Source organism: Chamaea fasciata, unplaced genomic scaffold (genome assembly GCF_029207755.1).
Source record: "Chamaea fasciata isolate MVZ Bird 193981 ecotype frontalis unplaced genomic scaffold, bChaFas1.0.hap1 SCAF_1, whole genome shotgun sequence".
Classification (NCBI taxonomy): domain Eukaryota; kingdom Metazoa; phylum Chordata; class Aves; order Passeriformes; family Sylviidae; genus Chamaea; species Chamaea fasciata.
This window is the reverse complement of record NW_027094086.1, coordinates 79,896,096-79,968,184: the sequence shown is the minus strand read 5'-3', so window position 1 is coordinate 79,968,184 and position 72,089 is coordinate 79,896,096. Positions and strand designations below refer to the sequence as shown.

At 35.3% G+C, this 72,089-nt stretch overlaps 1 long non-coding RNA gene across 1 annotated transcript; it reads right to left on the bottom strand.

Annotated features, from left to right (window-relative positions):
- Positions 1–45,824: 45,824 nt before the first annotated feature.
- Positions 45,825–68,835, bottom strand: LOC136302697 (uncharacterized). The gene is made up of 3 exons (XR_010724116.1): positions 68,748–68,835; positions 46,225–46,305; positions 45,825–45,925 (listed from the first exon to the last, which is right to left on the bottom strand). It is a non-coding gene; the product is annotated as an uncharacterized lncRNA (long non-coding RNA).
- Positions 68,836–72,089: the final 3,254 nt, after the last annotated feature.

Genomic DNA, 72,089 nt, shown 5'->3' with positions numbered 1-72,089 from the left:
AACAAGAAGAAAACTCATTTCCCAATATTTTACAGTTAATGGTCAATTATTGAGCCCCATCATTTGGTAGATTTGTTAAACATGAAGTGCTGCAAAAATAATAGAATATTTCCTTAAGGTACATCTTCTTTAAATAATGAAACAGGTATACTCTGACAAAGAAATATTGCTATGTCAGTTATACACATTTTGTTTGCTGCTTAAAACATTTTAATACTAAATATAAAACAAATATTTTGGAAACTAAGAAATGTATTCATGTGTATGAATGTTTATGCATATTCAGGATTTTAGTCACAGAACTACTTGCTCAGGTGAACCAGTGAATCGCAATAAATCAATGTATTGGCCTAATGAACTTGGAGCACCTACATTATTTTAATGACTAAATTTGTGACCCTTCACATGTAAAAGTCTTCTGGCAACAGAGTTAGACATAGGACAGGACTGGGGTGCAGAAGCACTCAGATGCTGCCCTCCTGAGCATGAGGAGCCTGTCTGGAGGCTGTGCCTGCACTGACAGTGCACTTCTGGAGAGCTGCTATTGCTGGAGAAAGAAGGCCATTAATGAGGTGAGTAGGTCTTTAACAAACAGTCCTTATGAAAAAAAGAACAGTATCAACAGGGCAGACCAGCCAGTAAAAAACACATTACCATGTGTTATCCCCTCTGTTTCTCAACTGTCATATTATGGAAACCTATACAGTAATTCTGTGCATAAATGAGCTATCAGATGTCAGGACATAGAGGATTTGTTCCAGCTGCCTTTCAAAATTGTGGGTCTGTGATCACTCTTCCAGGCTGAACAAACCCAGATCCCTCAGCCCCTCCTCACAGAAAGGCTCACATATCTCATCCAGCTTGAAAGCTTTCTGCTGGACATGGTCCAGCATTTGCTCATTATTTTGCCTGTAGTGCAGGAGCTTAAAATTTGGACAAAGAATCCAGATAGGATCTCATGAATGTTATGCTGAGGGGTACAATCTTTCCTCTCATTATCCTGGCTGTGTCCAGGTGGCTGCTGCCCAGGGTGCTTTTGGCCAACTCTGCAGTTGCATGCCCACTTTCCTGGGATTAACTTTGTTCCTCATTCTCTACCTCCTTTCCTGCCATGGTGTAGAGGCACAGGAATGGTGTTTGTGGTCAGTCATTTCATGTCGTCTCTGCCTCTCCTTCCTCATGAAGAGGAGTCCTTCCCCACTCTAATGTTGGGACCCTCCTACTAGAGACAGTCTTCCATGAAATTCAGCAATGTAAATGTGTTCTTCCCACCAGCTGTGGTGGTTCATGAGCTGCTCCAGTGTGCGTCTCCCATGGGATCACAAGTCCTGCCAGAAAACCTACTCTGGTGTGAACTCCTCTCTCCATGGTTTCACAGGTCCTGCTAGCAGCCTACTCCCGCATGGGCTACTCCTGGGTTCACAGTCTTCTTTAGGCATCCACTTGCTCTAGTGCAGGGCTCTTCATGGGCTGCAGGAGGACTTCACTGTGGACCTTCCTGGGCTGCAGGGGCACAGCCTTTCTCACCAGGGTCTTCATTCAAGCCGGAGAGAACTTTTGCTCTAGAACCTGGAGCATCTCATCCTCCTCCTTCTTCAATAACCTTGATGTCTGCAGAGTTGTTTCAAGTTTTCTGACTCTCGTCTCTGGTTTCAATTTGCTTGTGTACAATAACCCTGTTTTCCTTCTTAAATATGTTGTCACAGAGGTGTTACTACTGTCACTGATGGGCTTGGCCTTGGCAAGCAGCAGATCTGTCTTGGAGATGGCTGACATTGGCTCTGTCGGGCAAACAGGAAGCTTCTAGATTCTCCCTCATCATGATCTTTTCAAGTATAAATGATATATTTTTGTGTCCTGATACTATGTTTCTTTGAAATCTGTTCTGGCTTGTCTAATCCTGTTATCAAGATCACAGTTATTTATCATCTGCTGACTCTCTCTCTCCCTCTGTCTCATATATATTAGTAGAAAATATATGCAATTATGAATAGGTTCTTTATAGCAATGATTTTAAAACTGAAAAATCATTATTTTCAGTTCAATAGTACTCAATTTGGCCCTGCATTTGCAATGGTACAATTCAATCAAATTATGATCCACACTCCACAGGAATGTTTAAAGTTTCTCAAGTATAATTATCTGGTGCAAATACACTTCCTCGTATTTTTCAGGCACCTGAATTCCTTCCCATAATCACCTGGCTTATTTGTCTGTAGTATATTACCCAGCAATGGAAAACATTTCTAACTTTGACTAATATTACCATGCTTTCTGAAAAGAATTCTCCTTTTATTTAAAAAATGTTCTCTAAAAATTCTTTATCAGAGCAGTGAGTGCAGACATTTTTTTTCTGCTGATATTTCTTCGGTAATGTTCCATCATTCCTCACTGCTTCCACATTGCTTTAAATTTATTCTTAGAATAACATCTCTTCATCTACATTTTCAGTTGTATTTTCTCTAAATGCCTTGTGGATCCTAACACTGCAAGCTTGCAGTGTGACAAAGTTATACACTTGAGCCCCAGCTGATGAACTGATGGGCAGAGAAGAGATGATTCCTCTAACTTCTCTCACAATCTCTAGAGATACTCCCTCTCTGACTTCCTTCTGCTATTTCTTCTCTGAGGACGGAAGTGTCACTCAGATACACCACATACAATTGCTGTGAACCCACCAAGTTCTAAGTAGTCTGAGCTCAGAAGACAAAGACCGAATAGTAAGCAGACTGCTACCTAGAAGCCTGCATACAAGAATAGGTTCCCACACAGAGTGGAGAGGTTAGCTTAATTTAGACACAGATTACACATATGATCCAAGAGACTTGTTCTCAACAGAGATGTATTCCCCTGAGCAATCTTTATTTGAGATTATTTGGTCAACTATACATTAAAAACAGGGTACTGTTGAGTCGAGGCTAGGAATCTAGGCAGGTTTCCCCAGCACAAACTGAAATCTCTCTGTAGTTTGTGATACATGATTAGAACCAAGGAATTCTTAAAATCAGGGATTTTTACATATTTAAAGAAAAAGTAGACTACTGTCTTATGAGAAGTCACTCAGATGAGAAGTCACTCAGCAGAGAGTAAAGGTCATTTGAATGGAGTAGCTTTGAAGTAGGTGGCAAAAGCTCAACAAGTTCCTGTGGGGCACAAATAGTTTCACCAGAATACTGAAGAAAGTTTCTGTTGTTCCATATAAATTTGCTTCAGTGCTCCCTGTTCATGAATATATAATGTAGGTGGTGTAAAACAGAACAGTTGGTTTTTGTTCATTGGTTTCATAAAAAAACAAAACAAAACAAAAACAAAAGAAAAAACTCCACCTCCTCCCTACAACAGAAAAAACCCCAAAAACAAACACAGTGGAATCCGGAATGTTTGAAATCAGAAGAAATTTTAATCTCTTTTTTGAGAACATATCACTGAATATATGTATGGTAACCATGTGAATGTGAATAATATGCAAGTTTTGAAAACTTTTTCTTTTGTTCCAAATGTAACAGTTTTATTTTATCTCATGCATTGTTTGGAATGAAGTATTTAAGACAAAACTGTGCACAGAATTTTTTAAATAATTTTTTAGAGATAAAGTACCATTTGAAATGAATGCTAACTAGGAAACTTGAATGAAAAAAAAAACTTAAGAAATTATCTTGGATTCAGGAAGGATTTCTTAGCTATACATACATATTTCATCAGGAATAGTGTCGAGATATCTTTTTGTGTGTGTATTTTTGTTACCATAGTAACAATATTACTTTTGTTAACAAGAAAATGCTGAAAACTTCTGCATTGGCTTGAATGGCTAAACTCCTTAGAGACAATTTCTACCCTGAAATCCCCTCTCTGAAAAGTGTTTTGTGGTCCCTTTATTAAACATTTTCTTTAAATTTATTTTACAGACATTATTTTAGATGTACAGATTTTGTTCAATTATGTTTAAAGTACATGTTGCTAGAACACAAACTGTGTTGCATTGGATTAGACCATACTGTGCTTTGCCTAATAGAAAACCTGAAAATAAACAAAAGGAAAAAATTAAACCAACTATTGATATTTGTGTAATAGATCTCAAATTGGCTTCAATTTTGAGGCTTGCGCACCTATGTATTCTGGTCTGATAACTTTCTAAAAAGAAATATAATAAAAATCAAGACTCGTATTTTCTTATATAAAGAAAATGCAAAGTGGCTATGTTGGACAAGTTAAAAAAAAAAAAAAAAAAAGGACTTGTACAGAAGTCTCCCTGGCCTATTGTGTTTTTGCTGCTAAATCCATTCTACTGCCTTTAGCTTTTTAATTTAGCACAAAACATTAACAGTTCCCCCTATTTCCAAGGAATCTTGCATTTCAGTCAGGTGAGAGACATGTCACTGATCCTTGTTATTTTCAATAATCTCTCTTTTCTGCCCTACATCCTGCTTCTCTCCATGTTTCTTTTAGTGCTATCTTCTCTCTACTATATCCTGCAAGGTCTAGGAACATTTCTTCTCCTGCATTTGCTCAGTTGTTAGCAAGAAAAGTAAAAATATCTCCCTCTCCAGAGAATTCCCCCAGAGCTGCAATTGCATTGTAAGGAACAGCATGAAGCTGAAAACAGATCACCCTTACAGAATTTCACACTCCTATACATCTGACCAGAGGCATATGTTCCCTCAACCTGAACGTCACCATTTTACACAAGTTCATGTACAAGTCACGAACATAACTCTGCTCCAACAGGGACAAGAAAGAATTTTCCAGATCAGCCTGCTAAAACTTCACCCTCTCACTGTCTATACAATTTTCCTTACACCATCCCTCCTTGTATGTTATTCATGCTGTACCTGATTAATTTCTTCAGTTCCTGAACTGAACATATGGTTTATATGGTTTGCTCCTCAGCAAGCTGGTTGATGACACAAAGTTGAAAGACATGGCTGATACCCCTGAGGGTTGTGCAGCCCTTCAGAAGGACCTTGACAGGTTGGAGAGACGGACAGAGCTCAACCATCTGAACTTCAACAAAGACAGTTGGAGGGTTCTGAACCTAGGGTAGAATAATTCTGTACAACTAAACAGGCTAGGTAAAGGCATGTGCTCGAAAGCAGCTCTGCAGAGAAAGACCCGGGGTCCTGGTGGACAACAAGCTGTCCGTGAGCCAGCAGTGCCCTTGTGGCCAAGGAAGTCAATGGGGTCCTGGGGTGCATTAGGAAGAGCATTGCCAGCAGGTCAAGGGAAGTGATCTTGCCCCTGTGCTCAGCCCTGGTGAGGTCAAATCTGGAGTAGTCTGCCCAATTCTGGGCTCTGCAAGAGAGACATGGGGCTCCTGGGTTTGGTCCAGTAGAGGACTCTGAAGATGATTAAGGGACTGGAGCATCTGTGTTATGAGGAACTGCTGAGGGAACCGTGCCTGTTTAGCCTTTGACTGGGAAGGAATGTCATCAGTATAAGTATCTGAAGAAATGATGTCATGCCAGACTGAGGGAACTGGGTCTGTTTAGGCTAGAGAAGAGCAGACTGTGAGGAGACCTCATTAATGCATATAAATATCTCAAAGATGTCAAGAGAAGGTGCCAAACTCTTTTCAATGGTGCCCAGTGACAGGACAAGGAGCAAAGGCCATAAACTAAGACACAAGGAGTCCCACTCAAACATCAGAAAGAACTTCTTTACATTGAGGGTGGAAGAACAGTGGGACAGGCTTCCTAGGCAGGTTGTGGAATCTCCCTCTCAGGGGACATTCAAAACTCACTTGGACATGCTCCTATGTAATCTGCTTAAGCTGACCTGGCCTTGGCAGATGGGTTGGACTAGATGATCTCCAGAGGTCCCTTCCAACCCAAACTAATGTGTGATTCTGTGACTCTGTGAAGAGGATGGAGCCAGACTCTTTTTGCTGGTGCCAAGCAGTAGAACAAGAAACAACATACAGGCAGAAACTGATACACAGGAGTTCCACCTGAATATGAAAAAGAACTTTCCTGTGCATGTGACAGAGCACTGTAACAGATTGCACAGAGAGGTTGTGAACTCTCTGTCATAAATGGTCAGAATTGTACAATGTTGCTTTAATACAGTGAAGAATTGTTGAGGCAGGTTGAGAAAAACCTGATCTGAACCCGTTGCTGATTTTGTACCTGCTTGTGCAAGGGCTGACAAGTGTCTGGGGTGAAGCAGAGGCCTCATAACCCAATGTTGTTTCAATGACACACAGATGAGCACCCACATACCTGTACCAGCCATCAGACTCACTCCCCCCACTGTGCTAAAAAAGCCTTGCTAAAAATCTGGTTACTTAAGGAGGCAAGGAAGCATGACAAGACTCTCCAGTGTAGGACAGCCTTTACTGATGCTTCTGTGCATGAGGAAAGATCAAAGTATTTGTTGTATCTCTTGTCAACTATAAATTCTGACCAAAAGTAACTAAGATCCTCATATTAAGCCCCATTAACACATTAACTTATTCACTCCTCAGGATGCAAATGAAGGAAAATGTGGTACATGTAATTCATTTATGACCAAAATCACCAAACCTCATCTAATATGTTCAGTTGTTGCACCCCACTGGGATGGACCAAAATTAATACATAAAAATAGAGCTTTGGGGCAGAAGGGGCTGGAAGGGAAAAGCACTTCTGTCTGTTTGGAATCAGCTGATGGACTGTATCTCTTCTCCTCTCCCAACAACTTCTCCTGAAGCCTTTAGGGGACTCCATACCTCCAACTGTGTTGGAGAACACCTGGGAATACTTATTTACATATAAATGTAGATAATGTAAATGTAATGTTAATGTATATCTCACTGTTGTCTATGTCTTGTTATACTTTCTGTCAAAACATGTGCAACACTGTAGTTAGTGCAATTATCGTGGGCAATCCTGAACCTGCTTTCCCATTTTTTCAATAAACTGTATTAATCCTGAATCTGAACAGTTCAAGTCCTTATTGAATGTGATCAGATCTGATTGATAAATTGCATTATTCATGCATCTGTGCTCATGCAAGGTCCTTTGAACAAGACCAGACTTACAGTGGTGAATTGTGTATAAACAGGAATTAAACCAGTTTAATTCAGCCCCTCTGACCACTGAGGACTAGCTGGAATGGGGCTTTATTTTCCACTAAATTCCTATAAACTTAAAGCACCAGTCTCTCTTTGTGAAGATAGTCAAAAGCCATCTGGACACAGTCCTAAGTAACATGCTCTGGGGAATACTATTTGACCCGAGAGGCGGGGTTGGAAGACTTTCAGTGGTCGCTTCCAACCTTAATCATGATGGTATTCTGTGAACTACACTAAAAGGAAGAAACAAGATTAAAGTGAACAACAAATAAAGACCTCATACCAACCATTTAAAAAAACCCCCCTTAATTGCAATTGATAAATCATTACCACTATTGGTTATTAAGGAAAAAGAAAAAAAAAAAAAAAAAAAAACCACAAAAAAAACCAAACCAAAAAAACCTGTCTTACCAAATAGTCACAGTTAAAGAACAGTACTGCTGTGGAAACATAGTGGGAGAGTAAAGTCTGTTTATGACAGGATAAACAGGCATACTGTGAAGAACCCAGCTACAGCTGAATGTGGAGAGGTTTTAGTTCAGGTATCCCACAGGAGGCAATAATGTTTGCTCTGGGGGAAAAATGGTAGGACTGTGATAGAAAGAGAAACAGAGAGAAAGTGAACTTTTATTGCTGAAGCTATGACTTAAGTATGTTGTGGTCTTAAGGCTACAAGGCATGGCAAAGATGGTTTCCATATTGAGACGCCTTTTCTCTGCTGCCTATCAAAGTCCATATTTTCGCTCATGGTATGTGTGACATGAGTTATCACATTTTAAATGGGCAGAATTTGTGTGCTGTAAATCTATGCTTTTGGCCCATCTAATGATTATCTGAGAACCTTCAGGAGGAATAGAGCTGTGGTTGTGCATACTATAACAGGAACAATAGAAGGAAGCTCAGAAAAAAAAAATAGATCCAAAAACCTTTTATTGTGGTACAAAGATGCAGACCGATTACATCTCAGCTAATACAAATATTCTCCAGGAATATTTTATTTTTCTAAAATATAAACAGGCAGATTAAAATCAAATAAAAAAACCCACAAAATTATTTTCATTGTCTAAAACTGTCTCAGTTTAAAAAAAGGGTTATGCGGTCATGGTCACAGATCTAAATGGGCTACACAAAGTACATAAGCAAGTAATTTTTTTTTTTTTTATTAGACATTGGGGAAGAAAATATCAGATGAAAGTGAATCAGGCTGGAAGTGCTGCTATTAACCAATAAGAGCAAACATAAACACATGAAAAATATCACACAGCTACCCTGTGTAAACTCGCTGAATCACTGGTACATCACTGAAATAATGAAAACAATTGCTTGAGATATTACAACAGCATCTCTAGAGTATCTCAATGCCATTTCTCCATTACAGTCTAGGCACAAAACCCCATGACATCCTGAAACATGAATAATTTCCATTCTGGGTAGTTGAGTTCAGGTGAGTTACAGCAGTTCAGAAAGGCTGAACTAGTGAGAAAAGCAATTACACTTGAAGCCCAAAGTAGTCCATATGTGATGCAACGAACATTTTATAGCCCCGTATGTTGGTTTTTTGGTGTTTATAAAGAGTCCACACTGATTTCAAGCAATAACACTGTTTTTATGCCATGATTTTCTTTTAATACATTATTTTTAAAGCATTTTCTCTAAATTTAGTTTCTGTAATATGAATTTAAAGTCCTTTTAAGACTATCCCTATGAGAATGTTTTGGGTTTTTAAACCTACAAGAATAAGAAATCTAGTTGTTTACCTATAATTTTTTGCTTGTCATGTCATTTGCGAATCTTCCCTTTATTTTCTAAGATCTTCATAAAATAGCAATGACTAACTTTATCAGTATTTATTCATTCTATTTTCTGTCTAAATTGAAAGCTCTTTGTTGATATTAATCGCCATTTATAGGATGGGAGTTTTTTTCACTACTCTTACAAAGCAATAACTCACACTTAGAGATCAATGGGACTTCTTGTGTGAGCAATTGCATCCCAGTTGGGAGTAAAGCTGCACCATTTATTTCTTAAAGCATGATAGAAGTCATAAACAGTGTTTTTGCTCTCCACAAAATTTCTTTCATTGGAGAAGTCAAAAGCTACAGTGTAAACAGGACTTAGCCATTTCATTGCTCTTAAATCCAAACTATTCTCAGAACAGAGACAGGCTGTATAATGAATTATGAGAACATGCTTCCTTTTTGCACTCTGTCATCTTTAACTGGCAATCTCTAAAACAAAATTGGGGGTGCACTTTTTAGACTTGTACTGTTCCATTAAATTTAATGGAATGTTAAAATTTATTCCGTTCATCAGAAAGAGTAGAGAGCTTTCTTCCTGCATACCTTGTAAAATTTCACAAAGTGAATTTGATGAATAGCAGGCTAACATTAGTAACGCAATGAATGGAAAATTTACATGAAAAATTACAGAACTACAGACAGACGGAGTTAAAGGAATACTTTTCCTTAATTTTTCTGTAAGAATTATAATGTTACACAAGTCAACTGTCATTAAAAATGGAAGGTGCTTTCTGAGAGTGTAATAAAATAACCAGTTACAACTGCAGTAAGGACATATAAATGGTTTCTTGGGCAGTTTTATAATTTAATCACAAATGCATGATTAAAATGTTATTTGCAACTGTAGTTATTCAGGTTGAAGAGAAATAATTTCCAGTGGGAGGCACCTGTTTTGAAAGGCTAGTAGGATATTAAGAAGCAAAATGAGCCTAAATGATGGTGAGTGCATGTGTGTGATAAATCTTCAATCTTCATATCTATACTCTCTCAGATTGGGGGTTGAGAGAGGATAAAGTTATTTTTATAAGTACACAAAGGAATAACAATCAAGAGGTCAGAGGAAAAGAAGAATTTGAGTAAATTGTGCTGTGAGTTAAGGAGGAAATTGAATAATTTGCTTCTAGGAAAGTGGATATGCACTCTGAGAGAAAAACGGTACTTGGTGTCTGCATAGACATCCAGAACTTGGCGGGAAAATGCTGTATTGAGATCAGTACTGTAAGACATACAAAGCTGGAAATCCAAAGAGAAGTTTCAGAACAGCCACTCCCTAAGTGTAATAGGGTAATTGAATCTCACCAGTTTTAAGATAACATTCAGTGGAAAAGCATTATATGAGGGAGTTGTATTACACTCAAAAATCTCATTATGGTCTAAAGCAGATGCACAATGTATGCTAGACCAAAAACTTTGTGCAGATAAAGTCTTTCTAGATAAAATACAATAAAAAGTTTTTATTAGTCCAGCTACAATACCACTATCTGAGTCTAAAATAATGAGGAAAAATGTAATTAATAATAAAATTTAAATATTGGTGCACAAACCCCCTTTCTAGTTTCTGCCCATTTTCCTTGGAGGTATGCTCATTCTTTCAGGGAACTGTGTGCGTTGTTCAAGTCCTGAACTCTTCTAGAACAGCTTCTTGCTGGTGCTGGTGGTCCCTTCCTTCTTTATACCAGGGTCTGTTTCTGCTTTTATTTACACATTTTCTTAATACTTTCTTCTTCCCAGGTTGCTAGCTTACAGTTTGAAAGCAGGGCACTAACACTCCCAGACTCAGCATAAAAGGATAGTACTTGTTCTGCAATAACTACTGAGGTTTGTCAGACCTTTGAAATATACATGGTAGTCACAGAATTACATAAAAGCAAGGTAAGTGGTAACAAGTTGGTCATTAGGCAGTTGTTACCACAGCCAAAACGAGGGAAAACCTCTGTAGTCCAAGACAGGGCAAGACAGATCTGGAAGCACCATAGTATAGATTTAGTACAAACACTGTGGTCTAATGGCAAAGCCATTTTTCTTGCAGAAATAAGGGACTTAATTCCCTGCATGAAACAGATGGATCTAACTTTATGCATGGAGACACATCCAGTTTACCAACATAAATGAAATATTTGTATTTCATGAGATATAGACCATTGTATATGTGAAAAATAATGAGCAAAATTGCTTAGATTTTCTATGTTGAACATATATATTTATACACATGATAATTTTTAGCCGTGCTTCGTCCCATCACCATAACAACAAACAAAATTTAGTTTTCTGGTTATGGAAGGTATGATTGCCCACCATCATAAATAGAGAAAACAATGAAAAATACGCACATTAGGCAGACTAATACACAAGGTTTTAATCCCTTTGAAGGGAGGTGTATCTGCTTGTATCATAAGAATTTCTATACTTCTATCAAAAGTCCATCTAATGACATCCCCTCTTCAACAATAGGCAACACGCTCATGTTTTCAGTAAACACCACTCTGTTTCTTTGTCTGTGTAGATTCCGTCTTTGTTTTATAAATACCACAGCCTTTCCCAACAGAAGGATGCAGAGGAATATTCTGTGTATTATCTCTAACAAAAGAACTGAAGCATTAGGGGAAAAAAAAAAGTTTCATAGGCATTTGTTTTGATTCTGCCCCTAGCAAAAAGTGGTCATATGTGGTGTCTAAAAGCTAAAGAAATACAGAAATCTCATTGCATTCTGATCTGAGATAAAACCACATCTCAGAATAACGCATGGCACAGACAGCAACTGAGAAGCATTTCAAAGCAAGCTTCTAAACCTTATCACTCTAAAATAAAGATGGCCAGTTTTAGTTGATTCTGGGACGTTTGTAGCACTTTGAGTAAGAGCATTTTCTCTTTCATGTTTTGGAAAGGATTATAATAAATAGTATGAATTAAAACCAGAAATATTGAATGAACAAATGGTAATTTACAAATTGGGGCTTTTTGCCATTCTCTTATCCATTTCTAAGGCATTCCATGCCAATATAGAATAAAAAGGAAACAACATAGACTAAAAATGAAACAGTCTTTTAGATTCAGATAGTTCAAAATAATTACAGTAAGAATTAGTTAATAGTACAAATATTTTTGCTAATATGTGTAAGGGTTTTAGTATTGTTTATCTTTTTTTTTTTTTAATTTGAGAAGGTTATAATCAGCAAATGCAAATTTTTTCAAACTAAGGAATCATCCCCAGAATGAATTTTTCCAAGTGAGTCAGTCCCTGGAAACATATCATACTGTAGTGCTAGGTAAATTGTCACCAGAGAATGCCAGAGATTGAATCAATATGGCAAATACGTTTTTTTCAAATCCTGAAAAGTGCACTGATGAAGGGTAATAAAAACATTCTTATCTTCTGTGGGGAAAACATAGAAACCCTAGAAAGTTTTGTTCATCCTCTACAAAATATCAAAATACGATAAAGACTAATTGTGGTCTCTTGAAAGATTTAAACGAGAAAAACTGCCTGTCAATCTTATTTGAGAAAAATGGACTGGAAATGGGAGAATTTGAGGAATATTTATAATACAGGTTTTCCTAAAGTTTCTGTTTAAGAAGCTAGTGACTAAATTAAAAGAGATATCTAAAGATTTCAAGAGAGAAACTTCTGAAAAGATACATGAAAAATGTCAAACCTGAGGAAAAGAGATGGAAAAAGAGGGAAAAAAAGAATTTACTGGACATAAATTAGGGGTGCAATTTGAAGTAATATTCAAAAATTTTGAGGTTGTCTAATATATTTGGAAACTATTCATTTATTAAACATTTCATCTTCCTGTGTTTCTTTTTTCTCACATTTTTCTGCTCTGCAGAATTCCTTCACTATGACAAGAAGTCCGGTAGCACCAAGGTTTTTATTCTATTGTAAAGTAACATGGGCAGCACAAAGAAAGAGAACAATAAACCAGAATTAAGGATTGATTGCAAAATGCTTCTATAAGCATACCTCAAAGCAAAACATTTTGGTCCTTCTGCAGATCTGGTAAATGAAAAAAACATAATGGATGGCAACTCAGTGGGAGTATGGTAGACCATAAAGGTCAGCATGAATACAAGCACAGGAATGCCATGGTGATATCAGTGTCCATTGTTTGGTGTGATTTATGTCCCCACACGGCCATGGTATCACTGTGACACCCATCAGTAATGCTGGGACACTGAAAAGATCTCCCAAACTGAAGTGAGGAATTTGTTTCTTTTCTTGGAGCACATTCTCTGTGGGCAACCTTATTGTTACGATTTCATTTAGTTTCCTGAGATGTATGTTGACTATAAAATGAACAAAATGCCTTTAAGACTTCATACATCAGTGCCTGTTACGTACTTTATGAGCCTTTATAAAGTGATAGGTATTGCATATTTCAACCAGAGGAAAAAAATTAAAATAATCATTAGAAATTGAGACGCAAAGATGTAATATGTAAACAACTAATTAGCAATTATTTTTTCAATTTTTTTTAAAAGTGTTTGTTTTGTACAAAAGAAGTTACTTGCAGACATTAAAAGTCAAAGATAAAAATTTATTTTAAAAAGAAATGTATTTAGCTAAGGTTTCAACGTTATTAGCTGTTTAAATAAAATCTTATGTTACCATTGTATTAGACCCAAACTTTGTGTCTAGGTGAGTCAGCAGCTAGAAGTTTGCTTACTTACTGTGGACAACTACTAAGAAAAAGCTTTTACTTTCTTGCAAGATAGGATCGACCTAAGACTAGGAATGATAAAAATTAGTTCATAGAACTGGAAAGAGAAAATGCATTCATTTTGATAACTTAAAATCATTTTGAAAGTATAAAAAATTATTTAAAAACACAGTGCAAAATTCCAGTGAGGAGAATGGTTCAGATCTCTCTTTCTTGCTCCATTGTCTACAATTAGTTTGTAGCTCAAAACATGGCTCTGGTCAATGACATACATACTACTATTTCTGAGAGTCAGATAGACCTCCCTACATTTGCAGCATTCTTTACATACTTTTAATAGTATCACTTACTTTAAAATGTAGCCAGTGAAATATTTGGGTTTTTTTATAGAAGAAATGTGAGGATAGGGCTGGTAAAAGAGACAAAGGAGGCAGCTTGATGAGTCCTTGGGATGATCAAGCTCTGCAAGGCAAGGACAAAAATATGTAGATTGAAATACAAAAATCTGATGGTGAGATTTTTAAGTAACAGAGACACAAACTAGAAGGAGCAAAGGAACCACAGAGAAGTCCTGAAATCCCGTAAGGACATAGCCTATGTGTAATTTGCAGAGACAGGTCAGAGATTGAGAAACTGAAGAAACTTAATTTAAAGTTTCACACTTGCTGGCTGCCTTAAAAGCATAAAACTTAGTAGACAGCAGACTATGCTAATACTAAGGGTATTAAAATACATATATATGATTTCTTTGCTTCTAGTTTGTGTGTCTATTACCACATTATATAGATAAACACATATAATATAATTTGTTTAAGAAAGCTCCATGCATATAAAAATACATAAATTGATAAATAGTTTAAATATTTGTGTACTTTACTTCAATAACTTCTTTTGTGGTTTCTGTGTTAGCTTGAAAAAGACCACATATTGGCTCTTCTGCATGCTCATCCTGAATATAGATAATGTTGCAAAGGATTTTGTATTCTAATGCACTATATAAATAAGAACTTTTTCTAGGCTGGGATAGAAGAAGCAGGGCAACCTCTCTGGGGAAAAACTCTAAATATTTATTTGCTGGGTCAGGTGCTTTAAAACCTCTAGGAAACAAAACAAAACAAAACAAAACAAAAAAAAACAAACAAAACACCCTAACCAAACAACAACAACAACAAAACCCACTTTCTTACCAACTGCCATTCTCAAACTACTATTTTATAAACTAATGTGATTTTTGTTTTCCAAAATAAAAGTTACATATCTATTACTGGGGAAAAAAAAATAAGATCCATAGAGGCAAATTTAAATAGCTATGGCTAAATTAAAAGATTATAATAGCTTTCACTGTTCAAAAGCAAAAGGATATAAAAAAAGGAAATTTCAGGAAGAATGGGCCTGTAGGTGGAGTAGTGCTTCAAACATTCAGATGACAACACATTTTTAATTGGTTAAATTCTGCCTATTTAAGTATCAGTTTATGTATGCAAACTCAGTAGTATTTGCAATTGTTGCCAAATTAGCTGTGTGCTTAAAACACATGAAAATTCTGTGTTTGCAGGAGTCAGTATGCAATAGTTGTAAATCACAGTAAGTACCTAGAGCTAAATTTCATTCCCAGAGATGTAAATATAAGTTTAATAAATTGCTATTTGCAGCTAACAGCCACCCCGGTAGAAATCCTTCTGCTGATATCCACGAGACTTCAAACAGAACTCTCTCCATTAGAATTGCCATATTAAAACAAAATTTTGCTAGTCATACATGAGAGATTTCTAGGAAGACTATAAAGTCTTCTAGGGTTTGCTTTTAATTTTTAAGAGGAGAAAGTCAGGATACATTCCACAGATTTGCACATATGCAACAATTTAAATTTAAGATCACTAGTGTGTCATTGACACAATGTGGAAGCCGGAGTTAAGGACATCAGCACTGAGGAAGAACATTAACTTCTCACTGCTAAATGCTATTTATTTCTGATTTCTCATTCTTGCTTTACACATTTTGCCTTTTGTTTGAGATAGTGAACTTTACAGTCATGATGCATCTAATCACTGTCAGTACACATTAAGGACGGGCTGCTCCTAGAAGACATGGAGCCAGGAGTCCAGGGTGATCCGAGGAAATCCAGTAGGCACTGTCCCTCAGGTCCCACAGTGGATAGAGCTGTGGCTATAATGGGGACTTATCAACAGCCCCAGGCATGGGGAGTGACCTACCAAGGTCCATCAAGCAGCAGGAGGCCAGGACAGGGCTGGAGACTTCACTGCAGCCAGGGTCTGAGTCCTGTGCAAGGAAAGGGACATGGATGGCACCTGGGCACTCCTACTGCATCACTGAGGTGGGGGTACAGCTCAAGCTGAGCTGGGGCTCCTCATGGAGGGGTCTGAGGAGTTCTCAGAGGTTGCTGGACAGGGACAGTAAGGACTGGTATCTCTCCCAAAGCCCTGACAATACTCCTCAAAGTTATGGGCTCACCTCTTCTATTTAAAATGCAGTTTATGTGAGTTTCCATATAACCACTCCAAGGTGGAGGAAATTTGCCATTCTTATTCCAAAACTAGGCAGTGTTTGCTATGAACAGGTCATACAGATAGATCAGCTACTGACAGGGATGGTACAGAGAAATTGCAGTTACAGGCAGTTTTCTCTGCTCCTCCTGTCTTTATTTTCACCTGGACCTTTATTTTTACTCTGAATGGGGGAAGACCAGTTAGTTGTGAACAGAAGTTTATGATTTACAGTGCTTCATCGTAAGTGTACCATCACTAAAAATCAGAGCCTGTAGATTGTGACAGAAGTGTCTGTGAATATGTGACATAAATGGGGGTTGAACTGAGCATGAAGAGCAAAGGTATCACTGCAGGACTAGGAAGAACCTTGAATGCTAATTTTGCTCTTTGAATTTAAAACTTTTTGCCTACAGAGGTTCAGCTGCAAAAGAAAACATTGACATACGAGTATAATTTGAACTGCACATAATCCACTGTGGAAGCAGATTAAGCTAATTTGTAAATAAAGATACTTTTCCTTGAGAAAGTGTGTTCACACTGGGAACTGCACTGCAAAGCTAATAGAACTGATTGGATACAGTTGAAGACATTGTTCAGGCTACAGCTCAAGCAATTACTTTAGTGAATATCCTGATGTAGAAAAGCCCTTCATGATGCACTGTTTAGGAAATAAAATAAACAGGACAAAACCGAAATTAAAATAAAGTATGTCAGAAATAAACTTGCAGTGATATAGCATAATGGTTGCACAGAGATTTTCTATGTTCTGAGCTGCATTTTCTTTGCCAAGCAGATCAGACAGCTCAGCACAGCAGCTGGCAAAGTGCTGAGAAACTGGTATGTTAGCTCAGAGCAATATTGTGGTGAGACTTGGTCAGCTTGGATAGTGGGTAGAATGAAACATAAATTCATAAATATGTGCCCAAGGGGGCAATATTCTATTGCACAGGAACTGTTACTAGTAGCAGTGAACCAAAAACACAAAAAGGGGCAGAACTCCCTGCAAATATTTAGAGAAGCTTGCATAGAAATGTCTCCTGCTCTCCTATTCTGAAAGCAGAATTTTCTCCCTCATAACTATTCCAGCATACAAAAGACAGTGCAAGGGTGACATATCTGTAGTATACTTGCTGGAATATTACCTCTTTTTAGAAGTGTTTAACATCAGTGTGGGGATTATGTAATATTCAGCATTTACACTAAACGGACTAGGGCTGTGGTATGTAAGTTGAGGGTAGGAAGAATCCTTTCCTATTTTCTCCCCAACTTCAACATATAGACTTTGAATCCCATTGGATTAATTTTGTGGAATTCTCCACTGATGCTACACACGCTACTTGAAAATGAATATACTCTCATACCTTCAAAATGGGACCTAGGTTGCAGAAAGATGATTAAAATGGCTGAAATAATTGTCACTGGTTTTAAAGTTAAAATTGTGAGATAGTAAAACATCAGTGGATATCTATAAAATAAAAGGAAAACATGGGGGAGCATAAAAGGAGAGGAAGATTTCTGCTTCTTCACAGTATATTTTGTCACAAAAGACAAAACTCTTAGATGAACTTTCCAAGTCCATTACATAAAATTGCAGGTTCTGTGCTAGGAGTTAATTTTGACACGTGAATTTTTTGTGAGAGAAGAGACAAACGAGTAAGCACATATGAGACTATGTAGAGATTTATATTTTTTTAATTTGAGCTAAACTTTGGAGGACTTTGTAGGGTAATATGAGCGTAAATCACCAGTAATCGATGGAGTTACTTTGGCATTAAATTGCTGCAAAATCACAGTTGAACACAAGGTGTTTACAGACCATTAATTTATAAAAATACAACCCTCTCCTCTTTTAGGTGTGAAACATTTACCTGGAAGCTGTCTGAAATTTTGCCAACTATTTGATTAGTTAAACCTATTTAACATACTCTTTTAAAAAAATACACCTACAGGACTGAAGCAGCTCTGACATCTGCACAAGTGAGCTGTACTACTAGAGTGAGGGAGGCAGGCTGACATTGATATGGCTCAGAAAGGACTGATCCTTTCAAAAACATCAGTATTTCAAAGCCTCCACCTTATTCACCATGCACACATAAACCAGAAAACAGTATTTTCTCCTGTCTGTGCTATTTCCAGACTGTAAAAAAAAAGTATGCATTTACCAGAGTGACCTAGAGTAACACCCCAGATGGTTGGGGTCATTACATAAAGAGAAAAGCTGAGTGGGCTCTCTATGTGCATGAACTTAATGAAACTGAATGCTGCATTCACCTAAATTATTTTCACAACAGAAATAAATCAGGCTAAGTTTTGTGGAAAGAATTTTTAGGGCTGCCAATGTTCTACTGAAAGTTCTTTATGTCTCTAAGGAATCAAATTATACTTTTTGTTATTGAAGCAACAAGTGGAATTGTGTCAAATTGGTAGCTTTTCTAGGCTCATTCTTAATTTTTACTTTGAGATTGTTTTGTGTCACAAAACTTTTGTTCTCCTTTCTTAGGACCTTAAATTTATCTGTAAGAACATATTTTACAGGCACTCTGCAGAGTGGCTGGAGGGGACCCTCTTCCCGTTCACAGCCATCACAAGTGGGAGAGTAAAGAGACTGGACTTGAACCTATGACTTGGATGATAAAGTCTTATTTGCATGGTAAGTAGAAAAGTTTTAGAGAGACATAGAAGAAGGCTTTTGTAGGATCATCTGTGGACGGCAGGGAGAAGGAATTGTGCTGACCTGAGATATTCTAGAATACGTGGTTTTATTGCATGGGTTGTGGGTAAAAAGGGCGTTGCCTTCAGCCGCCAGCCTCGACTGAAGGGAAGACCCAGAGAGAGTGAGAGGAAGAGCAAGGGGGTATGAGTTAAGAGAGAAGGGAGCCTGGTGGCAGGGGTCAGAGAGCAGGGGGAAGAGGTAAGAGCAGAGCGAAGAGCAAGTAAGAAGTAAGAGAAGAAGAAGAAGTAAGAGAGGAAGAAGTAAAAGAAGAAGTAAGAGAGAAAGAAGTAAGAGAGCGAGGTCCTTGTAACAATGCATTATATCTTTTTTTTGTGATGAATATTCTAATTTACAGTGACCAACTAATACAAGACACAAAATCCTATAGAGTCTACATATAGCCTATAAGAACTACTACATTACCATACTATGTTATATTTTAAACTCTAAAAACTACTCTTTAGACTTTTCTGGTTTGCTACATTGACCTTTGGTTCCTTAGTTAGCAAAAGGGTATCATTCTATCAAAAGAGATTCTTCTTCAGCTAGCTAGGCTATTGTTTTCAGGTTATATAGTAACTAAGACTCGGTATCCTACAACTCAAAGTAAGCTTCCATTTCTATTTTGATTATAAGTTTCACATTTTCAGAATTTTTTTGCTGAACAATCATATTTATAAGGTCTCCCTGATTCATCTTCCCCAACAGGCTTTGAACTTTTAGTGTTCTTAAGGACCATTCTGAGTGTACTTTTTTTATATTCCAAAGGCTAATGCATATGATTTTTCAACACTGCCATGAAAGTCATTCATGTCACTTAGACAGAATTTTAGAATTCAATGCTTTGTTTAATGTCTAAATAGACACAATAGTAGAGATGAAAACAAAAAAAAAAAAAACAAACCAGAGAGAGGCAAAATCACTGAATAAAACAATAAGTAAAAAATATATAGAATAGTAGGTCTTAATATTGCTGGGGTCTTACTGTGGTATCCTGCCAAATTCTCTTTCAGTACAGGTTTAATATTATGTGCATTTCTAGCTCTCTGCAGTGACTCATAATTACTTTCCTATTTACCTCAAAATTCTTGTAGTTTCCTTGCTCAATCAAAGAGCAATGATAACCTTCTACAGTTACACAAATGTAAACCTGACCATTTTAAAGTTGACAAAAATACCAGCATTTTATAAAATGCACATTTTATAAAACACATACTTTTTATTTATCAAGGAGATTCTTTTTTGTAAATTGTCAGTAGTAATCGAGATGTAGTAAACAATGAAAACCTAGAAAATATTTCTGAGTTATATTTTCTAATTATATGCATGTGTTAATAGCAACAGTACAGTCAAAAGTGATTGAAATGATGTGGTCCTAAGGGACATGGTTTAATGGCAGATTTAGCAGTTTGGGGTTTATAATTGGACTTAAGGATCTTTTCCAACCTGAATGATCCTATGAAAAGGATCATTGAAAATCTTTGAAATGCTTACTGTTACAAAACAGGTCTATCTAGCTTTTTTTCTTGCCTTTTTTTTTTTAATATTTCAAAATTTAATTGTCTCGAGAAATAACATTTTTTTAAAACAACTTCTAAAAGAATAGATTGTGCCTAGCCTATTGGAAGGTCATATTTTATATAGCTGGTGAATGACTGTAAGCTAGGACAGAAGAAAATCTGGACCACTATTAAAGCTGTGGCAGACAACATACTATTGTTACTGTTCCTCAGGCTTTTGAAAAAAAACTGTGCAAATACTGATATGCTTCTAATAAAGTACCAAGTATCAGATGTTGCATCCATACCCCTGAAGACCAATTGACTTCCTTCCTCTTTGTGTTCATGAGCATCCTGCTCTTGTCCAAGATTAGCCGATAGCAGTATCTCCTTTCACTGTGTTGTTTGAGCAATAGATGTCATAGCTAAAATTTTATGTAATTTAGGCCACTGAATCTATAAACAATATCTGGCCATGACAAGCCATGCTGATTTTGAAGATGAGTGCATTTAGTCAACAATTCATTGCATCTGCTTTGGTTTGTTTGTTAAATACCAGCCTCATGCATGCCAGGCTAAGAATGCTAGTGTTCTGGATGACATCTCAGTGTGTACTGCAATACATCAACTAGTTGAATAAAGGTTTTTATATCTACTGTCAATTCAGATAATAATTGAACAATTCTCAAGATTTCATATTTCCTTATTGTTTTCTGGGCTACTGAGATTTTATTTGTTGATATTGCAGAATTTTACTGGGTCTTTTCTCACATTTCTTTTATATATTTGCAGCGTACAAAATTTTCTGTCATGCAAAAGGACGTTTTTTTGGTTACTGCTAAACTAATTCCCCTTATAATCTGCTGAAACAAATCACTCAGCTAGAAATATTGTTTTGACAAATATTTTTTTGCATCATGCTAAATATAATAAACCTTATATATGTATTTAGATATTGTGTCAAATTCTTAGATTGCTTTTCTATGAGAGCAAGTAGCTTGACTTGTGAATGACAACAAGTGGCAGACAATTCTGTGTATTTGTCTGATATGGGGAAAGGCAGATGTCTGAACCCAAGCATTTGATATCTCAAGCAGAATCCTGTTGCTTGCTACCTGCAGCCAGAAACAGTTCATTGACCAGTTTCTTCAAGACCCATCTCCTTGGGTTCGATTGGACCACTGAGAATTTTTGAAAAGGAGAGATGCCAGCAAAAATAAAAGTCAGTGTAAGTCAGATGGATTTCTATGTTCTGTTGCAGATGGATGTCTATGTTCTGTGATTATTGATATCACTTTCGCATCTTCTTTTTAGATCAAGAAAACATGCAAGTGTGATTAATCTAGGAAGGAAAATTTCTTAAAAAGAGGTAAAAAATTACATTTGAAATTTTATCATTTCAACATGCATGTTGGGAATAGCTCTTAAAAATAATAATTTACTTTTAAAGAAGATGCAATTTTTACATTTTCTGATTTTTTTACACATAGTTGTCAAATATTTTATAACAGGGAAAATATTTGTGTTTTTTAAAATAATGTTTTTTTTTTCTCTGCACATTTGAAAGCATTTGAATATAACACTTTTCACATTGCATCACTTCCTAGATTATGACTTAAAGAGTTTTGAGATCTTTCCAAAGAATACAGTTGAAACATCTAGTCTATCCATTTTATGGTCACTGAAAAGGTCCTGTAAATATCAGCTGTTAAGCAACAGACCCTTTAAAACATATTTAAGCATTTTAAAACACCAATAGATCAGACTACTTAAAAGAGGTGATCACCTTCTATCAGAAACAGGATTACGAGAAAAATAGTCCATTATAAAATTCAAGTTGACTGTATTCTTTTAATCTTATAACTTTAGCCCAGATTTGACCCATTCAATTGAGTCTTTTAGGCACTGTGTATAAATACTTCCTTTTGATATCCAAAATGTTTTTTTTTTTTCCCTGACATTTTATAAAAATACATGGATGAATTTAAATAAAATAATCCTGTTTTTTTGTTTTTTTTTTTTTTTTTTGTTTTTTTTTTTTGTTTGTTTTGTTTTGTTTTGTTTGTGGAGGTTTTGTTTGTTTGTTTGTTTGTTTGTTTGTTTCTGTTTTCCCAGATTGCATTCACTATTTCTAAAATTATTTTTCTGGCTTAATTAGCCAATTATTATTGGCTTTTCTAGCCAATAATAAAAATTATAAAATATGATTAGCAACTCTGGCCCAAAAAAATAACTATATTAAATAGATTAAGCAATATTGTTTGTCCACTGAATCTTGAGAGCTATATCTTTCCACAAACTTGGCTTTTGAGTTTGAACCTGATTCTAAAACTTTTGAGTGGTTTGTGATAACTTGTGCTTCAAGGCTGAATACTTGTTGTTCACACATAAATGTATTTAAGAAGACATATAAATTCTTTAGTGACTTTCTGGCTTGTTGATGTTTCTTATGCTGCAGTCTGGTTACAATTATACAGGAAAGAATTTCTTGCATAGGAGAACTCAGGAAAATGTAGATTTTGTGAGAATCTTCTTCATAAGTCAAGGATATGTGCTCACAAGGGTGTTTGTGACTTCTTAATACTAGGATGTGTAATTTTTTTATTTCAGTCTTAGGGTCTGATCAAAAGTTCCTTTGAAAACAGGAAGACTCTACTAATAATAATGGAAACATCATATCAGGCTCTAAACCACTTTATCTTGAGACGCATCCAAGCTCATCAGCTTCTGTGCTTGGAAGTTATTAATAATGACAGCACAAAAATGATATTTCTTAGGAAATGTTACAACTAAATGCAAAAAAATACTCTCTGTGTATATTTTCTATTATGAAAACTCATGCTGTTGCCTATATTTGTGGATGTCATGGTAAAAATATCCGTTCATTACTGTGGCTCTCAGTGCATCTGAGGCCACAGTTTTCAAATGTAAATATTATGCTCATTGAATATAAAATAAGTATCAAAACTAGAATCTTAAAAGAAAAACTGTACTTGCATCTGCACTTGAATTCCCTTCTTTCATGCAAAGAAACTGCAATTAAGTATGTGCCATTGTGAGAAGTATGTGGCAATGTGATTCCAATCATAATGAAGGATGTATTTTCCGCCTTTTTTTTGTCTCTCTTTTGGGCAGGTATATTTTTTTCGGATTTTTGGTCGGTTGTTTCTTTTTTTTTTGGTTCTTAAAAAAGAGCAGAATTTCCTTGGCCATAAAATATATTTAGAAGACTTTGTGGTCACATTAAAAAGGCAAACATCTATAGATACAGTTATTTCTTATCATGTCTAACAGTTTGATTTTTTTTTTTTTTCCCTCTCTAGAACAGATTGTGCCTTGATCTTTTACTTAATCCTTAGGAAAAAAAGGACTTTCAGATGAGAAGCTATTAAGCAACAAGTACCACACTTCAAATTTAATCTTTGAGTTTTTTGTTATTGTTGTTTGTTGGTTTTTGTTTGTACATCTCCCTTTGTTTAGAATAAAATAAGGAATTTTTTTTTTTTTTTTTAATATTTTATGTTTTGTCTCAAGTGCTCTGTGATGGCTAAAAGTCTAAATACCATAAAACTTTTTTGTGCCATTTGCTTCCCAAATTTTAAAATAGTTTTGCAAGGGCTTGTAGCATATTCAATCTCACTCTCCACCTTGCAGGAAGTAGTTGTTACAGTCATTCAAGGATATATTACCTGACTACCATGTCTGATGAAATTTCTTTAAATGTTAGATATACTAGATGTCAGCTATCTCTGGTTCATGTCAGGTAGAATGGAAGTATGAGCTGAAATCTGGTTTTTTTGATCCTAACAAAAAATCTTGATGTGTTAGAGTGCTCTTTCAACAGAAGTTGAAAGTTGAAGTCTTTGAACTGCTTGTATAAGGCTTTGTAATCTGTTTGCTTTCTGTTAGCCTGCTTGTAAGCCAAAAGTTAGGAGGCTGATAGTCCTGATCAAAGTTTCCTGTTTTCCCTTGAGGAGAATTGGCAATTCACATAACCACACCCTATGGCTTTGATGGAGGGAGGATCTCATTAAGGCTATTAACACAGGGGTTAGTCTTACACCCACTGAGCAACAGGGTGGATAAAATACCTTAGAAGTTATTTTTTCCCTCTTAAGCTGGTGACAAGACAGTCATGCTGGCATGAAAAAGGAAACAGAAAGGGAACAGAAACAACCTGGAGTGATGAGAGTAATGGCATGAAGGGAATTAGCAGTGAGAAATAACACCATTTGATTTGATCCTTCAGATAAAAACTCAGAAAAAATGAAAAGAGGCATGAAAATGTAATGCACAAAATAGGAATTTAAAAAAGTATAGTTTGGTTTCAGTTTGGCTCACTGAAAAATGAGCCAAAATGCAGTATTTATAAGAACTTGGGTTGTTTGATTGCCAACTTCACAGCTAGCATAGAATACTGCAGTGGGTACAGTCCTGTTCTGTGTTTTAGTCTAAACCACAAACTACTTTGGCACGGCTATTATTGTATGTATACACATAATGGTTCTAGAATACAGACACTTGCTAATCATCTACAAGTGAGACTTAGAGTCCTGAAGCAGATAACTTCATTAAACAACCATTCTGGTATCTGTTTCTAGTTATCAATCTAGGCTGAAGAAAAACCATATGAAAGCTTTTATCCTTCTATTGACAAGAATTCCCTATTAACAAGAATCTTTTTTTCAATCTTTGTGAAAGTTCCTGCCTGTTACTTGCCAAAGTACACATATTTGGAAATGAAACACTTCTTAGGGATATGTAGTTAATAGTTTATCCTATCCAAGTCTCCAATGGAGGAATGATATGATTTTGTTCAACAATTTGCATGTACACAATAACTGGATTAGTTCACGTTTGAAGAGACCTGGTTACTTCTCTTGTCCAATTTCCTGCTCAGTGTAGGGTCAGCTGTGGAGTCAGACAATGTTGCTCGAGGTTTTTATCCAGCTGGAGCTGTTGAGGAGTACCTTCAGTGCAGGTATCTGGGGGTGCAGCTGCAGTGGGAGCTGCAGGCTGACCTCTGGGTGGGAGCCCAGGCAAGAGACCATGAAGTGCTGACCCTTTGCAGAGCAATGGGCTTAGGGACATGTGGCCCTGTAAGGGAAGTGGACACTAAGGGAAACGCAGGAGTCCCGAGCTCAGCTGAAAGACCCAAGACTGTGGTGGGCTTAGGCTGTGAGTGCATAAAAGTCCAGGGACTCCTTTTTTGAGGGTCCTTCTCAGAGACACCACCTTGGACAATTTCTGTTTCACTGACCATGAATAAATGGATTTCAGGATCAAGTAGACTCAGACTCTGCTGTGGGAAACCCAGGCCTATCCAGTCAGGAAACATGGCCTGATGGTGTGAGAGTGGGGTGTGCAGGGAGTCAAGCGGGGCACCCATTGCTTGCTGGACCTGCCAGATGTGTATGACCTTCTTTCTTTTAATATATGACAACTCTCTGTTGTTTTCTCACTTGAATAAATAAATTCCATATTATGGGGTTTTTTATTTTCCACATATCTTTCTGTGTGTCTGTCCTTCTCTGCAGCCTGTTTAATGGCAAGGCAAAATGACACCTCTGCATGTTCTGTGCTTTGAGTTACTTGCTTTTGCCACCATCCTAATAGACAGGGAATTCAGAGTTAGGAATCTAACTTGGGTGAGATGATATGGAAACATAGCATATTTTAGAGTGGTAAATAATGATCTACATCACTCACCTGGAGGATCACAGGAATGCTTTTCTTCCCAGCATAATGATGACATTTTCAATCCCATGTATGAATTTATACATTAGTTTTCTTTATCTCTTTTGTCACGTTTGGCACACTTGGAAGTAGTTTCCAATCCAAGTACTTGGCCAGTGCTTATCAAATCAACTGCCTTTCTAAGGAGCTTTGTATATATGAGATACATTCCTGTGTCTCCAGAGCTCGGAAAATAACCCTCAACAAATAAAGAGGAACATGCAGAAGATCTTGAGAAGTACACCAAAAGACTAGAAATATGCTTTTAAAAGCGAACTCCATCTTTTCTCACTGACCAATCTTAAAATATATTTAAAATGTATTTAAAATGTGTGTTATCTATTCAGTTAGTACAAAATTTGCATGGGTGGAACTTTTGCAATGTAAACCCAGGTTCTCTTTGCATCACTTCACTTTTGGTGTGCCCAGAGTCAAAATAGATAAAAATCTCCTCAGCTTTATATTTAAACACATTTTAAATTCTAGTTCTGCTTAAAACTGTATAAAAGCACCTTTCTGTAATGAGAAGGCAAATTTGTTCTTCAAAGGTTGAAAAAAAAAAAGTTGCTTTTGCATAACTAATTTATAACACCTCAGGTTGAAATAAGGAGAATTCAAAAATATCTTGCTTTTGTCAAGTTGTAAAGTGTTGGGTTTTTTGTTTTGGTGGTTTGTTTTTTTTTCTTTTATCAACTATGCACTTCTTTATTAATATGAGAGCAACAATCTGTGGTAATTTAAAATCTGCGAATCTCTGTTTACACACCACATGCATTTCCAGGAGAACAACAAAATTGTTTATTGATGGTATTAAAGCTGGAAATATGCAATGTCAAGTGCTATGAGTACAAGGAGTAATACATTAATAAAATCATTTAGCAAGTGGGTATGTAATGATTACACAGTGAAAAATTTTTGTAGCTGTTTTACAACAAATGAACTAGAAAAAAGGCATTAAGAAGTAATATTACAGAGTCTAAAATTGTTTGATAATTATATTATCAATCGAGTTTTCTAAGATTCTGTAGATCTTTTTTTCATGAGGTTAGTGGTCTTGAATTGTTCTTAAAAAACCCTCAGAAATAAGTTTTTTGAGAAATTGTGTCAAAAAGTATATTCCTTAGTCGATCTCTTGCCCTCTTCCTCCAACTGTGTTTACAGCTGTCCACTGTTAAGCTTAAAACGCAGGAAAAAAGCTTAATAATGTAAAAGAATTGATAAATACAATGAAGGCACTCACAAAAGAATTTGGTTCTCAATGTTAAAAAGATACAGTTTATACATATAAAAACGGTAGAAAAACTGGAATTGGTCCTTTCAAGTATAAAACTCTGTTAAACATCTCTTATAGAACATTCCTAAGTCTCTAAACTAAGAGTTGTGAAGGTATTTCACCTTCTTTAGTAGTTTATAAAGTTCACTCAGTAGTAGATTCAATTTGGGGACATTTCTTTAAATGTACACTCTCAAAACTGAGCCAAGATGCACAACTGTTGTTGTTGTTGTTGTTGTTGTTGTTGTTGGTTTGGTTTTGGTTTTGTTGGTTTTTTGGTGTTTTTTTTGTTTGTTTGTTTGCTTTTCCCTAGGAATAAACACTCCTGACAATTTGCTCAGTCAACCTTTGATGCTTTCTCCAAGGCTCCTTGACTTCATTGAAGTTCTCAGGGAAAGGAGATGTCTGCTACATCTTTCTGAAAGATGCCAAAGCCTACGTAGTGGATGTGATGGTGAGATACGAGCACAACAACTCATCATTGAAAGACGCCGCCATGGAGAAAGTTAGGAAATATCAACATCTCCAGCCACAAATTAGAGACCTTGTTAATGCGGCTGATATAGAGTTTGTGGGCTTCCCCCTGGGGTCGTGGGGGAAATGGTATAGACAAAAGTCTGAGTTGCTAGTGGCCCTGGGTCTCTCTAAAACGAGGCTAGAGAAGACCGCTAGGGGCCTAGCTTCCAAAGCTCTCTTCAGTTGATATTGTTCACATTTTTGTTAGTAAGTCTAAGCAAGTTGTGTCTACCCAATAAAGACTCGAGCCCCTTCCCTCTGTGAGGGTTGGGTATTGGAGAGTGGCAATCGGTTTTGGGAGGGAGGGGTTCATCACATTCATACCGTGTCTTTGCCCATTTTTGGGCAACAAATTCTGATTTGGACCAGGTGGACAGGCCACCTTTACTTAACTCGGAAAAGAACATAAAATCTTTTTATGTTCATTAAATAGCCTGACCCAGCTTTATTACTATTTAATGAACAACATTTAAATGTAATGTAAATGTGTGTATTTTCAAACATTTCAGTAATGCATGCATACACTTCCTCTTCAAGGCTCTGCTTAATGAGGATTTATAATACCCTTTTGGAGGATTGGTCATTGTGTTATTTTTCAACAGAACATTCCTAAACAGCAAAGTTTTCTCATAATAGAATTGGTGCTGTAAATCCACATGAAGGATGAGTAGTTATTTTTGGAAAATAGCTGCTGTGCATCAGCAGCTATTGTTTCAAACAAAATTAGAGGGGAATCTGAAGCCAATGGATATCTTTGTATAACATCTGCACATTTTTTTTTGAGATCTGACAACTAACTAGCTACCTAATAAAACCTATTCAGTAGTCAATAGCTGCTGAAAAATATCCATTATGTTCTAGCATGTGGGAAGTTTGTGTACTTAAGGACAGTTTCCAAGGTAGCTTTCACACAGGAGTCATTACCCAGCAAGTCCCCAAACATGGATTTCTATGGCAGAATGCAGCATTTCTGAAAAAGCCGTTCTGCCTTACTGGGCCAATAATTTGCATTTTAAGCAGGGTCTAAATAGGTATTTCTCTGACAGACCGGAGCTGTTATGGCTTACTAGGTCAATAATGTATTTTGTAAATACTCCCTAAATAGGAATTTGCATAATTTGTATATTTAAAACTCTGTAATTGAGTATCTACAAAACAGATCATAATGTCTCCATTAGAACTAGTGAGATCTATTTTCATGTTGCTTGTGAAAAAAGAAAAAAAAGAAAAAAAAAAAGATGAAAAAGAGTAAATTATAATATTACAAACCCTACAGATACGAAAAGTATTGGAAAATTGAATTTACTAAAGGCTTGTGTTTTTCAGGGTCTTTTTTTAGCTGTGCTCTCTTTGATTACTGTACTGTACTGTAGTGTAATAGCACAGTATATTAATTATCTCTCATTCTCTTTTTTATTGGATGGAAAACACATTCTTCGACAGGTCAAGGTTCAAAGAACACATGAAAAGATACTTTAGTCCAACAAACCTATTTAACTTATTATTTTGGCTACCAATATTAAGTACTTTTAAAAAGTTCTCTAAAACAGATCCAGAACTAACCAGCAAACCGTTATGTTTGACTAGGTCTCATCTTTTGCTTTCTTGGCAATTTGGCTTCTAATCCATGTCACTATCTAAAATCCCTCCCTAGAAGGTCGTTGACACAATCTCCTTTGGGCTGTCCCATTAAAGATGATGATTTATTCTCAAGACTTATGCAGAGTTTGTTGTCTCTTTGACTGTAGAAGGACCCCAGGAGTAGACACCTACTCTTCAGCTGACTACCATGAGGTGATATTAAGCCTGTTTTCCTTACAGAAACCTATTAGGTGAACCTATGTCCCAATCTTTCATGCTATAGCTCAAGAAGAAAACAACAATTTGCATAGGTAATTTCAAGATTTTTAAATATACTACTGCTTGTAAAGTCCTAAGGACCATATTGCAGTTACCATAAAAAATGACATAGTATTTTCATTCTGTACATAAATCAATAACCTTACACAAAAACTTATTAGCTACATTTTTCTGCAAAAATATTTAAAGTGCTTTTACTACTCATCTTAGTTGCATAGAGGAAGAAACTATATATTTAACATTAAATTCCATTCAAAGAGTGAAACTATCTCAAAAGTAAATGTTATTTCAAATTGTCACCTTCTCTCTTCAAGCATTTACAAACTGTTTAGTAAGAATACTGAAGATCTGGGCTGATGTAGGTTGGTGACAAGAGTCATGTAAGCATTTTGGATTTAATAGCTTCTGCAAAAAAAAGGAGTTTTAATTCAAATTCAATTGAAGTGTAAAATTCAAAATAATCAGTCATTGTAAGTCAGCTAAGTAGATCAGCATCAGATTTTTAGCTGATGTATGAGTAATTCAGATTCAAAATAAGGATTCATGGTGTTAATACTGCTCATGAAAGATAAACCCAGTCTCCATGAAGAAGGTCAGCACAAACTCTAATTAAGACTTCGATATGAGATTAAGCAAATCCTAAATAAGATATGAATCTTGTTTGGGCTTCTGTATAGAGGTTAGAATCAACTTCAGTGTGGAAACACATTGGGACAAACTCTTTCCATCTCTGATTCCTACGTTTCACTGAGTAAAAAGAAGGAATTCATTTCAGCCATTTCTTATTTGCAGAATGAAAAAGGAATTACGGGTTCTTATTCTGTATTTGTTGTCCATTTTATGTATTAAAATAATTACACCATTAAAGGAGTGAAAATTAACAGGCACAATTATGCAATAAAAAATTGTATTAAGATATGGCTGTGTCATTGAAGAAACATGCCCAGAGCAGTATTTTCTAGATTTTAGCTATTTTTAGTTCCTATTTTGGCAGAAAAGACCCAGACCATGTTTCATACAACTCTCCAATTAGAACTTCCCTAGAGTGATAATCCATAATGAAATATAAAGGGCGGCTAATGCTGAGCTTGCCAGAACTGTCATTGATGATAATAGATATGGGAAACTCTGTCACATTTGAGGAAAAAAAATATTTTTGGTTTCTTCAGATTTTCTGTGGTTATATGCACTGATGTGTTATGTATTAGAATTTCCATTGACTATCTTAAATAGATTAGTTATAAGCTTGAAATATTGGGAGATGAAGTTTGAATTCAGATTAACAAATAGTGGCGTTGAGGGTATGGCAATCAAGAGAAAGCTGATTGTGAATTGATCCAGTTGGAGAGGCTGCATTTGCAGATAACGGAAAAATTTATGATTCAACATTGCTGATAGATTTTTGCACTACACCAGCTGGCCTGTGATGAGGCAGTAGTTTTCTTCAGCCTAGCCGAATGGTAGGACTGCACAGAATTTTTTTACATGATATATGAAAATGGTTGGTATCAAATAAAATTAAATAAAAGAGAGTCTGTAATTATGTCCCTTTTTCTTTGATTAAATTAAATATAAGTTTCAATTTGTGTTTTAGAAATGTGAAGGCACTCTCAGCAATCTGTCTTTTAAGAGATAGATTTATTCACTTGTGCAAATGGAAGTTTTAAGCAGTGTATATATTTCTATATTCCAGTCATCTTTATTTTATTTTCTTTCTTTTGCTTCCTTTTACTGAAGCAATCTTCTCTAGATATCTCTAGAATCTGATCTGAAGTGAGACACTATCTCTTGTTCTTCTTCTACCTTCTACTAACTACCACTTCATTGATCACAGTTTTCACCATTAGGGCATCTGGACCTTCTGTTATAACAATACAGGTCATAATAATGATTAAAATATCTTACACCTTCCATCAAGTGAATCTCTTTTTCTCCACTGAAATGGACTTGTTTAAAATACACAGATCAAAGAGATACATCTGAATTTAAAAACATATTGAAAGTTGAGAAAGTCAGCAAGATGGAAGGTTTAATACATGCTTTTATAACTTTTTTAATAACTTTTTAAAATAGCTTTTCAATAGAAAGGTTATAACAACTTAATCTCATGTTACCTGAATGCCAGCCAGAGGTGCAGTCAAACTATAGGGAAAATTTAATCTTGATAGGTAGAGAATTTATGTAAAAATACACTCCTTCTTAAAATGCTCCATAGAACATCTTTCTGTAGCTCTTATGAGTAGCATTCCTGATCCTAGCAAAGGCAATAAGTAAAACTTATTCTGGTATCAGAGAGATCTGCCTGGAAATTTGCATGCTTTATTTGCAGCAGTACTGTATCTTACAGCAAAGTTCTAGGCTATTTTAAAAGGGCAAAAAAAGAAAAGAAATAAGCCAGTCTTACTTTTCTTAGAATAATTGTATAATATGCCCAAAAAGTACTTGCAGTTTTGTTATTTTTTATGTATAATCTGTATTTTCATGAGTGAGAATCTTTAGAGAATGGAACATGAAAAGGCAAGTGATGTTACTAAATATATATTCATGCTAGCAAAGCAAAGTAATCAAAACTCCAGAATTAGTATGCTGCCTAAAATATCTAAAGAAAGGGAATAATTCAGTTAACTCCTTCCTTTAGCAAAAAATCTCCTTTGACACCTCTCATATGTGAGTATAACTTTTCTCAGCTCTATATTCCCCATTGTCCCAAACAACTTTCCTGGACATTCTTATGTTATTGCTTGGCACCTGTTGCTGTAAAATAATTTGTATTAAATGAAAAAAATAACCCAAACCCAAACTCAAAACCAAAAACTAGAACAAACAAACAAACAAACAAAAAACCAAAACAAAACCAAAAACCCCCAAAAAACACCCTCAAAATCATTTTAGCACATCAAACCTTTGGTACATTTTTGAGTTGTGTTTGAGGCAGCAGAACATCTACTTGTAGATAATTGTACCAAACACAATATTCTTATACTCACCAAGAATTAATACTGTTTCTGAAGGCGTTACCTATGTCTAGCAGTCACACCACTGTTTTATGTTGGTCCTCAAAGGCTTGGAATTCGCCATAAGCAGAAATTATGGTGTCAGAAATTATATATGTGAAACCCATTTTGGCAATTCATGTGCAGTTAGCAAGAAAAACAAGATCAACAACCCATTGTCTTTCAGATGAAGAGTGGATAAGGATAATGGGTTGTGGAAGAAAAGAAATGTAAGTGAAAGTAATCAAGTAGGTAATTATGTAAAATCCTGTGTATCATATTTAAACTTCCTAAAAGTGAAATTCTTATGGCTCTAGTCCAGTAGTATTACACAGGTATGATTTTTAACTCCTTATCAATGTCTAATCATAACAAAGAACTGTTCCTCTACATCCTTTACTTTGATGCCTCTGGGATGGAGAACTTTGTCCCACATGGGTGAACTATCACAGTGACACTATAGTTAATAACTATTTTCAATGTTTTAAAATTTTCAGTCAACTGAACACTTCTGCAGTGGATTATTCTTCCAGGACTCATTTTCTTATGATAACATAATTTATGACAACTCTCTCTAAAGAAATAACATGAGCATTGGATTTTCCAAGGTTGTGCTCAGAATGTCTTAGTCCTTGCTCAGATGTAGTTGCTAAGAAAAGAAATTTCTAACTTAGAAACATCAAATACAAATCTTTATTTGGAACAGTACTTCAGTTTCTTATTATTTGGCAGTGGCTTCTTAGTTATTAAGATAGACTTTTCTAAAGAATAACTAAATGGTGGCAGAAAGAAATTCCATATTTATTGCTCCTTATGGTTTCCCTTGTAACTACAGTCTACAAGTTATACAAAAGCTATTCAATTTTCAGGCCTGGAAATTAATTTAAATTCAGTCAGGAATGGAAAAAACTTGTTGTATCTTTTATTCATGCCGTCTCCTTGTATGACTTGTCTTCGGAAAAAAAGTCATGATGTACAAAAAAAGAAAAAAAAATAATCAGAGAATGAACATCCAGGGCACTTCTGCTTTCAAAAAAGTAGAAATATGTTTCAATGAGTTCAGTACTGATGCATACTTTACTCTCAAGCATTTGTCATTATTAATTTCCTTCTGAAAGTAGTGACTTTATTGGTGCTCTTTCAAATGACTATAAAAATATTCCTATTTCCTCGCAACATTAACTTACCAGCATGACTTTTACTTCTTTCTTCTCAGTAATATTTGAGTCCTTTCTTAATTTAGTTGAATGCCTTTAAATTATAATTCAATAAAGCAATTAATTATTGTTTAATGCTCTGTTTTTTCTCATGTTCAAATAGATGGAGTACAATCCTGCCAAATGGAAAGAGATCATAGTGGTATTGGGTAAAAAAGAAATGCATTTTCAAGGTTACCCTATAATCAGGTTAAGACTTAGACTAATTTAGGGTGAAGATTTTTTCAAATATTAAAATATTTTTTCAAATATTTTTCAAATATTATAGGTATTTATAAATGCTTTATAAAACACCAAGCATTTCCTAGCATCTTTTCAATTTAATATTAATTGCTCATTTCTCTTTTGAAAACCTAACAGTTTTCCATCTGCCTTTTACTTACTAGTCATGCACTCCTAACAATTCAAAGCTACAACTGTGTCTCAGGTTGACGCATCTGGGCTGGTTGTGTATGCAGGTCTTTAGTATAGTTAAGAGTTTGAACTGCATTTTTGGAATACTTTAAACCAAACACATTTTTACTGCCCAAAATCTTATTTACATGTCTTAGTTAGTATATGAACATGCTTGCTTGTTGTTTTGTTTTGGTTTTTTTTTTTAATACATACTTTTAAAAATTCTTTCATAAAGCGTTTTCCAGAGTGTGGTCTAGTTGTTTCTGGCTCATGTTAAGAATTTGAGACTAATATGATCCAAAATATCTAATTATACATATATCCTTGTTATGTTTCTAATTAATTTCAGTGAGGATAGACTCTTAGCTATTTGTACTGCATCAGCTATCAAGAAATGAAGAAAAATGCAGTATTTTTGACAAGAGAAATAATTTTTATTGTATTAATGTATACAATTTATTTCCTAAAAGAGCTGATAGGGAATGCTATTAAGTAAGAATGAGTTTTCTTCTGATATTCCAAGTTTATTATGAAACTATTCCAGATTTTTTTTCCAACATAAGAGTGACAGGGTTATTAGCCAACCGATGAGAAATTAAGACATGTACTGAGATACCAGACATTGTTTCATTTGCTCGATAATATCTAAGTTAATTTCAATACTAGTGCACTTAGGTTATCAAGTTCTTATGGAACCTCTTATCCCATAAGAATGGAATATAAGACACGGTCTTTTTAAAGCTCAGTTTTCACTGAAGTGCCATCAATCAGAAGGAAAGTTTTGAAAGAGATTAACAGTTTATCTTGACCTCTAAGTGACTAAAGGGATCCCTATGCACTGTCAAAGGTTGTCACAAAACTGACATTGACAAAGAGTGCAGTGCCAGCTTGAAAATATGCTCTGTCTTCAACTGCATATATTTGCATTGATTTTACTGCTTTGCATACATTGCAATATGGATGTATGATGAAGTGTACGCTGAAAAATATGCTTTTCTATATAGAGCACAAACTCCCACCAAAAAGCCACATTCTGTACATCTGCATTCTTTGCAGTTTGGCTTTTTATTTATTTAATCTGGGCTCTCAAGGTAATAATAAAATGGTAATTTCATGCCATGTGTTTTTCAGTTTACCTAAGCCAACACTTCATGCTTGTTGCTGCAAGAGTTCCTTCAAGCAGCAGTGAAAGATCATGCTGCACTGCTGCAAGCATAACAGATAAAAAGCACATGCTGAGAGAACATATCACCTAAAGGACAGCAGAAAGACAAGATAAACTTAGTGAACTGAAATCAAGGACTAGATCAGAGAATCTTCTGGCAAAATTGTATGGTATGTATTATACATGGGTCCTAACAGACCCTATGGGTATGAGCTTTATAAATTTACGAGAGGGATAAAAAATGTCAGCAGAGAACAAGGTAATAAATTTATGACATTGGGAACATAAACTTGTTTTTTTAAAGGAACTAATCATTGATGTTTTACAGTTCTGCTCTCCATGATTTCTTTTAATAAACAGTTTTATATGAAAAAAAGTGTGGAAAAAAATCAGAATTTAAAGTATCTTGTGTCCTTTTCACTTTTCCAGCCTCTTTTCTTTTCCATATCTCTTTCCAGCAACTTAAACAAATCAGGTATTCTAATTTACCCTTTCCTTCTGTTAACCATTTTTATAGAGACAGAGGACTATTCAAAATGATGCTTTATATGGGAATGCTCAGAGACTTTCCGATTGTTCTGACACCTTAATTTCTCTTTTTTTCTTTCTCTCCCTGTACTTTCAATAGGAAAGTTTTCATATGTGTCAACAGTAAATATATAAATTTGAAACCTTGTTGGGAAGGACTTTATTGTCCTTATTCAATTGATTCTCTTGGGACTTACAAATAAAATTCTTTGATTAAATGGAAAGTAAAAAGGTCTCAAAACTTTTACTGATAGCTAAGTAAAGAATAGCTTTAAGAACAGCCTTATCCAGCTTTGGTGTGTATATTTAGTCCCAGTAATGCAGTTTACGCCCAGCTATAATTTTTTTCAGGTTAAGGTCTTTTCATCAATTCAGTCACTCTTTTTTTTTTTTTTTTCTTACTTTAGAAGGAATAACAACACTAATACAACAACAATAATAACAAAAGGAACATCTTGCAACTTTTGCGGCAAATAAATATAGTGATTGCTAGATATGGGTTTCCATAAAGGCTGTGCTCCTAAAGGAATGAAATTTTTCCCAATTTTGAAAGATCTGACCAACGGTTTGTGCAAGGACAAAACTTCATTTACATCTAGGTCATGAAGGGAAAAAAAAACAAAAACAAAAACAAAAACAAACAAAAAAAAAACAAACAAACAAAAAAAAAACCAAAACCAAAACCAAAACCAAAAAAAAAAAAAAAAAAAAAAAAAAAAAAAAAAAAAAAAAAAAACCCACAACTTTGTTCTTGGTTTTGGTGTGCCACAGTAAACTTTCATGTTGTTGCCATACTAGAAGTTGACTCTAAGGAATGGGAAATAGTTACTTCTATGTTATATTCTGAGGGTTTATAAAATATTAAGTTTTAATGATACAATTTATGAGCACTACCACTGACAAACCACAAAGCAATATCTTCAGGAAAGTAGCTCTTCTGACTGACCACAAACACTTGCTTGATTTTTCTTCTAGAATTCAGGATGTGCATTACCACAAAAAAAATTTTAAAATAGCCATCACATTTTCACAGATTCCCTTTAGTGTGCAGGTCTTAAAATAAAGTGTTTAATTTTCTTTTTAATACCATAAAGGGTGCTAAGTCCTTATAACCAACTCTCACCATCTAGTTCTATGCTAGTTAGAAATACATCACAGGAATGATGATGTTCTGATAATGTATTACACTAATATATCATCAGTGTGGCAATACTCTATGATGGATGAGTAATACATCTTCCAGACAAAGATGTCATATACATATCTGCTTGGAAAAGGAACAACACTCTTTCTTGTGTGTTATTCTGACTTTATTATCTTAAAACTTTATAAAATGCTCTTGAAATTCTACTCAAATTATTCATTTGGACAGCCAACACATTCCCACATAGACAGGGAGTTTGTCACAGCTCTGAGATCTGTTGATTCGACAGAACTTTTCTTCACTTTCAGTGTGAGAGATGATAGAAAGTAGCTTCCTTTACATGCGACATATGGTGTTGCATAAGGTAATAAATGTCGCCGTATAGAAGCTCATTACTGGATTAGAAAAAGAACTCACTGTTTAGACAGTCTGTAATTGCTATTTCCCTTCTTCTTCTTCTTCTTCTTCTTCTTCTTCTTCTTCTTCTCCTTCTTCTTCTCCTTCTCCTTCTCCTTCTCCTTCTCCTTCTCCTTCTCCTTCTCCTTCTCCTTCTCCTTCTTTGACTCAATGTTTCTCTTTTGTAAATAGAATTGAAATCTTCTCTTCTTTTCTAAATAGAATTGAAACAGCACTTTCATATGATAAAAGAGGGATAGGAGTAGTTTTACCATTTGTTTCTCTCTTCTGCTTAAATTCATTGCAAGAGATGTGATTTAACTGAGACAATCTATATCTTCTTAATATAATTCCTGTATATTTAATTTCTAGACTACAATAATTACATGTTTGTTGAAAGACACATCTTTGTTGTTTTTAACTTTGGTACAGAATTAACAGTCTTTACAAAATGAGGTTGTACAATTACACCAGAAAACGTGCTGTCATTAGATTTTAAGCCATCAACCTGACTAATAATAAACCTTACTTCTGCTAAAAAAATGGGGACATATAAACTTCAGAAACCTTGGGTTTGCCATAGGCTGTAGGATTAATAAAGGAAACACTTTGAAAGGCCCAAACCTTCCCCTCTTTTTGGACCAGCAACATCTGTGAGAAAAGCAGTGTAAATTACAGGTATTTGAAATTAAATAATATTATACAAACAAGTATTTTGAAGGAAAGATTAATTCACACCTGGTTATAGTCCTCAGTGAATCTTCAGTCCATTGGGATTCAATTGCTGTTTCTGCTATATATTGATTCCTTTGTAATCTTACTTAAAAAGCTTTTCTATAAGGGACTCAGAGCAATGATGGCCATGATAGAATTATAGATATAGATATATATATTATATATAGATAGATAGATAGATAGATATAGATATAGATATAGATATAGATATAGATATTATATATATTATATATATTATATTTTATATATATATAAAAATATATATATATATATATATATAATATGTTATATATATTATATATAGATGTAGATATGTTTGTTTGTTTGTTTGTTTGTTTATATGAAATGAGACAACCAGGATATCAAATTAACATATTTGAGAATCTAGCTCATACAGGAACAAGAGCCATAATATTAGAAGACGCTGCAGAGTCAAGGGTGAGGCAACATCCTGGAGAGAGCATACAGGAATATATAGATTGCTTGAATTCCCTCTCATAACAACACAATTTTCTCCTTACTATGATAATTTCTTCTACATTTCTCAGAAGTTCAGTTTCTGTGTTTGTTATCAATGTGAGGTAGACATAGAAGATTCAATATATATGAAGGAAATGTGATTATGGTATATCTGAGAAAAAAAAATTAGAATGGCAGTAGAAAATATGAATTGTTTGTTATGTTCTTTGAGTCCATCCAATGCCCATTATGTGAATGTCAGGGTACTCACTCCTTATATTCTCATGGAAAGGACTGAATCCTAATTATTTTGTTTTGCTTTGTCTTTCCATATTGAAAATCAAAGGAGATTGTGTTATAAAAAGCATTTTCTTCGTTAAATCATACTGAAAATAAAGAAATAAAATGTAACTGAGAAAATTATATTTTTCAAAATTCAGTAAGATAGCTAATTTAGAAATATACTTAAAAAATAAGTCCATGTTTCAGATTATGTATATAGAAATAAAAATTATCATTTAACTTTGGAGATAAAATATATCTTTATTAATGCATGCTCTCTTAGAAGAATAGAGTTTTAGTAGAGGCTAAATGAAAAGTTACACCACATGAGTAGAAAACAGTCCTTGCTAATTTTCCTAACTAAAAAGACATTTAGTCTATAATTCTATTCTTTTATGTTATCCACTAGTATTGCATACTAAACTTATTAAATTTGTATAATTGCAGCAAGCTTAAATTATTCAGGAGAATGCATATTTTGTTTAGTTTAACAATATTATTTAATTTAGAATCTCTTTAGCAGAACTGAGATCAGATGTAAAAACTCTCCAAGGAAAATAACACCACCTTCGAGAAATGCTTCTTAGAGTTTGTCATGAATAAGGACAATTAATCTGCTCTTTTAACCTGAGCTGAGATCTTAAATCTTATCTTTTTCTTTGTATCAAAGCAACAAAAGTTTTAATGACATTTCAAATTTTATAAGATTTGGATATCTAGTGTCAATATAAGGTTTAATTATGTTATATTTATATATTGTTGATCTTGCAAGATAATGAGTGTCTACAAGAAATATTGAACAAATTCTACTCTCCTTAGAAGTTAAAGCAATTTGTGTTATTTTCTCAGCAATTTCAGGGCCAGACCCATAGTGTTAGAACTTTATTTCTCACATTACTCTATCAAAGATTTTGTATTCAAATTTAGTTGAAATATACATTTAAAGAAAGAGATTTTCATCTAAGTTAGGCTTGCTAAGCAGTCAGTTTTGATTTGCAAAACTGTGAAGTTAAAGATGTAAATTGTAGAAATAAATATTATATTATTTATATTATTTATATGTCTCTTATATTTACCAGTGACTTTGCACACAAATTTTAATTCATCTGAAGTTTAGACCCAAGGGAAAAAAACGAAACAGCAAGCTAAACCAAACCAAGCCAAAACAACCAACCAACCAAACAAGCCCCCCATCAGAAAAACCCCAACATATATAGCTTTGAATGATCTAAGTTTTCAAAAATTTACTGGTATATTTTTGATCATAATAATTTAGAAAAGGTATGAAGGAGATGGATGAAGGTGAAAAGATTTCTTCCAAATCCTTTTCTTAATTCCTGCCATGTATTTCCCAGCCAGTTTCACAGAAGCTTTTTACAATCCACGAAAAACTCTTTTAAAGTTATTCTATCTTGGGATGTTCTGATTCATCACTATATGTTTGCAATCTGAAAGTATAAATCAATGCTGCTATAGAAAAAAAAATATTATAATCATTATCAAGTCATATTTTAGCACAATAATACAGAATGGCACATTTATTCTATATACAAAAAAACTTTTCAACATCAAAATCTTTTCTGCCTAATTTAATTTTAAAGAAGATCAATTAAATAAATTTAGAAAAATGTGACATATTTTTGTAAATAATTCTAAAATGGAGAGACTATCCTGCCCCTACAATTTAGAATTATTTATCTTTAATACTACTTCTTCTACAAATAGATAACAGTAAAACAACTGGAAATAAGTTGAAGCATAGTTTACTTGTGAAGACTGTAGATTGCTTTTATTTAAGTTTTAATGACTGGCAATTGTCTCGTTCTTTTAAATCTCTCTTCTACTTGTGAGAACTTTCCTTTTCTTTAAATGGATGTAAATACACATCATTTGCCTTCTGAGTGTTTATGCGTTTTGTTTTCAGAAACTGTGTAAGTTCCTAATTCCAAGTGACTTTAATCTCACACAGTATGAATAAACCATTGTTATATCCTAATTTGAAGCAGGTGACTTATAAAAATATTCACTATGGGAAATAACATTAACTAAAAAAATTATATATAATATTTAAATAAATAAACAATTGTTTTAAATATTACGCACTATTATTCATCTCATAAAAAACAACCAAAACCAAAACCAAAACCAAAACCAAAACCACCATGATTATGTAAGATTAAAATACAGATCAAAATTACATAAAACACCAGAAAAAAAGCTAGATTTGAAGTTCCTGAAGAATATAAAATTATAAGTAATGTTAAAAGCCAGTTTAAGGGCCATAGGTTGGAATATACACAGGAGGTTCAATTTTCATCTTTGCCCCATCACCTGATGAAAAGATTAGGTGTCTATTTTTTATCATGTGGAAAATGGCAAAGATTTCAATGAATGATTAAAGGGTGGCAGTTGGGTGGCAAGACGTGGTGAAATTGCCTTTGATCTGGAGATTTCCCTCCTGGAGAACATAGCTACTCAAACCACTTTCCCAAGCTGCTGATTATTGTAAATACAGAAAATATATTGGGATATTATAGTGGAAAGTAGATCACAAAGTTACTTGTGCATCATAAATTAGGACAAAAGTCTTTAGGTCTACAGAATGGTGAATTTTTTAAAATAGAAAGCATTTCATATACAGTTTTGGAAATTGCACAGAGAATGCAAAAATACGTAGGCATCTGCGTGTATGTATCAACACTGGTTTCCATGCACAAAAACCCCTGAAATTTAATGGCACAATCCAAATAGTTCAGTGAAAGACAAATGAAAATCTGTTACTTCTGAAAACATGGGAAACTATTTTTCTCGTTAATATTGATATTTTAAAAAAAGAATCTGAAAGTGATAAATAAATTGATTAATTAAGCACAACTTGTTTTGAATGTTATGTAGTTTGAATACATTTTCAGAATTATGCAAGGCAGAAATATTCTATTATTCCCAAGGTATTTTAAGGCTACTTTCTTCGCCCACATGCTTGCTTGGTGTTTCTTTTCAGCACATCTAAATGCCAAAGACCTCCTCTTGATCAAGACTTCTAGGAAAGACTTTGCAAAGTCTGGCTTATTTATGGGAAAAAAAGGCAAGGGAAATGTCCTAAAAGACAAAGCAATTGTCCTTTGAAGTATAAGAGTATATGAAGTATATGAATGGTTGAAGAGCTCTACATAAGGCCTCAGTAACGAAAATGCAAAAGTATAGGGTTACCTATGTAAAAAATAGCAAGGAGTAGTAGCAGAGGTTGAATTTTATAGCTTCTAGTCTCACTAGTGAAATAATATTTAGACAGTCTAAAGAGTTAATAATTTTTGGTTTTTGAAAATCTAATTCGGTAGAAAAAGAAATAAAGAGAGATTGTAGAAAAAGAAAGAAAATAAGAGACATGTATTGTACCAAATCAATGAAGAATAAGAACTCTGGTAAGCAGTATTCTAAGATCTTGATGTGTTTATTTTATTAAAGAGATGATTCAGTTTGATATCTATACATAAATATATTTTTACAAGAACAAAACTTTAGAGTGCTATGTAGTTATATTATCAGACAATGTAGTAAAAATAATTAAATTCTGGAAGTTGAAATCAAGTAATTTCAAATGCAAAGGACACTTTTTTTCCCCTTTTGAATGAGCCGTCTTTTAAACAAATGGGTCATTTCCTGACCTGTAAAGTTTAGGCATACAGGTTTGTCCTGGGTTGTAGTATAGGATGTGCACAAAGTATTCTATCACCATCTTCATGAACTGTTGAATCCAGGTGGGGCAATGTTTTCCCAGACCCCCTCCCTCTGGGCCATCATCTTCTGTTAATGGCCCATCAAATGCCTTGCCCATGACTCATAGATAACTCCCTCTGGGAGCTATCTCTGTTTAATGGGCCATCAAGGACCCCCTGCATGACTCATCATCCTATTGTGAGATGCTCCGCCCAGGGGGAGGAACCAAGCATTCTCACCTGGATATAATCTGGGGTTTGGGGCAATACAGGGGGCCCTTACCCTCTCGATTCCCGGAGGACCAGAGCTACCAGACCTTTCTACAGGATCACTGCTTCAGGAAGACCACCTCATCTGGACTGCTTCCATCACCCTGCTCAGGTTGTATTCTGACTCTGCCAGTGGTCTTTTGTATTATTGCATCTATTTTATTTTACTTTCTTTCTTCCTATTAAATTGTATCTCTGACTTGGAGCTTCTCATTTGTTTTGCTTTCAAACCACTACAAGGTTTAAGCGTGTAAAGAGTTCTTGCTGAGATGTGAACATTAACAGAGAATTTGTGTTCATAACTTGCATACTCCTTAGCCTTTCAATTTGTATATACTCACTTTCATTGTTATTGTTGTTTGGATTTTTTTTTCTTTTGTTCAGTTTGTCCAGCCTACCTGTAATGTTTCAGCTTTGCTCCACAACATTTTCTCTCTATGTTGGGGGCAGTTGGCAAATGAGTTTTACCTTGTTCATGATTCTGAATTCCTCCATTCCCTACCTTGTGCACTCTTCTTTAAAGACCTGTTTCTTTAAGAGGAAAATGGTCATGAGAATAAGGCATACCTTCCCCACATGGAAGAGTGTTACACTGCAAAACTTAAAGCAAGCTTTGGCCATGTAAACATTTTCATTCATGTGTTTATGCAATGATTAAGAAAGAAAAATATTGAAGTACCAAAAATCTCTAAGCACAACACCATAAAAATGCAAACATTGATGTGACAATTTCTTGTCACACAAGCAAAAACAACTAGATATTATTTTTTTTTTTTTGAAACAGAATTTTTTAAAAATGAGCTGTCAACTCCATGAGCTGTGAATTTGTCTTTTTTATGTTTCTGTGAGGTTTTTTTGGTGTGCATGGCTATCATCAGTTTTTCTGCTTTGCATTACAGTTATGACACCCTCTACTGCATTGCTTTTTGATAGAAATCCACAATAAATATTCCTGAAGCCCAATAGCATACTTTGTACTTAAAAAATACGAGGTAAATTTCAAGATGGATTTCTTATTACAAGTCTAGACAAAGTAAAAGTTAACCAAATAGCCCTCTCATTTCCTTAAGGATGTGTTTACCTGAGCAGGTGGACATTGATCTGCACAAATTCCAAGCAGGTCAGAAAAAAAAAAAAATATCACCTGTTGCCTGGGGTCTGCATAACTTAATTACTGAGGTATTTTGCCTATGAAAATTTTCAAGAAATCATACACAGCACGGACACAACCATCTGGCATCCAGGCATACAACCTGGAGTATGGGCCCACCTTTTAGGGAGGAGAAAAAGAACAATTAACACTGTCCGTGAACATTATCATGAGGAAAAATATCCCAAACAACAACAAACCAATAAGCAAAACCCCCTAAAAACAGCAGCACCTAACCCCCTCCCCCCCAAAAAAAAAAAAAAAAAAAAAAACAAAAAAACAAACAAAAACAGAAAAGAAGCTAAAAACCTCCATTAAAAAATTCAGTATTACAACAGACATTCCTTAATGTTTTGGTACAGGCAGCCATGATTAGGAAGACATTAGGGAATGAGTAATAGGCTATGATAATGAAAATATTTTTTTCCTCTTTCTTTCTACAGATTTTATTCATATGCCTCAAGGAAGATAAAATGTAATGCGGTTAAGACATTACAAAATAAAAATTAAAGTCAGTCTAAGCAGTTTGTTATGGAAATTGCCAAACTAGCTAAAGGTACCACAACAAGGTGGGAAAACATCTTGAAAAGAGTTTTTTCTGCAAAAGCAGAGTTGGATTTCTATGGATCTTCATTCTAAAAGCTATCACTGTAAACGTTCATGGATTTATCAATTTATCCAACATCTCCTACACTTTATCCCCAAAAATTTCATTCCTCTCAGATTAACTCCAAAGAAACGAGAAAATATTACAGTCTGATACTGATGCTATCACAAAATAATACCAATTGTGTTATAATAATCATCATCATTATCATTAATCTCTCTTTTTTAGTTTGCATTGCAATTAATGACTTGATTTGTATCTTTTCAAAATAATTCTGGGAAAAACCTTTCACACTTGAACAACTTGCAGCAATTTCTATATTTCTATATGGAGGTTTTGTGGTCATACAGGACAGATGCTCAGTTTCCCACTACCTTTTTTCCATAATAGAACATTATATCACACATAAAAAAAAACAACCAACCAAACAAACAAAACAAAACAAAACAAAAAAAAAAAAAAAAACAAAAAAAACAAAAAAAAACACCCCAAAAAACCTCCCAAACAAAACCCTTGTTAGTGTTATCGTATTAAGTAAGTGATAGACACCCTTGACATTGCTGTCTGATCATGTCACTGATCAGAGTAGTTTAATGCTGTGCTATTAAAAAGTACACAGAAAAAATTGTGATGTAATTTTATGTTCTCACATTACTGCTTATAAATGCCTTAATCTTCAAAATTACAGCCAGATTAAACAGTTTGATTCATTTTACAGTTTATCAGCATTTATGGCTATAATTTTAAAGCAGGAACTATTTAACAGATTCCTGTTCCCCCCCTCCAGCGTATCTCTTATTTTTCTTTTAAAAACATGTATCATATGAACAGCATATATAAACACATTTATCCTTATTTGCCTTTTAAGTTGTACAATAAAACCATGCAGGTTTTCTGCTACATACAGTGATTCCCTAAGTTAGAAACTGAATGTTACTCCCACACCAAATCCTAAAGAAAGACAGTAGCAAAATTTTCTCTGTAGTGCTGCAATATGTCAGCTGTCATGCAAAATGTTCTTATTCGGAATTTTTTTACAGGACAAAAGGTCACAACTCAAACATACTTCATACAGCAGATCTGTTAAGTCTGACACAACCAAACAGGAAAAGCTGAACTTACCTTTACTTTATCTTACACCTCTTTCCCCTCATGACTCATCTCTTGATAAGTCTCTGTCATGCAATCCCTGGTGTTGGCTCACCATGTGTGTGACCCTAAGCACATCTCAGGATTAAATGTGTGCCAAGGACATCTGGGTAAAAGTAATAGAATTTTAAGAAAACTCATGTCTCCCCTTCATCTCTTTAAATGTTTGTTGTCATCTCATTCCTTTAACGTAAAATCCACCCCACACACTAGCACTCTATTGCAGTCTAGCTTCAGAAACTTCAGAAAAACAACAAGGAGACATGAAAACAAATTTTCCCCTCCAGCCCCAACAGACAATCAAATGATTAAAAATAATGCCAAATAAAAGTGTTGAATGACAGAAAATGACCCTCAGTATCAAACATTTACAAGATAATATCATAGTGCCATAAAAATACTCACCAACTATACCATATTTCCAGTATTTTAGACTCATGACTTCACTGGCATTTGGATGATTATTGCAGAGAAGGAAAAAATTCACTGTAAAAGAGAACATAGTACATGACTTCAGACTGCATCATTGTAGTTTCTTGTTTGGGGTCACAGAATTCCTCAGCTGCCCTAACATGCTGTCATGATCTTTCTCCAGGTAAACAGACCAGAATGCCAGCACAAGCAGAAACAAAAGGCTTAAGTTCTTCTTGCACCACTGTGCTAACCAATACATTTCATTTGAAAATAGTGCAAAAGGTAAGAAATCAATTTCTCTTTAAGCTCAAAATATTTTGAAGTCTATATAAGGACACCTGTATTGGAGTGCACAGAAAGAAAAAAAAAATAATCAATGTAAATCACTATGCAGAATTTTCCTTTTGCTTTCTCTCACTATAGGGTTAAACAAAAGTAGACAGAAAAGGGCTGCAGATATTGCCCAAGAGGTCAAGGGGAAATTACCTCAAGCAGCAGCAAGAGAGGTCCAGACTAGACATCAGGAAGAATTCCTTCACTGGAATGTTGGTTAAGCATTGGAACAGATTGTCCAGGGAAGTGGTGGAGTCACCAACCCTGGAGGTGCTCAAGAGGTGACTGGCCATGGCACTTGGTGCTGCGGTTTAGTCAGCAAAGTGGTGTTTGCTCAAAGGTTGGGCTCAAAGGTTGGACTCAAAAGTCTTTGAGGCTTTTCCAACTTTAATGATTTTATGATTCTATGAAGGGAGGAGGGCTAGGGAGGGAAATGTCATCATTTATTCATGACTTTGCAAAATAGCTCAAAGTTGATGTTCTGACTTAAATATCAGTATCTAAAGTTCAACATTTTCAGTCTTTGTGCCTATAACACCATGCTCATATTCTGAAAAACAAAAGCTAACATTATTCATTCAGTAGGCAAAAACTAGAAAAAGTTTACCAGAGAAATTTTTCCTTGTTTTTCCATCAGATAAAGCAGAGGACCTGAAGCATTTTGTAAGACTTGTGTCCTGTACCACAATACAGCCAAAGTAATTTAGTTCTCTCTAAATAAAAGTGACTCTATACATTTAATAGATTTCGGGTCGATCTGATTTGGAGCAAAAGGTTACCATGTTCTTCTGACTGGAAAGCTGAACTCTCGTTTTTGCTTCACTAGAAACTTGCTCAAAGGATATAGTTCAATTGAACTGAACCAAAGAGTTATGATCATGCATACTGCAGGCACACTCCCTGATAGTAATACAGAGGTGATATGAAACTGTTTCTTCTACAACTTTGACCTTAATATTGTGCAATAACATTCTGAATGTCTATAAATCTCAAAAATTCATTACCATTCATACAAGACCTTCACATGGATTTTGAATTATTCAGTGTCTTTTAATATTAACTCATGTTTTTAATTAAGATATGCACGATATATGAAATTTCACTAAGTGTCTTTCAAGGAGCTTTGATGATAATAAAAAATGAGAAGTGGAAAGTATTTGCTTTTAATAACTCCAAAATTATATTATTCTGGGATATTTTTCTAATGCTTTGTTCGTTTTGTGGGGGAGGGAAGGAAAAAGGTTTTTTAGCATTGTTAATTAAGATGAAGATTCTCATTAACTATAGCAAATGTTAAATGGCCCACGGGAGTGGATAAATAATAGACTTACTAATAAACTGTAGTATATCGAAGCTGAGGAAAATAACTTTAACAATGCTTTTGCAAATTTACTAATTGCAGTAGCTTTCAGCATTGCCAGCTCAAGATGCAAAGGACTTAAACTATACTTGTACTGTTTTCAGAAGTGCTTCACAATAACTAAACTATTTTTGAATCAAAGTGGTTCAACCTGTTTATTAAAATAAAAATAGGCAAAATAGTTGTTAAAATATTGTGGACACCTGGTGACTATATATATTCTATAACTGAAATAGTGTTTCCTAAAAGGACAGTACTTCTCAAATTGAAATACATTAATACATTATATTTTATTCTAATTAAATGTTTGGTTAGTAAGTACATTACTCTTGCATGAAGACGATTTTGCTATTATGAAAGTTATCATGTGGGAAACCGTGGCACTTATGACTAGTTCTAGTTCAGACTGACAGCTCTATAAAAAGTCAGTGTTAGGCATGGATCTCCTTTACACAAAAAAGTAAAGGATAGTACATGTTTCATAGCTCTCTTCTGAAATGTAAAAATATACAATTATTGTGGGCTTATCTGGTAGGCAGCTGAGCCTCACACAGCCACTTGCTCAGGCCCTCTGCCTGAAATGGGAAGGGGGAGAGAATCATAAGGGCAAAAGTGAGAAAAAATGTGGGTTGAGATAAAGACAGTTTCATGGGGAAAGCAAATATTGTGCATGCAAGCAAAGCAAAACAAGGAAGCCATTCACCACTTCCCATCATCAGGCAAGTCTTCAGCAATCTCAGGGAAAAAGAGCTTCCTCATGGGTAGTGGCTGATTTGGAAGACAGACATCCTAATTTCAAATGTACCCACTTCCCACTTCTTGTACCCAGGTTTCATTGCTGTCCGTGTTGCCATATGGTCTGGAAAGTCCCTTGGGGCAGTTAGGGTCAGCGGTTCCCTCTGTGCTTCCTCCCAAACTTTTGTGTACTCCTCAGCCTAATCACTGCCAGAAGAGTTCTTGACACTGTGTAAGCACTATTCAGCAACCACAAAAATATTCCTGTCTTATCATCACTGTCTTGGTCACAAATGCCATACAGCACCCTATGAGCTTCTGTCAAGAAAATTAACCTCATGTCAGCCAAAACCAGTCAAACTATTAAAAAATAATTTAGCTGAAAAGTTGTCCAAGTTCCAACAGGTTGAAGAACTCAGAAAATAGTAGAATCAAGGATAACAGTATAATTTAGTTTGAAAATATCTCTGTGGGGATTGTCTGGTTTAACCCCAATGCTGAGTCAGCTCAGTGTTAGATCAGGTTCCTTCAAGTTTTATCTAGGATAGTTTTGAAAACTCCAGACAAGAGTTTTCAGAGTCTCCTTCACAAACTTGATGCAGTGCTTACCACTCTCATCATGAACACTATTTCAGCATATGGATAAATGGATGGATTTTCTAGATGAATTTTCCTTTTTCACAGCTTGTGACTTTAGCCTCTTGGCTACGGCTTTTTACCCTGGGAAGAAGAGGCCTTTCTATAACTCACCATTATGAAGTTTAAACCAATAAGACCCCTGACATCCTTCTCATCCCCAGGCTAAAAAAGTTCACATCACTCACTCTTTCCTCATGTATCATGTTTTCCAGGCCTTTAACCACTTACTTTAGAGTTACTCTATGACTCTTTCCAAATTTGTCAATACCCCTCCGGTTCTGGCAGAGTACCAGATGTCCACTTACATTTCTTTCCTTCCTTCTGCCTTCCTGTCTTCCTTCCTACCTTTTAACTATGCATTAATTGTTTATGTCTGGTTGAGAGTACAGGAACAAGCTTTTCTTCATATGAAGCTTACTGTCAGGGTGATGGAAAAACAGAGGGATAAAAATTCCTTTTTTACTTATTTTCCTTTTGTTGTTTTGAAACACAATCATCCATAATCATCAGATAGATAACCTGCCTTTTTCAGCATTCTATTACCAAATTAATAACCCAGCTGTGTCTCCCCATGTCTCTTCCCCAGAACTTTAAAATAACATCTGTTGCTACAAACCTTTGGACGTCTACCCACAAGATAAATAAGAAAGAGCATAAAGTGTAGAGATATTTTTATTCTTTCCCTTTTTATATGATTAAAGCTGTCTTAAACACTGTCTTCTCCAAACATTAATGATTTTTCAGGATTTTTTGCCTTTGATTCTTCTCAAACTTTTCCTACATTGAGTAAGAACTATCAAAATGTCATTAATCTACTGGTCCTTTGGTAGTTCTGTTTGTGTGTTACATTTTCAGGATCAAGAAGGCATTAACAATCACGAACAGAGACACTATGGAAATAATTACCCACTCAGAACTGTCTGTGGCTCTCAAGTATACAAATGTTCCTTTAACTTGTTATGAAACCCTCCTGAAGGATCACTCCATTCTCTTGTAGTTGATAGATCTGGAAGACTCAAATGAAAACTGTTGAACACACGTATTAACAATATTTCATTTAGTTGTATATTTGAGTATAATCTTTAACAGCTAAGGAACTAAGAAAAGCTTAAGAATGCTGATGAAATCTAAGCTGGAATTTTGATGAAACGTCTGAAATAGTATTTCCAAGAGCACATGACATTGGTCTACTACCACTTCCATTACATGGATAAATTCTTTTAGCTCATCATTAATAGGGAAAAGAGATTGGCACATTGTTGATAGTTTTTAGGTAATGTCACTTTTCATTAAATATTTAACACTGTGCAAATAGTCTGACTGTTTACCCACAGCATTGTTATGTTAAAAAAAAATGCTTTAAAGATATGTCAAAAATAGTTTAAAAACTATGGAAGGGGACATCAGAACTGGCTTATAAGCATTTTGTTAAAATAAGTTTTCTTCAATACTAGGATATTTCTTTAATGTATATTCCTTGAGGAATTCTATGTGTATTGGAAAATTACCAGAAGGAGTAAAATAATTTAAAGTAACTAGTTTGGGATTTTTCCAAGGGGAAAAAAAAAAAAAAAAAAAAAAAAAAAATGGCCACCACCTCCCACCTCTTAGGCCACTAGCTGACTCTCTACTGCTCTCTATATCCTCTACAATCCTGGTAAAAATCTTTGGGTCAACAGGGAAGACTTGGTAGACAAAGAGTGTTTCTCCTTATAAATTGATAGATGGCTACTTTCCCACCATACTAAGTGGTAGAGTAGTCTTAATTGAAGTTACCAGTTAAAAACAGTCATAAACTTAACTGCACACACTTTTGGATACCCTGAAGCAGGAACCTTATCAGTCACTATTTTGAGAAATAAAAAAAAAATAACAAACATTGGTTTAAGACCATGACCTCCATTAAAGGGCATATCTGTTTCCCGTAAATCAATCAGACACACCTGCATTTCAAATGTATGACTGTACCTCAGTGAGGCAGTAAAGAGAAACACACATGTAAGGAAAGCACACGGCTAAATACATTCTTGAAATGGATCTTTGTATTGGATAATCTCTCAAGGACCTATAATAACAAATGCCTTATTTAATTTTTACATTTTTAGAAATAAAACATCACTTCATAAAATTAGTTTGCCTCTGCTGCTTTAGTTGTCATTTGACTTTGTTGATTGCTTTTTATTTTTAGTGAAAGGGGATGTAGAAACAGGATGAACATGTAAAGCCCAGTCATACGTGTGGATACCCACATAATGAGTCATGCTGCATCATAATATTTAACCAGTGAGTATAGCAGGATTCAAATTTGCAGCAACTCATCAGCCAGGGAAAAACAGAAACAAACCAGAAAGCCAAAGACAAAACAACTAGACACATTTCTTGGCATAATGTAAATTAAAAATTACCAATCGATTTGAAACTATCATCTCAAACAGGTATCTGTAAGCCCTGTCCTGTTGGTAAGCTACATTACAACTAGTTTAATTGCATCTGTGTGCTAACATCATATCTACATCTAAATGGGATGACTGCAGTTGAATCAACAGCTGTCTCATCTTTTCCATTGAACCTGGTCTATTTAATTTTTTTTTTAATTGGGAAGAAACTCTGATCCACAAACCTCTAGCTTTGTCTGCCCAGTCAATGTGTTTTCAGCATGGGATCTTAAACAGACACTCAGGTCTGTCCTAGCCCTTTTTCTTAGCTCCAAACCCATATACATCAGCAGCCACTGACATCCTGCATAAATAAGATTCACTTAGTTCCCTTTGTGACAAGACAGGTAAATTGTAAAATATTGTGTGTTGCTGCCTCTTGAAGCGGCAAAGAAAACAATCAATGTAAGCTAAGTTGAAGAAGCACCTGTTGTGTGTGTTTTGAGTGGTCTTTTCCAGGTAATTAATTTACTTGCCCAAAATGTAAATATCTGGAAGGGTAAGCATATCAGCATATAAATACACTTGCAGTTCTTACAGCTGCTTTTTCTGTCAAATGTTGAAACATGTTGAGGCACATTCTCAGCCGGTGTAAACTCTATCTACTTTACTGACTTCAACTGATAGTTTTCCCATTTAATATGTAGCTAATTTGGTTTTCCTTACATAGACTGTAAGCCAGAATAGAGAAACACAAATGCATGCATATCCCTCTAAATAGGAATAGAAGCTGAGGAATTTATTGAACCTATATCTTTATTACCTTTCTCTAACAGTATATGGACACTAAGTGTCAGGGAGCGTGCATAGCTCTGTGTATCCCCTTAGCTCTGTGTATCACAGAGCATTCTGTGAAAGTGGAACACCAAGAGACTTGGTAGGTCACATACTCCACCCTCCTGTCAAGACAAGAGCTGTGATAAGTACAAATTTCCAAGCAGTTTTTTATCTAACAGGATAAAAATTGGCAGTGATGGAAGCTCAAATGTGCCAAAGGAAATCTAGGGAAGTGACTAATGTATCAGTAAAACAACAAGAACACTGTAAGTGGAGGCTTTACTGTGAAATTAGTGTAAGAACAATACACTGACCAGAGGCCTATCAATCAAGGTGCAAATTAATCCATAATTTAATGACACTGAATGCAGTGGAAAACAGCAGGGGATTGCATCTGTATCTTCCAGGTATAAATTTCATTTAAACACAACAAAACCAGACAACCAACCAAAATCCACGGTAAGGTGATGCTGTCATACTTAACATTTCATTTTCAGAATATCAGTTTATTTTGTTTCTCCAATATTCAAATCTATGTAGGCAATTTAAAGCATCCCCTCATGTCAGTCCACAGGGACACCTGCATGTCTTGCAAAGGCCATTCCCCTCCAAGAGTTGGGCTACCAGGGCTCAGGGATAGGGCGTCCCTGGCCCATGGCCCCAGCAACTACTCTTGGACAAGGCTCTGCTACAGAGGCTTTCCTACGGCCTGACTGGAGCTTTCCCACAGCCCTGGTGCCCTGGTCTGCCCTGCTCCTGTCTGGGGCAGCGGGTTGGGCCCAGCCTGCCAGGCTCTACCATCACCCCCCATAGGAACCCTGCTGGTGCCCAGCCCCCAGGGGCTGCTGATCCCCACAGTGCCCAGAGACACCACTGTCAATAAACCACAGAGCTGTGTTTTCAGATTGCAGAGCTCCCCATTGAGTTACATGTACTACAACAGCAGTGTTTGCCTTGCAATTAAAATGAAACAAATACAGACTAAGGAAAGCAAAAGCAAAGTCCCAGGGGAGCAAATGAAAGCAAACTTAAATAACCTTTAATACCAGCTTTTGGGTAAAGAGCATTTCAATTTGTTTTGCATTTCATCTCTCCGAAATTCTATGAGAACCTATCCCAAACACAAAAGAAAGAGTCACAGTCTTTTCAGCCCCAGATTCAAGTGGAAAAAAATCTCTTTGAAAGAGCTTTTTGATATTTGATAATTTATTTCTCAACTACCATCTTCACTCTTGTTCTTTCCCTGCTACTGTCGTGCTACAAATATTTTGCTTACACAAAGTTGTCTGTATAAGGAAATTTTAAAATTATGTTTTCATTAGTTTTATACGGAACAATCAAATTTTCTTTCACCATTGGTAAGGTTCAGGAAGAAGCAATGGTATAGATTTAGATAAGAGTGTCTGTTCAGCACACAGCTATCAGTTTGCAGCATAACAGAATAACAGTTTGCAGGAGCATGTCATCAACAAGATGCTCCAGGTTAGAACAAGTTAGACTCAAAAGTTCCCATCAGCAGTTGAAAAGCTTTTATCAGAAATGCTGACTTGAAGGAAGATGCTGAAGAGGGCTTATATGAGATATCCTTAGGAGCTGATTATTTCTTCCTCTTCTGTACGTGATTTACATCATTAAAATCATTAATAGGGTCTTTTCAGTATCTGTAATCCATCCTTCCTTGGTCTCTCCTGCTGACTAGATAATTCAGACTTTCCATGCTCTTCATAAACAAATTTCTAAAAGCTACCCCAATGGGGAATTTTCTGATCACTAACTTGCCCACTGTCTTTGAAGCTACCAGTAGGGCTCTAAATAAGATGAAGCACAGTGGTGCTGTGGCCTTGGATTTTTTTCTTTTTCCCCTCTATCTTGCTGGTAAGAACAACCCTTTGTTGTTCAAAGGAGGTGAAATCTACATTTACTGCCTTTCAGGAAACTGCCTCACCTACCAGATTCCAGGTTCTTTCATTATTGTTGTCCCACTTGTTTTTATCCACTTTTTCACAATAGAATTAAATACTCTTTAGACAGAGAATGGATATTTTTATAGCAGGAATGTCTTTGCAGATGAATGAATGGATACTTGCATGTCTTGTGACAGTTTTGACGTTCCATATAACTGTAATAAGTTGAGTTTTCTCTCTGCAGTTAAACTGTATAACAGCTTCAGCCTACTCATGAATTTGCCATATTGAAACAAACACCTGCTGTACATATGACACATCAGGAGAACTCTGTTGTTAATCTCATGTCTCAAAGTTCATTATGGGATGAGTTATCTATTTTTTTCACAGCATATGATAAATGAAGTGAACTACATGCAACACTAGTGCAAAACAACCTTAAATTACATATAATCATAATAACAATAAAATTAAAAATTATACTACTAATAAATATTATTATTAATAACTATCATTAGTAGTTGTAATTGCATACTTCATCCTTGCTTCTAAACCTGAGGGACCTGTATTAAAGTGCATTACTTTATAGAAGAAAAACATAAGAAAATAGAAGGCAAATATAGGGCTTTGTTAGTAGAGTGATTAATTTACTCTCTAGCTTTACTGCCTGTTCCCTAAGGTACCTCACAAAATGGAAAATTTTCAAACTTAGCAAATTAGGAAAAGTATAAAAATCTACTGTAGAGAATATTCCAGCAAGGACTACTTTGCTGCCTACCAATCATCATGTGCAAAATCACAGATGAAGAAAGCATTGAAATTGCCAGCTATTTATTATTACCTTCGTTTTTAAAACAAAATAATTATCTTGAAAACTTGTGCAAATATGCAAACCAGCCTGTAGGGTTGACTGTGGTCTTTCAGTTTCCTGTGAGTGTATAGTCATGCACAATGAGAATCAGATTATCATGAATCCCAGCTATGCCCAAAGGAGTGTTCAGTGCTGGGAGAAAATAAAACGAATTTTCTATTCCTCATCATTGTCATCCCACACGGTGTCAAGTCTTTGAAAGCAAAAGCTAAAACTCCACCCACATAATTAGCTAGAACGAACTGATGAAAGAATTAAATATAAAGTGTTCTGCTCAAAGACATGATCATCAATCTGTTGTTCATTCCATCACCACTGATCTGAAAATGCAGGAAGATAGGCAAAATATTCCATTCTCCCGCAAAGCCCTTAAGGGGAAAGAATGGTCTCAAACTCTTCATAATCCTTTTTTTTTTTTTTTTTTTTAATTTCTTTTTAGTTTATTTTTGATCTGGTTATCTTAGCTTGATTACTGCAGTTCCAATTACACTATACAAAAATATAGGAACTTCTAAGGCTTAATGAAATTGTTTTGAGAAACAAAATAAAGCATTTAACCAATCATTTAAGATGTGCTGACCGTTCATATGGTAAACAATTTTAAGTGTCTAAATATCCAGTTTATGCTCTGGTTCCTGACATCCAATATTAGAAACTTTTTGATTGGATTCCTGGCTTACAAAACTTGTTTCTTGTTTCTCTTGATAAAGTAAAACTATTAGTTCAGAAACACAGTTAAATGTTGAGGTTTAACCTCTGCCCAGTTTTATTCAATGTGCCGTTTTCCATTTTGTGAGAATTTCACCTCTCTGCTTTAACTTCTCAGGCTAAAATTTCAGACATAAACTGTTGAAACAGAAGGTGAATGTGAATAGAAGTTTTAGCTTTAAGTGTAAATTTTTCATAATTTTGCCTCACTCATGTCGAATATAACGAGACTGGACCAGATTCTGTTCACTGTTTGATCAATAAAGCTAAACCAGTGAATTCCAAAGACTGAAGAAAGGTACTTGGAGGTACATTTTGCCCCTAAATGCCTCTGTAGCTAATCTGTCAGTGGAAACCTGCATAATTTTCCAATAAATATGCAAGATGAGCAGTACTGGATGGATGAATTAGAAAAACAGAAGTGCCACACTCTACAATCAGCTTGTTTTCATCTGCTACACACCTGTAGCAAGAATATTTATAATGTAGGTGGTGTAATTGGTGAAAAAAAATCAGTAGTTAATTTCTGATCCTGAAAACATCTTTTCACTTTTCAGGGTATATATTCAGTTTCTAGAAGTTTGTAGTTATTTTAGCATGAGATATTTATCTTCCCTTTCAAATAAAAAGTATTAAAAAGCTAAAAAAAAAAAAAAAAAAAAAAAAAAAAAAGATTACATTTCACAAGATGAAGCTCATAACTCATGCTTCTGGGGAAAGGTACCTGAGATCATACCAAGCACATCTGTATAAACATACACTAATTGCCTCTGTAGACTGTGTGAGGACACAGGGTGCTTAATTCCTAATAGTAAATTTTAGACTGGAATCTGATGGACAGATTCTACCACATGTGTTTCAACTTCTGTACTATTTTCTGGTGTCCATAGAAATACGAGAATATTTTTCTTTTCCAGACTCCATAAAGATTTCCTATTGCCTCTCAGAGAACCAAGTTTGTCTCCTTATTTCTCTCTCTCTTTACAATGAATAAATGAAAATCTTAGAACTTACCAGAACATTCCACAGAAATAGCTGACAACCTCAGTTACCCCTCAGGTCTGTCACGTATTTCCACCATTGCAACACTAATTCTACTTTCAGGAAGAAAAAAACACCACAAAAAAAATTCTGAAATTAGGAAGACACACGAATTACAGTCCAGAAAAACACTTAGAGAGAGGATAACTATTCGTACATTTTCTTAGTTCCCTCTATGAACTTGACAGAGGATGTTTGTTTCCTTGTCAGGACAAAGCTCAGAACTATGCAGAGCAGAGACTGGGCTGCAGCAAGGAATCAGCTTGATTTTCCATTGTTAAGATATTGTGGTGACAGGCATTCTGTAAAATCCCATTTAAAGAAATTCAAGGAAAATAGAATAGATGATTACTCTGAGTAGGAATATACTGTACCTCATCCTGGACTTCCATTTGGCAGGTACTCTCAACAGAGCAGTCCACAGATTACTTTCTTTAGCAATCTAGCAGAGTTCAATAGGTTATTTAGCATGACGTTTTTCTCAGTTATTTTGCTTAGGGAAAGATCCTAGCCATCCAATTTTGGCAAACAAAGGATCCTTTTTCATTTAAAAAAAAAAATTAGAAGTCCATCAGTCCAGCCTAAATAGGAACACAATTCCTTTGATATAAGTACCAAAACAACAATGCTGAAAATACATCAAAAACTTTTGACTGCTCAGCTCTATCAAATGCTGTCCCAGAAGAGAGATATTTGGTAAAGAGTCTCCTTGAGGTTACACCAGTGGATTTTAATTTAAAATGTAATGAAATAATGTTCTATCAAATTATGTTGGACTGAAACTTACAGTATGTGCCAATTATAAAAAGTTAATTGCAATTTCAAAATTAAATCAAAGTATATTGAATTATATTGACAAAAAACACAAATATAGCTTCTTGTTTATGACTTTTATAATTACAATTATAATTAATTTTTATAGAGGAATCAATAGCCTGTTGAAGAATTCAGAAAAATTAAAGCTATTAGAGATATTTTGAATCATGTAAGTAAAATTGTGATGGCATCAGCTCATCCAAGGAATTTATTAGCACTCAAGATAGAAGGTCCATTGTAGATACACTAAGAGTTTGCTTTGGAGGTTATGTAATTATACAATGGTTTGGTTTGGAAGGAATTTTTGACTATTATCTATTATAGTTCCAACCTCACGGCCATGAGCAGGGACATCTTCCACCAGTTCAGGTTAGTCAAAACCCTGTACAACCTGGCCTTGAACACTTTCAAGGGCTGGGTTCCCACAGTTTCTCTGGGCAACATCTGCCACTGTCTGACAACCCTCAGAGTGAAGAATTTCTTTCTAAACCAATCTTCTTTCAATTTAAAGGCATTCCCATTTGTCCTCTACAGACCCTTGTAAAAAGTCCCTCCAACTTTCTTGTAGCCTCCCTTCAGGTGCTGTATGGTGACCTCAGGCCCTTCTCCAGGCTGAACAATCACATCTGTTTCGGCCTTTCCTCATAAGAAAGGTACTGTATCCCTCTAATCACCTTCACAGCCCTTCCCTGGACTCACTCCAACAAGTCCATTTATTTCCTGGGCTGGAGACCCAAGTGCTGGAAGCAGTACTCCAGGTGGGATATCACAAGAGTAGTTTAAAAGGACAGAGCCACCTCCCTTGACTTGCTGACTACTCGCCTTTTCATGCAGCCCAGAATACAATTGGCTTTCTGAGTTTACTGCAAGTGTGCATTACTTGCCCATGTTCAGCTTCTTGCCCACCAGCACTCCTTCTGTTAGAGACTGCTCTAAATTCATTCTCTATCCAGCCTGATTTGTGATTGGGATTGCCATGACCCAAGTGAAGAACTTTGCATTTGGCTTTGTTGGACTTCATGAGTCTCACACAACCGCACCTCACCAGCCTACCGTCCCTCTGAAAACACCCCTTCCCTCCAGCTGTTGACATCACCACACAGCTTGGTGTCAACAGTGAACTTGCTGAGCATTCCTTTAATCCCACTGTTCATGTCACTGACAAAGTTGTTGAACAACACAGGTCTGGTGTCATGTTTCCTTTTTTCAGTATGTGGGAACTTCACTGGACTCCCACAGCTTCTCACAGACTCCCCATATAATACCAGCTGTTCCTTCTCTCCCTTTAATCCATAAACTCTCAGTCAGCTCCTCATCAGCCCTCAGGTGGATGTCCCTGGATTCCAACTGCTCATTGACAAGGAAGTTGATAACCCCAACCATATTTCCTGACTGTTCTTCCTGAAGAACCTGTATTCATGAAGCACTCAAGTCACAGGAACCATCCCTCCACATCTTCATGATACCAATAAGATCATAGTCCCACAGATGAACTCTTCTGGATTATTCTCCATGTTTTTAAGTTTAAAACCCTCTTCATTGGCTTGACAGGCTGGAATGAAGAAGCACTTCCCCTCCTCTTACTGATGGACCCCATCAGCCCCCAGTAGAACATGTTTCCCAAAGTGAGTTCCACGGTCTAAGTAGCTGAACCCCCGCCTTGTGACACCAGTCCATTAAGTATCTGTTCATTCTCCAGGTTCGGCTGTCCCTTTCAAGCCTTTTTTAATTTTTCTTTGACCAGGAGGATTGATGAAAATCTACCAGCACTCTGAAAATACAGACCCTCATCACCATTCCCACGGTTCTGCAACCCGTCTTGATACTCCTGGAATACGCCTACTATGCAAGGTGGTATAAATAGAATTAACGCTAGCCCAGACAAAGCCAGTAAATTACTGTAGTGCAAAAGAAATTACTTAAACATCGTAAATATATTGTTGAGTACATTTCTTCTGCTTTTCATGGGGGATAAAATTCTTCTCCAGAAAATTCTTTCATAATTATATCGTACAAATTTAACTTACAGTCTTCCTTCCTCTCATTTAATTCTATACCCCAAATGTTCCTCCTCAGTTAGGATACATATAAATTGTGAAGTATGGCTATAAGTTTCAGATACTTTAGCATTAAAGACACCTCTTTGCTTATCAGTCATCACCTTTGCATTAACCCCATGGCTCTGTCAGATAGATGCATGGTAGGGCATCTGTCCTGCTGTGGTGTTAATCAGATGGGAAGGATACTGCTGAGGGTTGTGGTAATTACAGTGGGATAGCTCATCTTTTCCTGAACTTTCCCCATGCCTTCATTTTTCTTAATAGCAACTGAGATACTAATAAAAACAAATGTTAATTATGTCAGCTTATCATGTCCCTCTTCCTTGACAAGTTAGTTTAATGGTAACTATCAATGTGCAAGAATTCCACAGGCTACTATTCCAGTTCAGCCATTCCCTCTTTTCCTTGACATAACTACGTTGAATATTTTTTGATGATAACATAAAGGTGAAAACAAGTACAAATTTTTCACATGTATCTTTGCTGATACTGAGGGTTTCTTTACTGAGAACTTACTGTGTCTTTTACAAACTCTCATATGGTATTTATTATTTCTTAATATTTTCAGAGACCAATTTAGCAGAGAGGTTTTAGGAAGCACAAGTCAGAAATTCAGATACTCACATATTGTCTTAGATCTCTACCTAGGTGAAGAAGTTGATGTGATTTGTACATCAATGAGGAAGTGAAATTTTAATCTAGGGTGGGACCAAACTAATGTAAACTATACATTCAAATATTTTCTAAAAGCTTGAAATTTAATTTTTACTTTGATTCCCTAAGTAAGCATAAATAATTCTCACTTGTATCTTATAAATAATCACTTGTGTTACAGCTCTACATTAATAATTATAAGGAATAATTAGTTATGTCTTGCTCTTATTTAATTTAAATTTCCAGGCTTTTTATTCTTACAAAACTAGAAATTTGATAATAAAAATTATTCAGTCATGTTAATTTTTCTAAATAAAATTATTGACAACATTCCACTTATTTGTTTCAGGATGTCTGTCTAGCAGTACTAAAGTAACCAAGCTTATGAGGAAAATTTAGAGAATTCAGTTCAAATATCTGAAGTAATGGCACTGAAATAATAAACACAAGATCATAAACTTTTAGCTTTATCACTCTGTGTGTTAATTCTTATGGTGAAACGGATGATATCTATAAGCAAAGAGGTATGACACTGGATTGTGACCTTTGTATGCACTTGTGAAATATTTGGTAAAAAAGGATGAACATTTTTAGAAACAAATATCCTGGATCATTATTTCACAGCTGCAGCTAAAAAAAAAAAAAAAAAAAAGAAAACCTGTAAGCATGTAAAACATATTTTGTGTTATCACATCTGGACTTTTCTTAATCACAACAGACTCCAGTGAACCTATCTGATTATTTCATCTTTCTTTTCACCTGTGCATTAGTTATACAGATTTTATCAGTTTATCTGTCAACTCTGTGTAAATATTTACCAGGGAAAACATATACCATACTGAAATGGAAGTCCATTGTAGGCAGTCTGAGTTTCCAAAATTGCAATTCAGCTGAGGAATTATCATTAAAAAAAGTGTCAAAACTATTACACCTTTTTATTGGAGGCACAATGTAATCACAGTATATTCTGGAGTATTTTCAGTTATGTGATTATAAATGTAGAAACGTATTTATATTTAATAATAAATGTAAAAACATGACACAAAATATATCCATGAATATAAAAATAACAGATTGATTTATCTTTCCAGAAACTCTAGAATTAAATTATCTCAAATTTGGTGAGTAAAGGTAACTGCATTAGGCTCTAGTCACACTTTGTCTTGCATGAGTCATGATTTTTGAATGATTCCTGAGATCACAGCTGATTGTCATGTAAACTGTCACATCTCGGAAAGGTTCAGAGTTAGCATGGATGCTGAAAACTGTGAGAATGAAGCATACAGGAAACTGAATGGATGGAAAGACAGATAGACAAGTGAAAATATATATCTTTATGTAGGAAGATAATGTATAAATGGTAGTCCTCAACACACAAAATATAAATAGATGTGCAGAACTCAGTACTTACCTACTTTTTCATTGTAACTTAACAAGTAGATTTTTTAAAAATTGTAAATGTAGAGGACAGACACCAACTCAGCTTCCAATCAAACAGATTTATATGACAGGTCAACTTTCAATCATTGCCAGATTAATTTAAAATTGCGGTCAGGCTGTTTTAATTTTTTCCTCAAATTAAGTAATATTGAAATGCACAGCTGAGCTCAGCCCACAGAAAAATGTACTTTTGCCATTGAATAAAATAATCTGAATATTCAAATCATTAATTGCAATGTCTTATAGGTCATACAGGTTTTAAAAGTCTAAAGAGTTTGAGACTTAGTGTCACTTACCAAATAATCTGAAATTCTTTGAGAGCAAATAGGATTGGGGTCCTTAATGACTTTTGAAAATGGAATTTCTTGCAAGCATTCTGATAGAATTTCTTTGACATTTTGTCAGGGTCAAATTTCATGCTTGAGGTTTAACCTTCATTACTGCACTTTCATGTCAGCAGGATACTGCTCACATAAAAGACATTATATCAGTCTAAAACTAGTATGTTGAATTAAGCATTCAGTCTCCAACTGTGTGCATTTTTCTTTTGTTCCTTGTTTTTTTAACACGGAATTTATTTGCATACCAATTGAGATATTCACATCTTCAATCTTAAGTTATTTTGCTTCAATTTTTTTTTCTTTTGTTCTATTCTTGCATGTCTGCCTTTTCCATTGACTCCAAATCTGCAGCTCTCTAGTGGCAGACTTGACCTAGAAATGGGCATGTGTTGGTGGATTAAGCTTGGCTGGAGGCCAGGTAAGACACTCTATCAGTCCACCTCAACAGGAGTGGGGAAGAAAAAAATTGACAAAAAGCTCGTGAGTCGACACAAGGACAAGGTGATTGATTATTCATCAATCATAATCATGGGAAAGCAGACTTATATTTGGGAAAATTAGTTGGATCTATTAGCAAGTGAATCAGATCAAGATAAATTTCTCAAACAAAGACAAATCTTAAAACACCTGTCTCTCACCTCTCACTTTTTCCTGAGTTCAATTTAATTCTCAGTTTTTTTTATCTATTTTCCACTAGCAGCACAGAGGGATGGAGCAATGAGTACTGTGGTCAGTTCAGGTTCTCTCTGCCACTCTACATCATCACTATTTTGCCAATCTCCACGGCAGAGTTCCTCTCATGGGAGACAGTCCTCCATAAACTTCTCCAACATAGGTCCTTGCATCAGGCTAAAGTTCTTCAGAAACTGTTCCAGCAAGGGCTTCTTCCACATGGTGAAGTTCTCCAGGAATGGACTGCAGACTGGACCTCAACACTGCTCCAGTGTCCACTGTCCATAGAATCATTTGTTCTGCCAGGGCCCTGCTCCAACACAGATTCTGCATGGGATTACAGCTTCCTTCAGGCATATCCACTTGCTTCAACATGGAGTGCTCCTTCTCCATGGTGTTCTTTGGGCTGCAGGGGCACAGCTCCCTCAGCCTGTTCCTAACCACAGTCTGCAGGGGAATCCCTGTCAGCTGGAGCTCCTCTTGCCCCTCTCTTCACAGATAGTGGTACCTGCATAAATTATCTCCCTCACATATTCTCACTCCTTTCTGCCAGCTACTGTAGGACAGTAGGTTTTTTCCCCACCTTAAATGTCACAGAAGTGCTGCCACCATTACCATTGTTTCTACTGAGTATACTTTCATGGTAATCTTGATTGGATAATTTGGACTTTACCTTGATCCCAGAGATTTCTTAAAGCTTTGTTGTTGTTATTGTTGTTTTTTTGGGGTTTTTTTGTTTTGTTTTTTCTTTTGTAGCCCATGGCAAATTAAGAAGTTGCTTCAATAATCAGAGGGAAAAACATTTTTACTTCTGGAGACCCCAGAGAAAACTGGCCAGTTAAATTTTGAAATGAAGTGTTGAGAAGATGAACAATGCATTTCTCTTAACATAGAAATAAATCCAGACAATTTGAAGAACATGATAAGCAGGAGGCAATGTAATAGGGTAGACAAAAAAAACCTCCTTGACTGAATGGAAATAATTGTTTCAGAATATAATTTGGGAGTTTAGGGACAATGCTGAAGTAGAGTATCATAGGGGAGAAAACTCCTGAGTAAACACTCTTTCCCTAATACCTTCAATGAATGGCATAACAAGAAAAGCTACCAGAGCAGTAAAAGCTCCAAAAGAACCTAAAGCCCTCCACAACATTGCTTAACACTTATGAAAGCTCCTTTAGCCTTTGTTTTGCCTATTCACAGGAGACATCGAGTTATTATACCCTGCAGCTCTTGATAATGAACTTACCCTTTAGTAGACTGGTGACACAATCTTTGATTCTTATTTGTGCTTTGAAACATTATGGTAAATCAAAAGAGGTATTTGCCTTCACTCTCTGGGTTCTTATGTCCTCTTCCTTAAACAACTATCTAGTGAGTGGAACAGAATTATTCCTTCTGTCAGATGGTCTGGTTGGTGAGTTGCAGGGATCCTCACCTGGTGAATAACAGAACGTGCTTTTCTTTGACTGATCAGTATCAGCATTGCCTAGCATTATTATAAGACAGTGATGAAACTTTGTCTTTTTATCCAAGTGGTGGTAATAGGAGTGATAAGTCTTCAGATAACAGAGAAAGCTGTAGTCTTCTAACTTTAGTGGAAGATGTATACAGTAACTGAAGACCTGGATTTACCACTAAAATAACACACATGCATTGCATAACCCTGCTGTAAGCTTAGTTTCTGTAGCACATTTCACTAATACATTTATGGAAAATTGAAGACTTACTTGTCAGTAAAATAAGTTTTGGAAAGGTCTTTCCTGGACTGATACTGAGTTTTTCTAGGATATATGAGGCTGACATACAGTAATCTGCATTGTAGCATTGGAATCCTTGCATTTTCTCCTCCTCAATTAATAGAATCCAACATATTCTGAATTGAAGTGTGCAAATGAAATATGCTCTGCAATTTCCCTTATGATTTAGATAATATCAGTAAGAGGATCTAGGTTAAGTTAACTATCATCACTAGGTTAAGTATCAACATATTTTTCATAGTAAAAAAAAAAAAAATTCACAATACGAATCTTCTGCAACTGAATTTTTTTGTTCACAACAATCAACATTTCCATCATAAAAATGGTTTCATATGAAATTTATGACCATTATATTTACTTCAGTCTCTGAAGCATATTCTGGATGAAAATATTTGCTGGTTTGTTGCTTTCTTTATTTTTTAATTAAAAAAATTATAAGCAGAAACATTTCATTTTAATTTGCTTCTAGATTTCAGAATGTTGAAAGCAGAAAAATATAATTTATTCCTAGAAATTTCTTTTTGGTTTAATTATTGGACAAAAATTCAGTGAAAAAATTTTGATCAGTCTCATTTAGTGTGAAATAGTAGTACATATAGTGATCCAAATACATTTAGGCAAGATGTGTCTCAGATCCCTAACTCACAAGGTAGGGACAAAAAACACCTTATATTCTAAAAGTAAGATGAAATTTATTGGTAAACAAATAAACAAATTAACAAATCTATTGTTGATGTTATTAACAACAATTATTAAATGCCACAATCTTGTTTAAAAATGAAAATTGGTGGGTTTTGAACAACAAAGAGTTTTTTAGACAGTCCAAATCCCCCTGCAATCAATAGTGTTTATATCTATTATTTTCTATATAATCAATTCTCTTCATGGTCCCAGTGAAAGGAAATCTTGAGCATAAGATGAATTTTTATTGTATTATGAAGATATTGTAAAGCCATGCAGACCTTTGGGAGCTTCATCATGCACAATTAAGACATGAAAATCTAGACTTTTAGAGACAAACTGAATGTCTCGCAGAAGATTTTAAGCATTACACACCTATGAATCATTTATCTTAAAGACCTACTGAATCATCCACCGTGTGAAATTTTGACTGGAGCATGGAAATACATGTTTAGTAGAAAAGAAGGTGATGTTTTACAAAACATATGCTCACATGCTACCCAAGATAATTACACTTGCATTCCTTCTTGCATTCCATCAAGAACGTTTTTCTTCTTATAAATTAAAAAAAAAAAATCTTGTTTCAAGCATCAAAAGTCCCCTGTATTTTTGAATTACAGAATGAAAGCACACTCATTCCCTGTGCTTTTTGTGTAACCTGATGTGGTGCTGGTTTCAAGAAGCCTGTAACACATTTTGAGGTACCGGGGAAAAATCAAAGGGCTTACATGTTCATATATATAGATATATAATTAAAGGTGAGAGGACAGTCAGTAAAATCCCGGTAATTTAGAACTGTACAAGATGATTTATATAATTAAATATTGTTATTACAGTAAGTATCAACAGTGTATTTATCTGTGACAAGAACAGATGAAATATTCTGCAATAAACAAAAATAATGCTTCTATGAAAATAAAGAAGTACAGCTTTTAAAAAATCTTTCCAGTAAGGTAATTTTTATAATATCTCTTTGTAATGGGGACCTTGACTAGGCCTTCACACAGCTAAATAAGAGTAATCACACACAGGGCCTCAAGTTTCCTAGAATAGCTGTTTCAGTTCTGGAAATGTATATATATTGTGTATATACATATATATATATGTGTGTGTGTGTGTGTGTGTGTGTGTGTGTGTGTGTGTGTATGTGTGTATGTATTATTTATTGTATATCATGTATTATGTATTATATATCATATCTGTTTTATAATCTGATATCCAGGTGTGACTTCTGATGATTGCTATACCAAAACACCTAGGCTCTACCTGAGACCCCTATATCATGAATTCAAAGACCTAAAAAAGCATATCCAGTCTATGAAAGCGTAGAAAGTCAGAAATTAAATTTGAACACTGGCCCCAGTCTTCTACTGTTTTAGTTTCCTCTCAGGGCCAGCTGTGAGTGAGTCTCCTATAAGACTAAATGATTAGAGTTTGGAGTGAATTATATTTTGGAAAATCTTGCTCCAAAAGGCCAGTATGCAGGACTGCATTAGTTTTCTATTCCTTCATATTATGGTCTTCTGGCACTTTTCTGGCACCCTCCCTCTTCACCATCCCTCTCACCCTCCTTTATATAATACCCTTTATTTGGGGAACATCCTCTAAAAGTTTTTTCAGGTCCATTCTATAAAATACCATTCTGAAGGACTAAAAATCATTCTTGAACTGCTTCAGACAAGTTGAAATGAAAAATATAAAGAACAGAAGGCTTCAAAACTTGCAGTATATGTGCAAATGCTACAGGAATGCCCTACAAGATCCATTGAGGACTCAGAGCTCAAGTTATCTATTAAGGAAGTGGCTGTCTGTTCTAGAAGGAATCAGGTGGATGTTAAGCTGCCTGTGCCACTTGGTCTTGGGGCCAGGGCTCTCTTTTATTCAGCCACAGAGTACTTGGATTCCTATAAATTAAAACTTTCTAGTGGTGCTGATAAAGAGAAAAACAGAAGCAGAAAATTATACTTACATATGGTAGTGATATGAAAACAAGATATTTTAAGCAATTCCAGAATCTAGTAACTTCTGAACTGTTTAATTTGAATAGGAAAACAGAAAGAACTTTTTCCTTCTTTTATTTAAAAAAAAAAAAAGCTTAGTCTAAAGAAAATCAAATTTCTGTCAACAAAAACTCCCAGCAAACATCTAATTTGGTCAGCCATGGGTGAGTGTTCTTCTGTTGCATTCAATGATAGATTTCATTTAAAAAGTACATTAAATGCACTGTATAGATTATTTTTATCCTTCTGTTGCTAAGTGTATATTTTACTTCTTTCTTTCTATTTTATACTTTTAATATGAAGAACTAGGTAGGCTCTGATGGCAAGAGTTACATTCAAAAAATCGACAGCATTCACTGATGCTGACTTGGGTCTTGCTGTGTGTTCAATATTGGGGATGGAGGGAGTGTTGCGCAGTTCTATTTGGATCTCAATGAGAAAGATACAGAAGCTGTCAAGTTTCCTCCACATCCTCTTTGAAGACTAGAGAAGATGGGTAGTTTTAGGAGTCCTTTATTGCATTGTTAAAATCAGTCTCATGAAGGCAAAGTTATTAGAGTCCACAGCAATATGCAGAAAGCCTTCTAACATAAAGTCCTGATGTCTCAAGCAGAAGCAGCAGCACCTTTATCAGTAGTAGCAGCAAGCAGCAGTGACAGCACCTGTAATCTGTGTCCCCTAAGCGTGAGTGTTTTATCAGTAGCAGCAGCAGAAGCAGCAGCAACAGTGGCATTGTGATCCATGCTAGCATCCTCAAAGCAGTGCATTTTATTCTATTTTTAACCAATCAGGTAGAAAAAAGAGTTCAGTATTGCCGTGTTAAACCTATCCTAAGCTAAGACTGATGTGCAACAATATTTGTAATTTCTTACACAAATTCTATGCATATTACTCTATCTCTTCCATCTAGGAATATTTAGCAAGGCTGCATTGTTTTTGATATGGCTAGAGTTTAACTAACTTTTCAAAAAGCAATGCAACTGAACTTTTAATTAGGTTTTAGGTCCTTTTCTTACTAACTAATTCAGTCTCTTATTTGCTTAAGGCACTTAAAAAATCTTTACTTATTTAAAACTAAACTTGCGTTTCTACCTCATGTCTGTGTGTATTTATGTATTTTAATTTCTCTGAAAGTTCTAATTCAGCCCTCACATCTTTGAGAACCCCTGGGCCTGTGTGGATTTGGCCCAGAGGGATTTTGCATCCTGACAAGAAGCAAATAGTGTAATAAAACATCTGTTTCAGAAAGAGAAAATGCCAGAAATATAAATAGTGAGTAAATCTTACTTCTCTTCAGATGTTGGGCACTTTTAGTTCACGCAGCATCAGACATCAAAGAGAGCCAGGATGGATCTTCTTATTGTGCTCTTCTCAGATCCTGCCTATGAAAAAATTCAATTTCCTCTCCATAGCTGCTTTTATCCTGTGTAAGAAAACCGTCTATCTTCTCCTGATAGGCTGGTATCTCATCTCATACCACGCAGCAGTGCAGGCAGCTGTGTGGCTTCCAGGAGACAGTTCTGCAGCAGCTCCTTGTGCAAAATAAGCCTTCTAAAAAAAGTCAAAAGCCAACATTTTTTTAAGATATGTATTTTTCAAACTGTCCTTCAAGTACAGAAATATTATTGATACTTTTAAAATTTCCTGATAATTATATATGCATGCTTGGACTTAGCAGTACTGACTTCCAGAATTATTTCATGTCTTCCTCCTGAATGTTCTGTATTTATTACCATCTAACTGCAGTAGGATTTGATATCAATGCAATAATATGTACCAGATACATCTAATTATGACTCTATTTTATCAAGCTTATGAGTGTTTCATCATTTTGAACTGCTGTGATAAAAATGGTAAGATAAAAAAACAGTGGCTATTTTGCTAATAGAACTGCTTTATAAATTTGGCTGATATTGTGAAAGTCTGGAATATTTTGCAAGATATTTCCTTGTCAAACCTGGCTTCACTCTGAAGTACACACACACAGAAACCCTACACCAATATGGGAGGATTTTATTACCGTATGAAAAAAAGCCATTCAGACTTAATGGAGCAACTCCTTCTGTCTCTGTGTAGATATTTCAGCTGTACATTTTACAGCCCTGCAATTCAAAATAAGGTAGGTCACGCTACCAAAAAGACAACCATCAGTGAATTGATGATACTTTAACTAGAATTCTTTTCAGCTCCCATTTTTGTTCTTGGAGGTTTATGTGTCCTGTTATTTCCATCAAAATAAATTCAGATGTCTTTCTTGTTACCATAATTATTGAGACTATAAGCATCCTAAAAGGAAAGTATTATTTACAAAGTGTTGCAATGTAGAGGAAACACCAGGTCTTACAACAAAACCATTTTCAGTCTAATTAGACACAGTAGGTGAGACAAACATGCAAAATATTCACTGAATTGTGTTTAGCCACAGAGATTGTCAAGTAAATGTTTGATTTACTGATATCCATCTTTTCTCACTAGCCAACACAGCAGAAGATTTCTTGAGGACTTCTCCAATGCAGACACAGTTGAATGCAGAGCTGTAGTGGTAGCAGCCACCTTCTCACTTGTGTCCATCTTATAACAGACCCAAAGTTATGGTCCTACATCAGCTGCCATATGCTGTCACTGCCAAACCAACTCATCCAGTTTTCAGCTTATTCCCCCAGAGCTGGAGAGGCAGATGACTGGTGGGAATAGGCTTAATGTCTGTATTATTCTTCCTGTTGAGCTATACACAAACAACGGCTCAATGTTTAATATCATAGCTTTAAGCTTTACACCAGAACACAGCATGTAGAATTTCTATGGAATTTTCTCTTTCAAATATTGCTCATGTGGTATCAAAGGAAGCATTCGCTCAGCTTGTTGAGATAACAAGCATAACGGGAAGTTCTCTTCCAAATATCTCTCTGGATTCATAACACATGTCAATAAATATAACTCCTACTTCTGTAATTTATTAATTCCTACCAGTAGATAATTTGCTGCTAAATGATTTTCTTAAGTTTTCTCAATTCACATAAAGGTGAATATAACTAAATCAGGCATCTGCAGGGTCATAAAAAAGAAATTAGAGATATTGGAAGGAAAAAAAAAAAGCATTCCAGTTTTCAAGAGTTTCATAGAACATATATATTTTTAAAAATGGAAAATAGAGACAGCCATTCAGGCTTACCTAGATTTATTTTGATTCAGAACCAGCTGGATTCAAGAGTAGCTTTTGCCTTAAATTTGTGAGAAACTGGCTGCTTTTAACTTGTAACTATCTGCAATGATCTTTGTAGGGATATTTGAATGATTACTAACCACTGGAAATAATGTTCAGCTAGAACACACCTCCTAAGAAAAATTTCTCCAGTGCAGGTAGTGGAGAAACAAATTGACTGTTTCATGGACTACAGTTCAATTGTCCTTATGGCCATAGCCAGGTCACAGACCAGAACTTAGAGGGATCTGAATTCCCATTCTCCTGGTCCAAATGGGAATAATCAGAAATGTTCGATAGCCTGGGAGGCAACAACCAGGTGTTGAATTACAGCTAGGATGTGGCATCTATTATAGTACTTGTGTTCATCCCTTAGAAAGCTTTTTCTTTTAATAGTAATGTATTCACCTCAGATAGAAGAGGTCAGTTCACTAGGGAGACTTTCAGTGGAAGTATTCCTTTGTGGTTCCCCAACAACCCTGCAAAAACTGGAGGGAAGGGGAGGAATGTGTTCAAATGTTTGTTCTTCTGGTATCCCAATATTGTAAGACTTCCAGATCCAAGTCAGGGAGACTCAAAAAAGCTATTTGAGAGATAATCACAATTTTTACAAGGATAATCTCGGGATGTAAGAATTTTACCTGGACATAAAAATATGAATACAGCCAGGTGCAAAAAGGAGGATGGTAGGACATCTCATCCAGAAAAACCTTTGACTCTTCCAAAGTTAGCTGTTACCCTTTTTAAATTCTGTTGCCAAAGCTCTTGTTTCTAATTCCCATTTCATAAATGCAGTAACTGAACAACTACTTAAAGATGGTAGAGGTTTAAAATATCATCAATACATTCAAAAGGGTGAAACAGAAAAATCAGTGTTTGGAAACCTGTTCTCATGATTCTGTTGATCTACAAATTAAAAAATGGCAGTTCTTCCTTGAAGTCCTGTTTTCATACCATCACAGGACAAGGAAAGCATAAAGCCACTCAAACACAAAAGCAAAATTGTGCACTGATTGTAAAATTACACAATTTAGTAAGCACTTGTAAGTACTTGTACAGGATCTGGTGCCTGATGAAGTATTTGACCAAACCTATATTTCATCAAATAGAAGAAAAAAGATCATATTTTTATTAATATCAATGATTAATCACCTCTGAACACATGGTTTGTCAATACTGTTGTTCCCCAACTAAATCTCTCAATACCCAAACTTATTCCCATCCACATTTTTAGACAACAGGCATCTTAATGAGAAATTTGTTATCAGGAAGAAAATTCCATAAACCACAGGCAGCACCTAATTTCATGATATTAGAGGTGGGAACCTTGTGGCTGTCAGTACTTTAAATAATATCCCTCTGAAAATCCATCAGTATCTCATGAATTTCAGAGGTAATCTGAAAACTGTTTTACAAACTGGTACAAT